Raw genomic sequence first — 72,089 nt, 5'->3', positions numbered from 1 at the left:
GAGTGAGTGTATGAACCTAACTGTCACAGCTCATCCCCTAGCCACACTGTGTTCCCAGGCCATGGTTGTATATCTGAAATGAAATATTGTCAGATATTTCACACAGTAAGGTCTTAAACTACCTGATAAGTTATTAAGGAAACCTCATAAACTTCTTACATGAAAGATATATTGAGCAGTCCATCTTTCATATAGAGTATTTGGGATTGAAATATCAGTGTGCATCCTGATCTCTGATCTCTGGACAGGCAATTAATTATGTTATACAGATAATATTTTTCTGATATGTCCCACAGCGCAAGCTTTTTTTTTTCTTTTTCTGATCAAGGATGTATTATTGAATGACAATATTTGAATGGCATATAAAATTATACAAATCTTTATAAAATCATAGCCTAGAAAAGGCAGCTCTTTCTTCAATGCCAATTTCATAATGAGACAAGAACTGATTTAATCTTGAAAGTTTTAATCAAATCTGTGGGATGTCCTTAACCAGCCTTCCTTACTTGTCAAATTATAGTCCTTCTTTACTATTCTTGGAGAGCAAGATACTTGATTCCTGTGGTTCTTAATTGTCTCTTTCCAAACTTCAAAGGGAAATTAAGGACTTTTCATATCACTTGAGAAATAAAAAATGTAGGCTAGATTAACTAATAAATATTAATGCCATTAGAAAAAACAAACAGCAACAGGAGTAAAACATTCATTTAGACTGTACATCACTTTTAGTATGTGTGCTTGAATATATTGCAAAAAACCATATCACCAATGAAATGTATTAAATTATCTTCATATGAAAATTATAGGCATTTTTCCAAATGCTCTAACATGATTTTGTGAGGACTTGTCTTCCCTAACTAAAGTATTAGCTATTATATTAGCATTATTTATTTATTTATTTATTTAAGATTTTATTTAATTATTCATGAGAGACAGGTAGATGGAGAAGCAGGCTCCATGCAGGAGCCCAACATGGGACTTGATCCTGGGACCCGAGGATCACAACCTGAGCTAAAGGCAGTGCTAAACTGCTGAGCCACCCAGGCTGCCCTATATTAGCATAATTTATGTAAGTTTACATTCTAAATGTGTGCTACTCTGAATATTATAAATTCCAGTATTCTCTATGGTCAATGAGAAATATTAATAAAAATAACATAAGAGAGTGTGATTAATATATAATTAGCTTTTGGCAGTTTTGTCTAGTTTACTTTCAATATCATATATACTAAAATCACTTTTGCTCATTAAGTCAAGACAAATACTATATGGTTTGGCCAAGCTAGAAATATTTTATTTTGTGCACCTGTAGTGTTTTTGTTCATATATAAATCCATTCATTCATACAAACAACATTTACTTTATAGGCAAGGAACAAGATAGATACCATTCCTTATATTCTGAAGCTTATATCTGAGTGAAAATGAGAAACAATAAATAAATAAACAAGATGCATTATGACAGATCATGAGAGATTCTTTGAAAAGAAATAGAAAAGGTTAATGGATGGAAAAATTCAAAAGTGCAAAAGATATCTCTTAGAAGGTAAACATGAAAAGTATCTCTGTTAGGTTAATATCAGAGCAGAAAATTTTAAAAGAAAGTAAGTGGATTGGGCAGCCCGTGTGGCTCAGCGGTTTAATGCCACCTTCAGCCCAAGGTGTGATCCTGGAGACCCGGGATCGAGTCCTATGTCGGGCTCCCTGCATGGAGCCTACTTCTCCTTCTGCCTGTGTCTCTGCCTCTCCCTCTCTGTGTGTCTCTCATGAATAAATAAATAAATAATTTTTTTAAAAGTAAGTGGATCACAAACCTCCATGGAAAGGAAGTGTTAAGGGCAGCTGCTACAAGGTAGAAAAACACTTGGGATGCTCAAAAAAAAGAGCAAGCAAACCGGTATGGTTGGAACGTGAATGAAAGGGGAAAAAGGAAATTAAATATGGGAATAATAAAGGGCCAGATTTTCTAGGACACTATAAGCCACGTTAAGGAATTTGGATGATATTCTGAAAGAGAGCCAATAGAAGTTTGTCAGCAAAAGAATGACATTATCTGACACATATTGTAAGGCATATTTGCTGCTGAAGGTGGAGGTGGAGGTCAAAAGAGGAATCAGAAAGAAGAGTTCATCTAAATGTGGCATAAACTAAATCTAAATTTCAATAATAAACTGTTGTCCCAAACATTACGTCCTAGGGTATGTCTGCATAGTTTCAGGCCTGACATATAAACACATACTTTTGGAGTAATGACAATGGGGTTTTCATGGAATAGATAATTTCCAAGGCTCTCTCTCAGTCCACATCCCAAGTTTTAGTAAATTTTCCTCGGGGTGGGGGGGAATAAAGCTCTATCTGAGCAGAAACATAAATATTTCTTGTACAGTCTCACTATATATTGATTCATTATGTATATTCTCATAAATCTACAAAAAAATCACTTCTGTATTCTCAGTAATACTTAATTCTTATGGTAAAAAATGCGTCCTGTAAATTATTAGCTCTGATGAAACTTGTAATTTTTTTCTTTTTAAAAAATGTGTATCTTCTAAATTTTCATTAGTGATAACATATCGTTAATTTTTAAGTTATACACACACACACATATATATATATAAATATAAACTTTATTATATAAACTTTTTTATATAAACTTTAAGTTATATATATATTTTCTGGGATTTGCATATTTTTTGTCCAGTCTTTTTTTCTGGAACCTAAGAAAATATAGTTGCAAACTTAATGGCTAAACTATAGTTTATGAAATTTCTATGGATTTCAATAATTCACACATTTTCTATATACAAATAATGGAACTTTTATTATTTTTTTTAGTGGCTACTGATGATGTTATACATAGTTTAATATTTTTATACATATCTTTCCATTCCAAATATGATGAAATTGGGTGGTAAGTCACCCTTTATCCAGGTTCAAGGTAGCAGAACAACTACTCACCAACCACATCAAGATTCTCCACTATTAAAAATTAACATTGTATGTTATAGTCCAAATAGTTTTCAGGAGACTAGGAAAGGGAAAAAACTTTAATTCAAAAACCTCCTATTGCCTCTATACTAAAATGAATACTCACTTTGGGGACTTTTTAAGAATTAATTTATATTTATCTCTTTTCATATTCCCTCTTGTAGTTTATTTCCACATAAGGATATATTTCTACATAAAGAAGTATTTCCAAATAAGATATTCAAAGTTTACATATGTATATTTTTGCCAAAAATATTGTAGATTTTAAGAATTAGAGTTTATCAATATTAGTTTGAAAACATCCTTTTAAAGTATCATTTGATCTAGTCATGTACCAAGTAGTGGATGACAATATTTATAGCCTAAGTAATTATTCATTGTATGTGGCCCATTCTAGGGGTAATGGGGCACAGTTATTGTCTATGGCTTTAGTGTACAAAACTCCCTATATAACTTCACACTTCATTGAAAATACTATGTGAAAGGTAAATCCAGTTCCTTTTCTGCAAAAACAATCTGTCAGTTGCCTATGCTTGGAAGCAGCTTTCATGATTGCTCTCTATGACTTTTACAAAATTAATAATGCTTTGTTTAGTTTTCACTGTAAATTGTGGGACTTTATCCAGACTATTTACGTAGATGACTCTAGGTACAATCCCAAGGCTCGACATAAACCCTAAAATGAGCAAAGAGACAGCTCTAAATTTAAGTAGAGATTATTATGTATGCTTGACCATCATTCTTCTAGATTAATAGCAAAGCAATTTTAATTTCTTATTCCTTGACCCTTACTAATATGCTTTCAAAATCACTTAGAAAACCCTCTTTAGTAAGGAACTTGGGAAGCTATACTGTAGCTGTCAGATGACCAATTGAATGGAAAATTGAAATAGATGGGGAAAAGTGTTTCCACTGAATGATTTTGCACCAGAGTGTGGTAATCACCTTGGTAATGTTTGGCTAATGCCCTTCTTTTCTCCATTACCTTCCATCAACTTCCATCATGCTTCACTTCCTTTCCAGGACTCAGGGTGGCTCTCACTCCTCCCTATACCAATTTCATTTGGTACCAGTCCATTTCACACCATTCCAACAACTTTGTTCTCATCAGTTTATGCTCACTATCTTTTCGAATATCTTACATTATAAGTGAGCTATACCACTATTTCATTTCCTTGCTCATGTATTTAAAGTAGCCTCAAAATTCATGAACAAGGAATGAGTACATAAAAAAAGATCTTAAAATGAAGAGAAAAACTATAAATACCTATTAAAATAACAGATGAAATCAAAAGAAAAAATTTGGCCAATCCTATTTAAACTTAACACTTCAAAGTAAAATTATATTAGAGAGTAGGTGGCAGCCTATTAATCATTTAGATCTGTGTTCAGACTACTTAATTTATCCTCTATAGTCCACAGGAGATCTGATAGGGTATTCCATTCCTTAGCCCAAATCCTGCAATAGAAAAAAATTGTCCCCTAAAAGAGGTTGGAAGAGTGTGTTACATTTATGATACCAACAAACAAGTTTTATTCACTATACTGATTCCATTGACCAAGTATTTAATGAATACCTAAATGTCAGAGAAATATGAAAATGACTTGAGAATACAAAAATGAACAAAGCATAATTATCATTTCTTTATTTTTTTAAAAGATTGTATTTATTTACTTGAGAGAGAGATAGTGAGCTCATGGGCAGAGGGAGAGGCAGAGACAAGCAGAGTCTCCACTGAGTAGGAAGCCCAATGCAATGCATGGGGCTCAAAATGGGGGGCTTGGTGCAGGGCTGGATCCCAGGACCCTGAGATCATTAAAATAAGTCAGATGCCTGACTGAGCCACCCAGGCACCCCAATTATCATCCCTTTAAGTCTTAAAGTCTAGGGTAAGATTAAAATTATATTAGAATATGATAGATTTGCATTTGCTTGTATTATCTGATTGTTCAATCTAATAATTTCACATTTCCTCAACTGGATTGTAAACTTCAAGAGTAATAATTTAAATTATGTGTATGTTACTAGTACAATTATGTGTATGTTACTAGTACAATGATATGCTTCCCCCTCTTCCAACTGCCAGGATAATATAGTAAGGGGAGAGAAGTCCACAGGAAACTTTACCGGAAAAAAATAGTGCCAAATAAAATGGTAGGGGTAGTAGTATGATTTTCTAAAAAATCCAGAATTAAGGTATTTGCCAAATTTATCTGGTCTAGACTTTTCTTCATTTGGCAATAATTTCCCTGTACCCTCACAATTAAAGTCTCTATGTTCAAGAAAATAATCCATATCTCATTATCAGGAAATTGGAGCTGTTTTCAGAGTATCTAAAAGACAAAAAAAAATCTTTTCTTTTATATATTATCTAGTGATTTTTGTATCCTTCTATATTCTTTGTATTTTTTTAATCTATAGAACCAATTGATTAGCAATGTAAAATTTTCCATATACATATGGGTGTTTTGGCATATTGAATCCAAGTATATTTCAAAAAGACAATGGTGCCCTCTTTAATATCATATATATATATAACATCTTATATGTGTTATTAGAAGAAATTAAGAAGTACATGAGTTATATACAGGTAATCGATGATACCTACAAATATATATCCCAATTTCAAAGAAAAATGCAACACTCTCTAAACAAAATGAAGTGAAATATCAATGGGAAGTGCATAACCTATTGGAAAAGCCCTTCCCAATAACAGGAAGACAGAAATATCAAGGAAAACACAGAGGAAATAGTAATGCAAGAGAAGCCAGAATGGCAGATCTGAGATTAAGTACTTAATCACAATTTTCTTTCAGTACTTTACATTTTAAGCTTCTTGTGCTGTATTAACTGCCACCAACTCAATATAACCCTACCCTTTTATGGTCTCATTAAACTACAGAAGAGAGTGAGAAACTAAATGTCCTAGAATCTCCTTTCCAGTATGGACCTGGATTTGTTTTCCTCTGGTCTGATTCCAGAGATTTGGAAGATATTAAAAGAAAGAGGGTCCAAAAGAAAAAAAAAAAGAAAGAAAGAAAGAAAGAAAGAAAGAAAGAAAGAAAAAGAAAAAGAAAAAAAAAAAAGAAAGAGGGTCCAAATATTATCCAATGGCAGTAGTAAGCTTACTTTGGTTAGAGATAGGATTCAAAAGAGCTTGTTGGTGAGGATTTGAGAACCACCTACACCTTGAGAGTTGCCACGAACTTGCTTAGAGAGTCGTTAGACCTGAAGTGGCTTTTCACAGGATCTGGTGGAACACTAATTTTTTCACCATAAGCTGACTGATGGAGGCCGATTGCTTCCTTTGTCCTACCAAGGATGGTGAGAGCACCAACTTCTTTACTTGAAAATATTTAATACCTATAATATATTGAGTGGCCTCTGGTTTCCCGAAGAAAACACAAAAGAACTGTGACAAACTAGGCTTCATCCATGTAATGATCCATTATTGGGTTATTACTGAGGGACAAAAGATGAAGTTTGGGGCAAGACACAAAAAGGCATGGATGGATCTTAAATGTATATTTCCAAGTGAAAGAAGTAAAGCCCAAAATGCCCATAACTAGAATATGACATTCTGGAAAATGTCAAACTATATAGATGATGAAACAATCAGTGGTTAATAAGGGCTTGGAATTAGGTGCAGTTCAGGGAATATTTTTAACACAGTGATACTACTCTCTATGATACTGTAATACTGGTTATATAACCATATACATTTGTCTTTCCCATAGACCTTTACAACATAAAGAGAGAACCTTAATGTATGCAAATTTTAAAAAAATCATTTCAAAGGTTGGAGGATTCCAGGATAGAATGAAGAATGTGACAAACCAACCCCACCTATATTATAAATGTATGAAATAACTTCGCTGTAGTGTTTAGGGGACATTTGTGGTGCTCTAGGCATTTAGAAGTAATTAGAATCAGAAAGGCTAAAGGCAAAAAAAAAAAAAAAAAGCTACCACCAACAAAAACTACACACAATTGCTGTAGTTATAATTGTTTCCTGTGCTATATGGGGTTAGCAAATTCTGATACTGCTTATATATATATATATATATAAGAACTGAACACTTAAGTAAATGGGTGGTAGATGGTGGAAGTAAGGTGCATTATAGAGTGGCAATAGTCTGATGAGCAAGGTGGGGGAAGCTAGAATAATCCATGCAATAATGGATTAGAGTTGGAGTCATCAGTATTATGTTTAGCCTAATATAGATACAAATGGTTACATATAGAAATATTTACAGATACTTATATATACCCTGGTTAGCAAACACACAAATTTCCTTTCTGTGTCAGCTGAAAGGGCATAGAAACAGAGAACCTCAGTGACAACAAGAGCACCCACCACACTGATCTAGTTTCTAATTCTATTCTCAAATAGAAGGAACAGGCTTCTTGGAGAAATGGTCAATTCTACGTGTGGAGTAGGATATTTAGAAGATAAGCCTGGAGTATCTTACCATGCCAAAATGTAAGAAAAAGCCAGAACACAAATATGAATTTGACAAATATATAATCCAATAAAGGACTATTATATCTATGAATATAGAGAAGGAAGAGTTCTGAAAAACAAAGACATGAAATGAATGTTGACAAATGTTCTAAAACTTGTAAGCAGCTCCATTTTGAATGAAAATAACATGATATTTATAATTCTTTGTTAAGTCAATTTTATATATTTGTTTCCATTTTACTACATTTTTGAAAAGTCTGTGATTTCTGAAATAACACTTGAACAAGACTTCCTGTCCTATAATTATTCCTATTGTAATGGGCCCTCAATATTAAGATAGTCAAGTTTACTCCTTTCATACTCAGTTAGTTTAAGACTATAAAAAAAAATTTAAACTGAACAACAAATTGATGTGCTTTCTATAAGACAATACATTTCACAATTCCTCAAAGAAATCATTGATCCATTATTGGTAAAGTGGAGAGAAAAAATAATAACCCTCAAATTCTGGAACCAAAGAGCTAATATGGATTTATGTGGAACAAAAAACAGATTTCCTTCAGGTTAGATGTAATCACTCTATGAAGAAAAAAAATGTATAAAAAGGATATTCATAAAATCTCCTCCACTCCTCCCCGCCATGATACTGTTTGAAATGTTTAATGCTTTGATATGCTGCTTTAAAGTTTTAATAAAACATTTTCCAAAAGTTTTTCTAATTTTATATTTTATAAGATAAACTTCTACTTAATAAGTGATTTCCTAAAGTTGGCCATTACTGAACATTTAAGTACTTGCTACATTTAAGTGAAATAGCCCTACAATACTGAGAGTCCAAGGTGCCATTTTGGCAAATGGTGAAAAAAAACTAGGGAACAGTTGTCAAACAGTGAAAATCAAATTCTTATTGGAAAAATTACATCTCTTTGGGATGGTTAAAAGAAATCATTCCCTTGATCCTTTTGACCATCCCAAAGGGAAGTATTTAATTGTCAATTCCAAAGAAATATGATGCTAATCATTATGAGACAAATACTTCTGCATACACTAATTATGTGACCTTAAACAATTTATTAAAATATTATCAATCTGCCCTCTTGTTATTGCTCTTGGACAATGGATTGGAATGTAGAAGGGTGGCAACTGAAATGATTTATGAAATTCTTAGTGTCATCATTTATCTTATGCTGCTCACTGGAGTCATGTAATAATCAATGTGAAATCTCAAATCCAGCTGCAGGGGATGAATTTTGATACACATTTTAATATAAAAATACTAAAGTGATCATGTATTACATATATATTTGAAGAGAGAAGGAAGGAAACTCTTTAAGTTTAAAAATTTTGTAATAACTTTGACTATCTCAAATGAAGGCCATAGCAATACTATACCATAAAATACAATAATACAAATTATTACTTTAAACGTTGTTTTAAAATCTTTTTAATTGTGTAAATTATTTACTGGTAAAAATTATGAAGTTTAACAATGCCAGGTGTTAGAGATACTATAGATAAAATGATCTCATATATTACCTGGGTGCATGTGTAAATTAAAATATCCTCTTTAAGAAACAATTTGGCATTATCTTATAAAGCTAAACATTTAAATAGCCTATAAACCAGCAATTCAATTTTTAAGAATATAACAAGAGAAATTCTTGCACATTTACAAATGAGATAAGCACAATACTATTCATAACAGCACTAATCCAAATAGTTTACAAAGGGAAAGAGAGTATTCTAAAATATAACTGGTAAGATTTCACAACATTTTGAACTAAAAAGCAAATATCAGAAGATTACATAAAATATATCTTTTTAATAGAGATAAAGAAACTAAGCAGTATCATATTTAAGCAAACATGTATATGTGGTAAAACTATTTTTAAAGCAATATGAAAAGTCCACCATTTAAAGTCCCTATTAGTGTTATCTGGGTGGCTCAGGTGGTTAGGGATCTGCTTTTGGCTTAGGTCATGATCCTGTGATACTGGGATCCAGCCCTGAGTTGGGCTTCCTGCTTAGCAGAGAGTCTGCATCACCCTCTCCTTCTGACCCTCCTCTCTGCTTGTGTTCTCGCTCTCTCTCAAATGAATAAATAAGAATCTTTAAAAAATAAAAATGTTCCCTACTAAATGTCCAGGATATAAGGAAGAGAAAGAAGTAGAGGACAGTATAGCAAAGGAACAGTAGATAAACATAAGGAATTGTTAACATTTTAGTTCCCAGACGTGCTTCCTAAACATCCTAAACAATAAACAAGTAAACACATAAAAAATGGGTCATCCACTGTATGATTCCGACTTTGATATTTTGAAAAAGGCAAAACTCTGGACATAATAAAAAGAACAGTGATTGCCAATGGAGAGGAGGAGAGAGAAAGAAAACACACAGGCAAAAGCACAGAGATTTTTTGAGGCAGTGAAACTATTCTCTATGATGCTATAATGGTGGATACATGAGCATTATACATTTGTCCAGATCTATAGAATGCTCCACAGGTAAAAACAAAACAAACAAACAAAAAACCCCCCAAAAAACAAAACAAAACAAAAAAACCCTTACTTTATATTTATATAAAGATAACAAATTTTCTCAAGATTATTAATGTTGATGGTCAACTCTATTGTCCTACAACCTGAACCAAACTATATGAAACTTGATGTATGACTAAAGTGACATTACAAAGGAGTACAAAATGAATTCCTGTCTCATACCATGTACATAGATCAAATCCACTTGATTTAATAATCTGAATTTGAAAAGCCAAACTTTAAAATTTTTGGAAGTACAGACAAGAGAAGAAATCTTTAAAAAGATACAATCAGGACAAATCTACAAAGAAAAATGTAAATAAATTTAACTGCATTATAATAAAAACCTTAATGCATAATTAAACATCAAAATAGAAATTGAATATGTAGCAAAGATATTTATGATGAATACAGAACATTAGTCTCCAAAATATATAGACTAATGATTAAGATCAATAAAAGGCAAATGACCCAAAAGAAAAAAGAGCAAAGCATAAATTCATAAAGTTCATTATTTTTTAAAGTCATAAATATAATAAAGAAATGAAAATCTAACCATAGTTAGATATTATTTTACAACTAGCAAATTGACCAATTTTCATGTTAAAAGCTAACAATTCCTGCTGCTGCCAAGAATGTTGGGTAATTCAAAAGGTTTTCCACAGATCTAGAGAGTATACTAGTCTGAATAGCAATTTGGCATGAGCCAGCAAATTTTAACAATGTGCATAAAGAAATGCTTGGAAGATAACAATGTGGTTTCTTTTGCAGAATAGAGAGCAAAAAGGCAAACATAACCACATGTAGATATATATGCATATCCGTGGACAATATAAAAAATGAGACTAACTAAAAATGTATCCCTATAAACTCCAAAATACAATGGGTGGAGAAAAATCAGCTATATCTTCAAGGCAAACATTACATCAGTAGAAGGTAGAGAAGTGTGTCTCCCAGAGCTGAGAACAGAACACTAATATTGTCAAAGGTATTCACTAAAGAGTACAGAAAGCTAATTACTGGGGAATTGTAGCTGCAGATGAAGTTGGAAGAGTTTTGTGCATCTACATTTTAAGTAATTAAACAGGTTCTTTTTTTTTTAATAAATTAATTTTTATTGGTGTTCAATTTACCAACATACAGAAAAACACTCAGTGCTCATCCCGTCAAGTGTCCCCCTCAGTGCCCGTCACCCATTCCCCCCCACCCCCCGCCCTCCTCCCCTTCCACCACCCCTAGTTCGAATTAAACAGGTTCTGAAGCAAGATCTGAAAGGGTCTGTATTAGTTATCTACTGCTTCATAACAAATGACCATGACCTTAGTGGCTTAAAATAACACACATTTGTTATCTCACAGTTTCTGCGTTCAGAGTCTGGGAGCATGATCTTACATAGGTCCTCCACTTAATGGTCTCAGAAGACTGCTATCAAAATGTTGATCTATCTGCATTCCCATCTGAAGCCTCCACTGGGGAAGAAACACTTCCTATTTAAGTTGTTGGCAAAATCAATTTCCTTGCCTTTTTAAAACTGAGTAGCCCGGTTTCTTGTTGGCTGCCTCTGCAGGATACTCTAACTTTCTCGCAAGATGGACCTCTTAGGAATGATCTCTTCCCTCAAAGCCAGGTAAAGAAGAAAATCTCTAAAGCAAGTCTGCTAGTAAAATGTGGTTCTAAATAATGTAACGTAATCACAGGAATGGCATATCATCCTTTTTTTTTTTTTTTTGTTATAGTCTCATGGTTAAAAAAAAAGTCACACACATACACACACACACACACACACACACACACAAAAGTCACAGTCCCTGCCCACACACACAGAGAAAGGATTACACAAAGATATGAATATGATGACACAGGGATTATGGCAGGCCACATGCCCCTTCTGTCCATGTCAAGGCAAAAGAACAACAGCCACTAAAGCCCTCTTCCAGACCAAAGCCCCATATTGGAAAAAAATGAGAGATATGGATTTCAATACTGAGATAAATAAAAATGCAAGAAGAAAAAAAATTGCTAGGGGCAGAGAAAGGGAAAGATCAGGAGATCCCAGAGAATATAAAGTCAGACCTTTTTAATTATTATGAGGCAGAAAAGCAGTTTTGTAGCCATTTCTCTCACCTAACATTCAGACAAATTATATTCATATAAAAATTAGCAAGAAAAGTATCACAGTCAAATTTCACTCCAAATTCTTATGAAACAAAAGACCAAAGAACCTAATAATATCCATAGTGGAATTTTTTTTAACTATTGAAAAATATACCGATAAAACAGATGAAAGTATAAACTAATATTTCAAAAATACTTAAAAGTAATTAGAACATGATAAGATATATGAAAAGACCCCACTGCAGTATTTAATTAGATAAACTAATAAATGCTATGATAAAAATCAAGAAAGAAGATACAGAATCCTATAAATAGATATATTTTAGAGTGGAGACAAAACTACTAAGAAGGTTGGTACACATAAGAGTTGCCTTAAAAAGCAAATTGTGAAGAAAACACATTTTTTTAAAAAAAATGAATAGAATTGAAGAGATTCAAGACTTTGAGAAAGAAATTATTACAGAAAAGGTATATATTTCACAATGCAAAGGGAAAAATCCAAAAGAAATACATCATAATCCTTAGTATATATACCTAGTAACATAACTTCAAACTACATAAAGCAACAATTAACAAAACTAAAGAAAAAAGAAATATAAAAATCCACAATTAGATTGGGAGACTTAAATGTATTAAAATTATTCAGAGTATGATTTATGCCAAAATTGAATTAAACTAAAATACAATAACAAGATACCTAGAGAATCCCCATTTAATTTAAAAGTAAACTGAGAAAAAATAAAAAAATAAAAAAATAAAAGTAAACTGAGGGCTTCAAGATGTATGTATCACAGAACTAAAACTGAAAATCAGAAAATTTTAGGTGAATTTTAAGTGAAAGAAAATAAAAATACAGTGTATTAGAACTTGTGAGAGGCAGCAAGAGATAGACTTACAAAGACATTTAGAGCCTAGTTATATATATTAGAAAATGAGGAAGGAAAATAAATGATTTAAAGCTTACATTTCATAATATAAATTTAAACTTAATAAATAGATGTGAAATTAATAATATAAGAGTAAAATTAAAGAGGAAAGAAATTTTTAATTGAGAAAATCAAATACCCCTAGGAAAATTTAGAAAAACAGAATAAGAAAATATACAACCTGTCAATAGCCGCAATGTAAAGGAAATCCCAGTACAAATTTTACACTGGGAAATAGAGGAAATATTTCCTTTTCTTTAAGATTTACTTATGCATTTTAGAGAGAGGGAGAACATGAGCTGGGGGGAGGGACAGAGGGAGAGAATCTAAGGCAGACTCCCTTCTGAGCATGAAGCCCAACGAAGGGCTCAATCTCAAGACCTTGAGATCCTGACCTGAACCTAAACCAAGAGTTAGAAGCTTAACCAACTGAGACACCCAGGCGCCCCTTTCCTTTTTGATGAAGAAAGTATAACCTTGATTACCACACCAGCAAAGGCTCTTCTAAGAACATAAAATTAGAGAACAATAATCCCTGTGAATCTAAAAGTAAAAATTCTTAAGAATATATAAATAAGTTAAATCCAGCAATATATAAAAAGATAATATATCATATTACACAAATCTAAAAATGGTTAGTGTTCATAATATATATTATATATATAAAATGCATATATAAAAGAATCTTCTATAAACAAACAAATAAATGGAAAACTCAGGAGAATATATGAAGAAAAACAACAAAAGTATATTTCACAAAGGGGATATCTGATAGGTCAACAAACATACAACACACCAGTATACACCCACCACAATGGTTAAAATGAAAAAAAAAAAAAAAAAAAGATACCTAGTGTTGGGGAGAATGAAGAGCAATTGAAACTGTAGTATATTAGGAATGTAATATTGGCAATACCACTTGGAGAATTCTCTGTGTGGACTAAAGCTAAATATAAATATACCCTATGACCCAGTAATTCTATTTCTTACCGTATATGTCAGAGAATTTTCAAAATAACACTATTTATAGTTGATGCCAAATGCAAACGACTTAAATAGTAGATGTCTATCCAACTATAAAATGTCTACATTATATAAAATACGTTCTCACACCAAAATAGCATAAAACAGGAAAGAACAATCTGCAATAGGAACATAAGTACATGGCTGAGTCTCACAAACATAATATCAAATGCAGGAAGACAGAAAGGAATTATGCTATATTATCCATTTATATGTCAAATAGTCCCGAGTGTTATAAATCAGGGCAAACCTCTCTTTGAGGGGTTTGTGCCTGGAAAGGAAACATGAGAGGAATTTCTGTATTCTTGTGTTTCCTGATCTAGAAATGAAACACAATGTTTATGAATTTTCAGTGAGTTGTACACCTATACTAACTTCTCTGTTCTCTGTTACACATCAATGAACAGCTGGAGAAATGGCCTATGTCTTCAGAGTGGATTCGGCCTGTTGATCATCTGGCCTATGCCAACAAATAGAAGGAAAATCCAAGTCAAAGTAGTTTTAAAAATACCTGCTGATTTCAGAATTTTCTCAGTAAACTGAGTTCACATTATAGCTTACCCCAATTCTGATTGCATATCCTCTAAGTCTCCAGTATAGATCTCATTTTTTATTATTAAACTGAAAAATAACTTTTGTGATTACATAAGAAACTATATATAAATTCCTTAAACCAGTGCCTAGAACACATGAAATATAGATTCTGCCCCTTAGAATTTATTTTCTTTCCAACTTAAAGAGGTTTGCAGTCATTTGTATAGCCTGTAAATACATGATACATAGACAGTTTTAACATACACACAATTAATTAAACATCTTTGGAAACCATCACAAAGCTTTGATGTTAGCTCCCTGGATGTTCCCCAAATACTCCAGCTTGTTCAAATCATTCTGCCCTTTAAAATTTAATGAGAATTGGCTTGAATATCATCTTATATATAGCCAGGATTTCTGAATTCTTACTTCTACTGAGTTCCCCATGGCCACTCTGTTCATATTTTAATTTTCCTGTATATTTTAACATACTAGATATTTCTGTACTCTTTGTTCCTAACATACTGCTGATTCAGTTATGAAAACTCCATTATACTTAGGTATGAGCAATTCAAAATGAAGAGTTTATAAGATTATGTAATGCAATTCTGTGGTTTAAATAGAGTTTTAAAGGATAGCAAGGGTCTAATTTGATTTGGGAAAGACAGAACCCTGACAAGTAGCCATATCAACTTCCTATGAAATGACCAGGAATATTGATTCATTTAAAGAAAAAGTCCCTCATAGGAACAACAAAATGAAGGAAGGCATAGAACTGCATGAGTCTTACTTGAGGTTTAAGCAAGACATGAAGAATGGAGACAGCTAAAGACGGACCTTGCAGGTACTGAAATGCCCTGAAGAATATCAGCAGAAAAACTGTGGCCTCAGAAAAATTGTAGAGAGAAATTGTCTTTAGGGCCCCAAGCTTCTCCACATCTGGACTATTTCTCCTGGTGGCACATTTTTCTCTGAGTGATCTCTGTCTCTTGACGATATCCATATTCTCATGCTCTTAGCAATGCCGTCCACACGGTAAGATTTTACCTCACATTTAGATAAATATTTGGAGGACTAATCTCTTCCCAGAGTGTTTGCATTTTGCAATGTATCAGTTCTTTAATTAACAGGGTAATATTATGAAGGTGAAAATATTTACTTCGGGTAGTAATAGAAGAAATCTTCAGCACACTAACAAGTATATAGTATAATCAAAACCTACCCTGAATCCAAGGATTAGGATGGCCTTCAATAAAGTTGATATCGAATTTATGTATCAGAAATTAGTTACAAAACTTTAATAAAGAAAACAAAGCAGTATTTGTCATGGGTTATACTGTGATCCTCCCACTCTCTCACCAAATTCCTATTACTATGTTCGTAGGCTACCACCAGTACTTCCGATTGTGACCTTATTTGGAAATAGTGTTGTTTCAGTTGTAATTCATTATGTTAAAATGAGGCCATTAGGATGGGACCTGATCCCATATGACTGGTATCCTTCTAAAAAGGAGAATTTTGGACACATAGATGTTACATACAAAAGGGAAAACTATGTAAAGCTTGAAATTATGTTGGTATAAGCCAAGAAATGATCAGAAGCTAGAAGAAAGACCTGGAACAGATTCTTCTGTAGTACCTTCAGAGGGAGTGTGATCCTGCTGACACCTTGATCTTGGATTTCAAGACCCTAGAACTGTGAGACAATTCATTTCTGTTGTTCAATCAACTCAGTTTTTAGTACTTCATTATAGGCCTAGTAAACTAATTCAGTATTCTATTTTCAAGTCAACTTGTACATAAATTTTCATGTTCAAAGGGTAGAGGATTGAGGTGGGAGTGTAAAGGGTTGAAAGGATGTGCTTATATAAGACTGTTAGTCCACTCTACATAGAACAGGACTTTTCAAAGTGGATTCTCTAGGAAAATACCTCATGGTGATAATATGTTTTGATGTAGGAGATATGCATCAAGAGCAAGAGTGAAGAAAAGTCAGGAGCTAATATCTCTCTTATGCAAACAAATAGTGAATAAAAATAATTAGATAAGAAAGGATTGCATATCATCTAGTAGACTGAGAAAGGCCATCACATCAAAAGAATTCTAACTTCTATAGCAGATGAAAAATTTTCATTTTGGAGAAATATAGATAGAGACGATAGACATAGATAGGCCTAGAGCTAACAAAAATTCATCAGATTAGATAGTTCTTTATTATTATGAGGGAGTGAATGGAAATATATTAAATAACTAGTGATAATAGTGGTGGTAACTTTTTGTCATGGAAAGAATCAGTATGTATGGGTACATATCAATTTTAATGCAATGGGAGTGGCATAAGAAGTATGGCATAAGAAGTAGTAGATTTTACCTTCATATTAATATTTTCAAATTTAATCTTTATGTTTTATAATTTGATTAAATGCCATGCAATTATTAAATAGTGTGACATGAGATGCCTGGGTGGCTCAGTAGTTGAGCATCTGCCTTTGGCTCAAGGTGTGATCCCCAAGTTCCGGGATGGAGTCCCACATCGGGCTTCCTACATGGAGTCTGCTTCTCCCTCTGCCTATGTCTCTGCCTCTCTCTCTCTGTGTCTTTCATGAATAAATAAATAAAATCTTTTTATAAATAAATAAATACATAAATAAATAAATAAACAGTGTGACATGACTGTAGAAATGGAAAGAAGCCAGAAACACACTATAGATACTTTTGAAGAATTTTACTGGGGGAGATGTTTATAAGGGACAAAGAAAAAAGAAAGTCTGGAAAGAAAATAAAAGTTCAAGGGAAAATTAAGAGATTGTAATCTCAATTTTTTAAAAAAAGCTTCTAAATTGAGTGGTGCTACGTGAATCTGTCATTTAAATACTCAAAGTTGTATAGGTCCATATACAACTGAGTGATCGCCTACTGTAATGCTGACTATAGATCACAGAGGAGCAACCATGAACACCAAAGAATAATAGCAAGGGAACACAAGGTTGCTCATATATTCAGTCTACATAAGATGGATCTGACATCCATAAGATCAAGAATTTTTTTTATTGTCCCCACACCCTCATACCTAAAAGACTTTCTTTGTGCTGATGTGCAAATAAATGGAACTTCACTAGCTTCATATTCTATGTTCAGTAAATATTATTTTTCATACAAAAATACATAAGAAATATATAATTTGTACATGTAGGTAAGTGTTTAAGAACTGTTCACCTGCATTCTACTTAGCTTCAGCAATACCTGGGAATGGGAAGAAATGGTATTTAAAATGTTAAAGTGACAAGATGCTCTGAAAATATATATGTTGGACAATTGAATCAAAATTTGTGATTGTCATACATTTCCTAAATAAAAAAAAAATTTATAAAACAATTTCTATAATCTATAACTCTGGATGCTATCTATGCCTATTGAAATTTAATGTCCTCAAATCCTGAATAACCATAGTTAATTATGTTCTTTTACTAATGGTATACACACTCCTGGGTTTAAGAGGTAGTGTGTTGGGAGCTGAAAAGTTACCAAATTATCATCAGGCTGCCGAGCCCTCTGCTCAGGTCATGATCTCTGGCTTCTTGAATAGAGCCTGCATTGGGTTCCCCACTAAGCGGGGAGCCTGTTTATCCCTCTGCCTCTACCCTTCCACCCAGTGCTCCTTCTCTCTCATGCTGTCTCTCAAATAAATAATAAATCAATCACTCAATCAATATCAATCTTTAAAAAACCCACAAAAACTAGCCACTTCTTCATTTCACCTTTTCTATTCCAATCTGTTAAAATGTTAATGTGATGATTGAGATTAACACACCAATTGCTATGAGACAACAACAACAAAAAGATCAAAGACACTAAAACTTCATAACTTGTTGGTATACAGTATAATATGGATAAAATCACTTCAGAAAACTCTGCAAACATTGTGGTACAGAGCCCATTTGTACCCTACTCTGTCTTATGAAAGGCAAGCACCAAGTCTACTTGTTGAACTCAGTGGTTCTATCATCCCAGGGACTCTTTCTCATAGAAAGTCGCATATCAGTTTGTACCCTAAGTCACATAATAATATCACTTATAAATTGGTTAAAAGTGAATATAAAATAAAGTAATATTTAATAGGGGGAAAAGGAGGCTAATTATACAGTAGAAACCAAATACCACATGACATATTAAGCTGGTCTCTATTGTTTGAGTTAAAATATCACTATTTTTATTCTCCTCTTTTTATTAGTGAGGAGTTTGGTTAAAAATAAAATAAATAAATATAAATATATATGTATTGTGAATCTGTTTCCTGAGATGATATGAAACCTCCAATGTGCTGAACCTAAGAACTCATAATAATAATGTGATAATAAAAATCTTAAAAATGTTGATGTCCTAGATACCAGAACTGGTCTATAAATCCATATATAGATGTCTCAATCAGTGTCACTGGAATTAGAAGTTGTTAGACAATATCTCTCTTTTCCTCTTAGTTATTAGATGGAAGTATGCCCAGACTTCCTAGTTTGTGCCAAATAATCATAGAAAATAGTTTATAGATATATGACCATTTTAGTGTGTAAATTCTGTAGTAATTCAGCTACTTCTAGATATATATCATGTCTCTCATTTATGTTGAGAAGTAGAAGATTGCACTAAGTATATTTTATTAATGATTCATTTAGCATTGATTTGTCACCTAAGAAATTCACATTAATAGAAGAAAAACTGTATCAAATGTAAAATTTACAACTACTTTGGGACTAAAACTGAGGTTGGTTTATCTCTTTGTTTACTTACTATCATCATATCTGGAAATACACCAAAACATAATTTGCTTTTTCTGCACAGAAAGAGTAAATAAAGATGAATGCATTGCCCATTTCAAATGCTATGATCCCCACTCCCAATTTGTGCATTTATTCTAAGCTGAAATTGTATGGATGCCTTTGCATGGATGGCATTATTTCAAATTATATCCTTATATAATGTTTCTTCCTCTGCAGTCCCCACATTCAAATACATTTGTGGAATTCAGCCATGCATATAAACAATAATTTTGCAAATCCCTGATTCCAAAAAAAAAAAAAAAAGAGAGAGAAAGAAAAGAAAGAAAAAAAAGGCTCTTTTCTGGCTATTCCACAGCACAATGTCTAATTAAAGTGTTATAATTATCTAATTAAATGAAAACCAAAGCAGAGAAGAAAACAATTGTCCACTGACACAAGAAAGAAACACAAAAGCAACACAAGCAAGTGAAAGAGAGTGTCTGTGGAACACCTGTACACATTTATCTTTTTTTAAGAGTATAATTGTAAAGTACAGAGAATTTGAATTTTGAAATAGTTGTTCATTCCATTCTTCTTTAAATACTTTTATCTTTTGGCCACATGGACAGCAAAGTCTCCCAATTTTTCCTCTATGTCATTGCTGTTCCTTCTCCACTCCATCCCGGTCTCCTCTCCCAACTTCTAAATTTTGGGGTATCTCAAAACACATTTCTCATATCTCCATTCTTTTCTTTCTTTACTTTCTCCCTGAGCTATTTCTGGCTTGAAATGTCATCCATTGGTGTCTTTGAAATAAACATTTCTACCAATGACCTCTCCCTTAAATGATAGAATCTACATTCAACTACCTGGTTGGTGTGGGGGATACTTGGTTGCCTAATAAATAGCTCAGGTTTAATATAATCCAAGTGAAATGAGTAGTTTCTATCCCTTTCTTTAAGCTTTCCTGCCCTGTTTTTCCTGGATCAGTAAATGTCATTCCCATTAACTCATCTGCTGAAGCCTAAAACTTAAGCCATTGGTTTCTCCATTCATTCCTTCATTACAACATTCAGTCAGCAAGATCTATGGGTGCTACCTTAAAAAGACTTATTAAATATGATTAATCACTACCTCTCCTGCACAAGTCACCTTACGCCAATAATTTCCTCATCATTTTCTCTGATTCTAATAAGTCTAAAAGGCAACCAATGTGATATTTTGTAAATGAAACTATACCTATCACTCCACTGCTTAAAGGTTTGTCTTCATCTCATAATAAAATCCAGATATTTATCTGTGAGTTAAAATCCAAATGGATTATAGGGCCTTACACGATCAGTTTGTTATTAGGAAGAAACCTAATTCTGTTAACTTTCCAACTGCTCTCCCACTTACTATGTTCAAAAAATCTTACATTTTTCTCTACGCCTCTAAAATATCAAATTCCTTTCTGCATCATTTCTTAGTACTTCGTGTCCCTGCTCCCAAAATACTCTTTCTCCAAGATCTTTGCATGGTAATTACCTGACTCCAGAAAATATCTCTCTTTAAATTTCATTACCTCAGAGCCTGGCCATTTAATAAGACTCTCAAACCACCAAGGATACATGCTTGCTTTCACACCCAACTTTGATTTTCCTCAATATCTATCAATAATATATAGAGATATACAGATATATAATACTTTGTTAGAATATTTGCTGTCTCCTTTCCACTAACATTTTAGTTACAAAAAGACAGAAACATTTGTTCATCACTCTATCCCCAAAGCCTAGAACAGACAAATACTGGCCATCTAATAAATCCTACAAAAATAAATATAGTTGTTCTCTTTTTTAAGGATTATTTTTTAAAACTCGGAGTACATGAAATGAGATATGTCACAAACATTGGATCACAACATAATTTCACAATGGATCTATTTTTTATTGTATTTTTCTTGTTTCTAGTAATGTAATAGGGACACAAACACATTGGCTGTCAAAATAAAATCCCGAATCTAGACAATACAGTCCTCCTCATTTAACCACCTGTTGTCCTTCTCCTGAAGTAACCATTATTTTGAATATCTTCTGGATGAGGGTTTAATTTTCTTAAGTGTATAATGTTAGACTTCTAGTCAGTGAAATTTTATGACTGGAGCAGAGTTTTCAGTACCCCCTCCCAAACTCATCTTAAAAACTGACAGAATATAGCTAGCTACAGGAAAACTTCAGTTAACGTCTTTAACAAAAGCAGGTGGCAAGTTATCCTGTAAGTGTTAGAAAAAAGTGCTTGGGGAGCAAAAAAAATTAGGTTCTATACTAAATTAATAGCTGTGCCGAGGTAGTAGAGGGAAAATAAAGAAAAGTTCTGATGATCCTAAAAGCCCAGGGTGAGAAAAAAATCAACCACAAATACTCACACTAAGAAAATCCCCAGCGAGTTGAGCAAAGTTTAATAGTGAAAGGGAGAAAGAAATGAAAAGAAAGAAGGGAGGAAGAAAGGAAGGGAGAAAGGGAATGAGGGAGGAATATAGGAAGGAAGGAAGGAAGGAAGGAAGGAAGGAAGGAAGGAAGGAAGGAAGGAAGGAAGGAAGGAGGGAGGGATGGAGGAAGGAAAAAAGGGGACTACTAATGGGTCATGGGGCAGAGATGCTTTTAAAAAAATAAATAAATAAACTGTGATATATAATCAAATCAAATAGGGCAGATACAATGGAGGCAAAGATTCAGTTATTTGGTGGTAGAGGATTCCAGAGAAGGCAGATCAGAGAACTGTGGAGATGGCTATTCCTCTAGCCATATGTTAAAATTTTTGAGATTATAATGTAAGAGAACTTTCTACTAATGTACCCACAACCCCCACATAGAAACCTCTTCCTAAAGTATAGGAACATCCATCTCAGTTCTTTCTGTACTTCTCTAGCACTATCTCTGTCACCTATCATTTCTCTATCATATATGTTAAATACTTTGAGTTCGTGCTGACATCAGTATAATAGCTCAGGGTATGTTCTAACCCTACCCCTTTCCATATTTGCAACACGCTGCTCAAAAAGTGATAAACCTAGCTCCTTTTATCAAACTTACAATACTGAGAAGGTAGTTTCAGAATTTTTAAAATGTATTACTACAAAAAACATTCATTCATAACTAAAGTTCAATATTTGTTTATCCTTTTCTTTTGCTTAGGTAAAGTTTGCATAAAGAAAATGGATATACCTTAAATGAACAATGTGCTGGGACGCCTGGTGGCTCAGCGGTTGAGTGTCTGCCTTTGGCCCAGGGTGTGATCCTGGAGATCCGGGATCGAGTCCCACATCGGGCTCCCCAGAGAGAACCTGTTTCTCCCTCGGCCTGTGTCTCTGCCTCTGTGTGTGTGTGTGTGTGTGTCTCATGAATAAATAAATAAAATATTTTTTTAAAAATGTACAATGTGCTGACATTTGAAAAATCCATACATGCATGAAGCCCTGTCTAGATAAAGAATATTGAATCACCCCAGAAAGTTCCTGTCTGGTTCCACTCAGTCAAGCTTCCAGCAGATAGCCACTTTTATGACTTTTTTCACTACAGATGACTTCTCTCTGTTCTAGAATTTCACATATATGGAATAACTTTTTTTAAAAAATAAAGCAATACTCTTTTGTGTCTGCCTTCTCCCACTTAGCATAGTGTCTGTGAGGTAAAACTATGAGGTAGGTGTCTCAGTAGTTAGTTTCTCTGTATTGCTGAGTAGTAATCCACTGAATGAATATAACAACGCATTGTTTACCTGCTATTCCATTAATGGCCATTAAGATTGTTTTCAGCTTTTGAGTATTAAAAGTAAAGTGGTCGCAGTTGTTTTTGTAAAAGCTTTCTGTGGTATATGTTTTCATTACAGTTGTGAAAAATAAAAGTAGGTATCATATGTCAAATTTTATAAGGAATTGACAACCTTTTCTCAAAGTGATTATATCATTTGAGGTGGTCACTCCAGGATTAACCATTCAAATGGGTGTCTAGTTGGATCTTATTATGCGTGTCTTATTTGGCTTTGTTCTTAACACTAATAACGTTGATCATCTTTACAAGTGTTCGTTAGTGATTTGTCTCCCTTTTGAAGAATGATTTCAAGGCTTTTGACCATTCTACAAGGGGTTTACTGCATTCATTCATTTATTGTTGAACTTAAATTCAACAAGTTCTTTATGTTTCTGAATATATACATGTATATTCAGTGCCACCAGTTTTCTTTTAATATGGTTTTAACTGTATCCTACAAATTTGTACATACATTTTCATTTTCATTTAATTCAAATTATGTTTAATTTCCCTGCATACTTTCTTTGTTCCATGTGTTGCTTAATTTCCAAATGTTTGAGCGTTTATCATACATCTTTCTGTTACTGATTTCTAATTTACTTCCATTATGTTGTATAAACATACTTGGTATTTCTCTTCTTTTAAATTTTATGAGGTTTGTTTTATGGCCCAGAATATATCTTAGCAAATGTCCCATCTGTACTTGAGAGTTATATTAGTTATAAATTGCCGCATAACAAATTATCGGGAAACTAAACACATATATTTTGTCATAGTTTTTATGGGTCCTGACCCATATCCAGGTGAAACTTTGTAGCATCTTCTGTTTCAGGCTATCTCACAGGTTACAATCAAGATGTTATTAGGCTATAGTCATCTAAAGTCTCAACTGGGGAAGAATTCACATCCAAGCTCAGGTGGTTGTTGGGAGTAGAACTCTGAGGGCCAGAGTTCTGTGCTGTTTTTTTGCCAGAGGTTGCCATCAGTTTCTTGCCTCATGGGTGTTTCCAACATGGCAATTTGTTTCATCAAACTGTACGAGTCAACAAGGCTATAGAGAAATTGGCTAGGAAGGTAGAAGTCATTTTTAACCTAATCACATCATGTGACATCACCACATTTGCTGTTTTCTGTCCAATAAAAGCAATTCTATTAAGACGAGGGGATTGCACTATGGTGTGTATATCAGAAAGTGCAATCTCTCTCTTCCTACCCTCTATTCTATTGCATGAAAGGTGTCTTAAGGAAGAGACAAAGTGATCAAAAGGCTACCTTGGGCTTACCTTGTGGGTTTCCCTTCTTTCAATGGTAAAAGTCCTCTGATACTTTGAGTGTAATGCCTGGAAACTGTCATCTCGTATCTTGTCCATGCTACAGTTGAGTTCAGTAGTGGATAGTGCCAGTTACATGGTCATGACCGGAAGTAGATCATTTGCTGGTATTTTAATTGAAATTGCACTGAATCTGTAGTTTATTATGGGGATAACAGATATACATACCTAAGCTCATGAGATTTTAATAATATTGAGTTATCCAACACAAAAGCATGGTACTTGCGTCCATTTCTTTAGGCATATTTTTGCTTTTTTCAGCAGTTTTACTGTGCTTCAGGTAGTTGCTTTTTGTCTGTTTTAGTTATTATTTCCAATTACTTATTCCTAACACACACAGAGACAATATGTTTGTATTGATCTTCCATTCTACAACTTGCTAATCTTACTATATATGAATAAGGTTTTTCTAGACTTATTTGGATTTTCAAAATATGCATTATGCCCAATATACTATGCATGAATATAGTATGTTTTACCTTTTTTTTTTTCCAGTTTTTTTAGTTTCTTTATCTTGTCTATTGTATTGGCTAGGATTCCAAAAATATATAAAACAGAAGTAGTGACAGTGGATTTTTTTCTTTTTCATAATTTTATGACCCTATATTATTTCTGATGTTAGTAGTAGGATTTTCATAGCTACCTTATTACTTTGGGGACTTTTCCTTCTCTTACTGGTTTGCTGACAGTTTTTATTATGAAGTTTGGTTGAACTATATTAAATAAGTTGTTTTCCTCTATTGAAATGATCTTAAGTTTTATTTTTTCTTCCATTCTGTCATATCTAAGCCAAGCATAAGAAAAAGAAGGACTCTTAAGTGACATTAAAGCCAAATGTAATGTGTAAAATTAATTTGGGTCCTGATTTGGAAAAAAAAAAGTTTAACATTAAATTTTGAGAAAAGTGGGAAAATTTGAAAGTAGACTAGGTATTGATTTATACCAAAAATTACTAATTTTATATATTATTATAATGTGCTATTTACATAAGAAGCTGTTTATGGTTTCTAAATATATGTATATGAATTACAGAGAGGTGAAATGATATGATAACTGGAATATGTTTCAAGCTGCTTCTGTAGAAAAATCCTAAGACACTAAAAAGAAAAAAAAGGAAAAAGAACTGGGAAAAAATGCCTGAGAGTTATTTTTAGGTAATAGGTGTATGTGGATTGTTTGATTTTATTTGGAATATGTGGAATGTCTTTGGAATGTATTTAAAATGATTAGAATGGCTAGCAAGAGTATCAGTTCCTTGTAACTATATTTTCAAGGTTTTGACATATATGCAAGCACATAAATACAATCTCCATTTCCTCTAATTATATCTTGAATCTATTTTAGGATTTAGTCAAGAGACATTATGTTTCCATAATAACTAATTAATAATGAAAAACACAGTATGACAATGCCACAAAAAGTATAATTTTCTATGTATCTGTTGGAGAATTATTCATTTTATTAGCTACGAATCATCTATATTTTTGTTCATTTTGAATGATATGTAATATTTGTATGAATGCACACCTATTTTTTATTGTTTTCAGTCATTTTCTTGTTTATGAATGCTTGATTCTTTTTCTGGGAGTTTGCTTTTGATAGGTCTGAGCTATAATCATCCTTGCATATATATCAGGGAGCACAAGAGAAATTATTTTTCTTGAGCAGATACCTTTCAGTTTAATTGCTAGAGAGAAGTACATGTATAAATTTATAATTATGGGATGATGCTAAACCATAGCACCAAGTTTTTTCTAAATTTCATAGCACCATTCCCACTATGAATGGATCCCAGTGATCTATAACCTTCTCAACATTTATTGCCAAGTATATTTTTCAATATGATATTTTATTTTTTGCCAATAGAATGGATACACAATATTATCCCAGTGTGGTTCTGATTTTTATTTCCTTGAACACTAATGAAGTTGAACATCTCTTCATATATTCTTGTCCATATATATATCTTTATGATTTCTTAAGATACATATTTATACCATTTTTCCCCCTGGACTGTTTATACTTTTCTTAGCAATTTGTATAATTTCCTGATATATTTTTGACACTAATCTATGTTGATTATGTGTCTTGAATATATATTCTCCAGGATCACAATAAGTATTTATTGAATAAATGAATGAATAAATATTGAATTAAAACACCTGTTCAAATACTGGTTTTGCATTCAGCAGCTATGTGAATTTGGCAAAGTTATTTAATTCCTCTGAATTTTAATATTCTGTGTTAAATACTTACAATACCACTGTATCAGTTTTGATTTCACTAACTTAATGATAAAATGAGATTGTGAAGAAATTGAAAATCATTATATACCAGCGAATTATTTCTCTTATGAAAGTTATTTCTCTTCTGATAATAACAGATAAGTAACAGATAATAACAGATAAATACATGCATCATACATATATATATGCATAGCTAAATGAAATGATAGATAGATCGATATACAGATAGGCATTTTAAAAATAAAAGAAGTTCCACACTCTAATATTCCTATCATTCTACCACTCAGCCATATAGAAAATGATTTTTTTTCTGACACTGAAACCAAATAATATTTTTTAGGAAAGTATGTTTTAAATTTTTTTACATATCTACATAGTTACAAATTTACACATATTTTATATCTTTCTTGAAGTAAAATTTTAAGAATCCAACACAATACTCAGATGTATCAAAGGTTCAAAAAGGATAAGAATTAATTTTCTCTTCTATTCGCAGTATGACCTCATCCAATTTCTGCTGCCTTTTCCTCCAAAGAAACATAACTACATCCAGATATAAAGGTGCCTACATCCTCAGTCCCTTTGCTGAGTCACAACCAATAACACATGATTGACCAAAGGAAAGTTCATCCTGGACCAAATCATACATAATTTTATTTCCACAAATGATCTTGGTCCCCTCTATCTCTTTATTTGATTTGGCCAATTTATCAAAGCATAAACAACCTCATATTTCATTATTTGAGAGGCTAGTAATATAATATTTTATCTAATAAAATATATAAATCTGTCTTAGAGATTTATGTAAATGATGTTTTAATATCACCATGAAAATATGTGGGAAATAAAAGGTAATTTTAGCATATGATTTTGAGTTTATTTTTAACAGCTTATTCTTTAATAAAAGTGGCATACTGCTAACTGAATTATGTTATATTAATTTCACGTCTTGCTTTTGGAATGTTGTCAAAGTTGTTCACTTGCACTATACAAAGCAAGCCAGAAGGCAACTGATAAACTGAAAACTGGACCTAATCCAGTTAAAAAAAAAATGCAAGTCATCCTAAATACATCATTTCCTTAGATGCATGCTATTATTTTAGCTACATTAATGTTTTCTTTAACAGTAGGACAAACTGTCCTTATGTTCAGGTTAAAATGATTTGAACAAAAAAAAGTATTTCATGAATCAGTGTTGTTCCTCACAACATTCAATAGGTTCAATCTAGAAAATTTCTACTAGATTTGTGAGAAACACATGAAAAATTTAAGCATGAATTTCTGATACATCTCAATGCAATGGTTGTAGAATGGAGAGAACAACATTTATTTGTTTATTAAATATTTTATTTATTTATTGATGAGAGACACAGAGAGAGAGGCAGAGACATAGACAATGGAAGAAGCAGGCTGATATGGAACCTGCAGGGAGCCTGATATAGAACCCGATCCCAGGACCCTGGGATCACAACTCAAGCCAAAGGCAGACACTCAACCACTGAGCCACCCAGGTGCCTGAGAACACTGTCTAGATGTAAGATGAGAATAGTAACATCCAAACATGACTTTAAGCTAAAGAAACATTAATAGTAAGGTCTTCAATGACCTATAGGAGAGAGCCAAACTGGAATGGAGAATATAGTATTATGTTGTCATATATATATAGACTTTCTCTTATTAGACTAACTTACCAATTTCTGAAGAGCCCTGTCTCTGTTATTAGGGCTGTATAAGAAATTACTCAATAACTTAGTAGCTTAAAACAAAAACATTTCTTTTGCTTATGATAGCTTATCTCTGCTGTACTGAGCATCACCTAAGGTGGCTTGGAGAATGGGACTAGAATCATTTGAAGGCATGCTGAGAACATGTGAGAACACCTGGGGGGTGGAACACCTGGATTTCCTCAGGCAGCTCTCTCTATCTCTGTGTGGTTTCATCATGTGATCTCTCCAGTATAATGATTTCAGTGTATCCAGATGTCTTATATGCCAACTCAGGCTCCTTAAAAACTTGCTTAAAAAAGAGGCATACAGGGGTCTCAGAAGTCACAAAGCATCATTTCCATCATAATATATTGGTGAAGGCAGTTATAAAATCTAGCCATTTCTAGGATAGAAAATACAGGACTCTATTTCTCAAAAGAAGAGTGTTAACATAAAATTATAAGAACAAGTAGAATATGTATTGGTGTACACACATGTAGAAAATACTATTTGCCTTAAGCCCTAAAGTGGAAAAGACAGATGCTGAAAGAAATAATAATAATAATAATGTGAATACGTAGCCTAAAGGAGAAATTAGAGGATTGGGAACAATAACAGGTCAGTGAAGAAAGTCACTATGAAAGTATGATGGATCTAGGAAGATTTTACTAGTTGCACTATGCTGAGAAATTACCCAGAATCAGCTGAGAAATAATACCAAATGCTACTTCTACTTTTGCTTCTTTTGCAACCTAAGTGCCTTGAAGAAGAATCAGCATCAAATAACAAGGCATTTACAGGGGATCCCTGGGTGGCGCAACGGTTTGGCGCCTGCCTTTGGCCCAGGGCGCGATCCTGGAGACCCGGGATCGAATCCCACATCAGGCTCCCGGTGCATGGAGCCTGCTTCTTCCTCAGCCTGTGTCTCTGCCTCTCTCTCTCTCTCTCTGTGACTATCATAAATAAATTAAAAAAAAAAAAAAAAAACAAGGCATTTACAACATAAAGGTCAATATCTTAAAAATATTGAATCTTTCATAAGAGTAAATTAACGGGGGACCACAGTGGTTGCTTTAATTAAAACTCCGTAAAGAGAATAATAATGTCTACTTGGGACAGCCCTGGGTGGAGGATGCTGTTAAATATTTAAGACTTATATACTTAGATGGTACTTTCCAGAGGGCTGGCTAATCTAGCTTAGTACACTAAAGAATTTTCTTTCCATTCATGGGCCTTAAAAAGGCTTTATTTCTCAGTCTCTCCAGACTATTTATAGAACCTGTACCTTTCACCTTGCCTGCCCTTTGCAGAGCCCTCTATTCTGATTGTGTTCTTTCTCTGCGCTTGCCTGTCCTGCATTTGTGGCTTGAGAACTGACCTTGACATCCTGCATGAGAGTTTTGTCCTAAGAGCATGGGCCAGGCCAATTCATTATCAATATCCAGCCCTAATTCTTAGAATCCCATTACAGAAACTGATCTCTGGACTCCCACTATGAAGGTGGATGACAAGAAGTTCATAAAACACAACATTGAAGTAATTTCATTAAATTATCTCAATCCTATGATTTAGACTCAATATTATCGCTTTTGCTTTAAAGAACAGCTTTTTATTCCTTGAAACCACAAAGCATGTAAGAATTGGGTCATGACAATTCGGATATTCTAACACAAATCTAGACCTTTCTATACACCACAGGAATCATCTGTGTATTTTGATGCCAGTCAAGCATTCCTTCATGTTAATGTAAACTTTAATACTTGAATGTTTCAAGCATATCTGAATTCCACACATCATTCAAGATTAAGATTAAGATTTAGCTAGCACATATGCACTCCTGAATATGTACAGTCTGTCTCCAGGTTTAATATTCTTACCACAATGTGATATTATTTCTACCCAACCAAAGGTCTCCCTGCAACATTGACAAAGTTGAAACTATTCACTGATTTAAGATTAAAACACATATGACAACATATAAACACACACAATGATGTTTTTTAGGCTGATACCAGAAAAAAAAAAAAGGTACTTTTTCTAGTAGTTCTTAAAGTAAAATGCCTAAAGCAGCAATTCATAAATCTCAGTCAGAGCCAGAAAAATACATCTACAAAATTATTTCTCTATATTAAATGGGAATTTATTAATTGAAGAAGATTAAAATGTGATTGCTTTATGGATTTAAATAATTAAAAACAATTAAATCAATGTAATAATATGAATCATTCAATATTCACACCAACATTTAGAATTTTTAAAATTATCTATGTAGTTTAAGGCAAATTAGTGCCATCCATTACTAATTAAATTTGTTCTCATTAGAGTAATTATTTCAATTTACTAAAACCCTAGTAGACAAATGGACAAAAACCTTAATATAAATAACAGTTTAGTTTTTTGAAAATCCTTTTTATTGCTCTTGAAGCTTATAATGATTGTAAACTATTGCTTGTACACTCTTCCTTGAAAACTCAGATCAATTTATTTCTACTGTTCCAGCTTTCCTCAATTTAAGAAATTCTGGAAATGTGAAATACCTAATCATATCAGTTGCTTCTTGTGTGCTTTGTTGTATATTTGGTGTATCACTTTATTTCAAGGAGCTCTGAGTTTTTGGCGAACCCAGGACAGGAAAGTAGATTCCTTGCCTCTCTATAAAAGGGCTAAGATTAGGTGTACTGTTTTTTTTTTTTTTTTTAATAGACAATATTAAGATACTAATGAAATGCTCATCTGTGTACCATTGGGTAAATTTTGGGTAAGTTACTTGTCATGGTAACATGACACCCTGGCACCCTTGGCACCAAAGTTAAATCACCATTTGCCTTTTGTCACCTTGAGATGATGCTACTATTGAAATCAGGTAACACATTTCACCTTTGTGTCCTTTATTCCTAAAGGTAATACATGCTATATTTTATATATTAAAGATATGGGTATGGGTATGGATGTAGTGAATGCTAGTGATCACCTCCCTAGCGTATTTTTTTTTAAATTTTTTTTATTTATTTATGATAGTCACAGAGAGAGAGAGAGGCAGAGACATAGGCAGAGGGAGAAGCAGGCTCCATGCACCGGGAGCCTGATGTGGGATTCGATCCCGGGTCTCCAGGATCGCGCCCTGGGCCAAAGACAAGCGCCAAACCGCTGCGCCACCTAGGGATCCCCCTCCCTAGCGTATTTTTAAAGAAAGTATTATCTTCTGTGTCCTCTTAGGAGACATATTTAGAAGTAGGTTAACAGATTACACATGATCAATTTATTTGAATAGTCTTATTTACTTAAAAATACTTATAACATGTTAACTCCTTTCAACCTATAAGTTTAATGATTCAAATTATTTGCTCTTCTAGAAAACACTAGAGTAAGTAGAAAATATATATACATATATTGGTAGTTTTCATTCAAATTAGCATTACATACTTTTTTCATTGGCATCAGCTCTAGAATCTATTACCAAAATCTATTCCTCATACTTTTTGCCAATGCTACTGCAGTAGCAAAAAAAATCCTCCGAGTTTCAATGCCTTACAACAAAAACATTTACTTCATTCTTCATAATCAAAAACATTATTCATATTCTTCATGGACTTTGGGTCACCTGTGTCTCTATATATATAGTCTCATTCCAGGGCCAAAGATGAAGGAGGAGTTATTATCTGTGACTATCTGTTCTGTTCTTATGGCAAGGGACAGAGTGCAAATGCAAAGTTCAAAAGAGAATCACATAAAAATTAAAAAAAAAAAAAAAAAAAAAAGGGGATCCCTGGGTGGCGCAGCGGTTTGGCGCCTGCCTTTGGCCCAGGGCGCGATCCTGGAGACCCGGGATCGAATCCCACGTCAGGCTCCCGGTGCATAAAGCCTGCTTCTCCCTCTGCCTGTGTCTCTGCCTCTCTCTATCTCTCTGTGACTATCATAAATAAATAAAAATTAAAAAAAAAAAACAAAAGAGAATCACATTAAATGCTTCTATTGATATATAGCACAATTTAGGTTTTCCCATTTTCCATTGACCAAACAAAGTATCCCTGCCTAATAATAAGTTGAAGAGACATGGCTAGGATGTTAATGTGTAATCTCCTCAATAAGGAATAAATAATTTTTAAAAACAATACAATATTCAAACATTAAACAAATAAAATAATATTCAAAAGTAAAATATTAAATATTATGAATGTTTTAGATTACAGAATACAATATTCAAACATTAAACAAATAATATAATATTCAAAAGTAAAATATTAAATATTGCAAATGTTTTGGATTACAGATTTGACATTATAATTGACTAGCCCCACTTATTGGGAACTGATTCTGTTCAGAGGTTGGGCCCAAATAATGTGTGTTGAGGTAGATGCATTAGGCACATTGGCTTCCTCATGTAAAACAAATTCCTTAGAGAAGGACATTCAGCATTTTAAGGAGGGACTGCCACTATAGACAAAAATGTGACAGCTTATTCAGTTGACAACGAAAGCTCATTGGGTTTAGGAATTCAGATAAACCTGAGTCCTCTGATCTTTCCATACAGTCACATTCCTATTCCTTGGGTCTTACTGTTTCTCCCTCAATGCCCTAAATGTCTAATATTGCAACTAGGAAGCCTACAGAATCAAACTTAGGTATTTTTTTTGCGGGGGGGGGGGAGGTTATTATGGAGGTTATTCAACTTTATTTACAAGAGATTACTTAGTATCATAAAAGAAAGTCTGTGCCAGGGAATATAAAATTGAAATTAGAAGCTCAAAGTTTTCATTCTCTTTTTCAGATTGTGCAGTTGGGTTAGTGATAGCTACCCCACACACAGATGCTGAGTTATTTTTAAGTTTGTTTTATTCTAGAGCAGCAGCTACAATTCTTAATAAGTTTGTCTTTGATGATCACTTCATTTTAGATCACAATTGGTAATAATTTAACCAATTATAATTTTGAAAGCTCTGGCATTCCAGACACCATTTCTCAGTTTATTAGCATGATTTTTACTACCCTTGGTTCTAACTTATCAGTCGAACATTCCCTCAATTAAGCACAATTTTTCCTAGTACAGATTTTTATATCAGAGATGTTAGTTTCAAACAATAAGACTTCTCACTAATACTTAACTCAAAAAGTAATTCATTGAGGGGGCCGGGATCGTGCAGTCGGTGAAGCTTAGGACCCCTGGTTTTGACTCTGGTCATCATCTCAGGGTCTTGAGATCAAGTGCTCAGTGTAGTCTGCCTCAGACTCTCTCTCCTTTTCCCTCTGCCTCTCCCCCCTGCACAGAAACACACACACACACACACACACACACACACACACACTCTCTCTCTCTCTCTCTCTCTCTCTCTCTCTCCTCTCTCTCTCTCTCCCTCCTCTCTCTCTCAAATAAATAATTTTTTAAAAAAAGTAATTCATTAAAACAGTATTTGGTAAGAAAGCACTCTTGCAAGAAAATCTACAGCCTAAGATTTGGAAAACAGGCAGAAATAAGCAAGTCTTTAGCATAACAGTAGTCTTATGAATACATTAAGATTTCTATTGCTTAACAACGCACAGTGCACAGCCCAGATACCACTGCCCTCTAGGACAATCCTGATCTCTGCAATCAACTCTTGTATCGCAGTAATTTCTCTACCCAGAAGCTTAGTGTCCTACCTGCAGTTTCTGCTATCACCCTCAGTGAGAATGAAGTCTTCTTGAAACTTAATTCTTTACATAATTAAGCATTCAATTATATTGACATTATATGTTGCTAATTTAAATTTAAATCGCTAGTGTCTTTACTCCAAAAAAAAGTCTCAGAAAATGAGGAACTCACTTTCCTAGAGTGGAATGCAAATCCCACCAATATTCGTATAGTGGAGGAATACGAACAGAAAGAAGGTTTAGATACACCACACACACACACACACACACACACACACACACACACACATCCATTATCTATATCTAGTTAACTCCTATTCATTAAAAACTGATTTGAAGAAAATATTCAAAATATTAATGAGGCAAATTCTGATCTGTGGGGTAAGTACTTTATTACACAGGTCAGACAAAATTATGGCCTGTTTTTATAAATAAATGTTCATTGTAACAGAGCCACACCTATTATGTATATACTGTCTATGACTCCTTTTGCACTACTGCAGCAGAGTCAAACAATTGTGACAGACCACATGGTGCACAGAGTCTAGAATACTTCTATTTGACATTTAACCAAGTTAGCCAACCACTGTTCTAGATCACTGATATTTTCTGAAATGTTGGAAGTAACACAGTATATACTATGGTCGTCTTGCGGACCACTTTAACTTTTAAATTTTTGTGTTTTTTTAAATTTTTTATGCAATGAAAAATGAAATACATTTCTCTTGGAAAAACTTCCATATTAATGTTGAGTAAGATAAAAATGAAACAGATTATTGAAGAAAAGTACATCTAACATTGCTAATGAAATTTTTTTTTTTGCTAATGAAATCTCTATACAAATGTGAGAGAATGAAAATATAAATTACACAGATTAAAAAGAACACTAAAATGAGTGCTCTGAAATGAGATCTTCAGGAGACTGAATTTGTTTTTTAAAGGCATGTTTTAAAGTCTTGGCTTTCAAAAACAAGGTGACAGACGCCCAGGTGAAGAAGTGCTGTAGGCAGTTTATTCAAGTAAGGCACTTCACAGACTTACAAAAATACAATGTCTTGAAATAGACATCCTGAGTTTGTAAAGGTTTACTTATTTACAAACCTGTTATTTTTTCCACATTATCTTTCCTTCATACCTTAATTCTGTATGTTTTTTCTGTGTTTTAGAAGCAACCGGGCTGAGCAGACGCAATTTTGCATTTCCTAGAATGCTAATTCTGCTCCACAAAGAGAATTGTAACCCAAACATAACTCTCTGTCATTAAGCAATGGCATTTTCTCTTGAGCTGTGAACTGCAAAGTGATATAGAAAACAGCAGAAGCTATAAATTTAGGGCATCTGCAATTTTTCAGCAGTTTCCATAATAAGTAGCCAGAATGTTTCCTTTGTTTCCTGGCTAACCACCAACCTTTGCATAAAGACTACATCTCTTTATTGATCCACTTGCTGGAATGAATCATAGAAGTCTCTCCCCACCTCAAGAGTTTCTCAGGAGTTAGTTAGCAAATGATGTATTAATCCAAAATTTGTTTTTTGGGGGAATCTGCCTCACAGAAGCTTGTGAACATCTTGATAATGCCTCAGTGGACTCAGAGTCCTAAAAATCCAACCTCTACAGTGTCATTTTTAAAAGTTTCTGCTAAAATTGACCCATATTCAAAATGCCCTGATGGCTCATCTTAGGGAAGAAATAAAAAGGCATAAGTAACATAACCAACCTATCGTTCTACCTGAAATAAAATCCCACATGTGTTTGACAAGTGTTAGTCAATGGCATTTTCTATTAATATTAAAAGAAAATATTTCTGTTGTCAACCTTCTTGTGTTTAGTGTATCAATTTAAGCCCATTAATGCTACCATAAATATTCACTTAAGTGTATTATCTTAAAGAAAAAAAACAAACAAAACAAAACGTATTATTTGGAGATGGAAGCAAATTATAGTTAAATTGTTTATAAAGCCAGTATAGATCTCAATGTATCTGAAACTAAGAGATCTGGACTAAAATGTTCTTATACATATTAAATCTGATTATAGAACTAAATTATCAGGAATTGAACAATTTATTATGTGACTTAATAATAATACATAACAGTTAATGATTTTCTTCTCTTTTCTAGGTTCCAGACACTATGCTAAACACTTTATAAGAATTTATATAATCTTTTTAAGAGCACTATGTAGTATGTCCCTGTTTTATAGATTAATAATCTCATTTTTGGAAAGTCTGAAAAAAATTTGCCCAGGGCTACATATCAGAACAAATATATGAACATAAAAACATTTCTAGAACTTAAAAGCATAACAGAGTCAACTCAACCTTCTTTTGACTATGCTTTTAACAGTACAAGGAATAAGATAAACTAATGGAATATTAGAAAAGGATAACCTCAAATCCACCCTCTATTCATTACCCAGAACCCTAACCCTGGACATACATTTACAGGTCCCATATTGCTAGTAGACAGGATTCCAGGAATAGGCAAACTACAAAGTATAGTCCACTTGTGTTAATGGATGGAAAGTGGAATAAAAGGTAAAGGTGTCTTGGAAGCTGAAGAAAAAACCCAATGATCCAATCCACATGGACCATTTTTAGAGGCTAAAGAAATCAGAGCAAATAAATGTATGTCCAGGTGCTAGCACCTAAAACAAAAGTCTTCCATATTTTAAAATTTTTAAGATGGCAAAAATGGAAAATAAACATAATTTGAAGAAAAATGAAAGAAAATGCTGAATGAAATGTTTATGATGCAACTATAAGAAATTAATATTGTTCATAAGCTTCTCTCATCTTTTACTAATACTACTGAAAATCACACTCATATAATCATATGAAAGGTTTTCCATTGACAGAGGATCTAGTTTCTGACCCACTTAATCTGTGATATTCAAGCTCGAAATTTGTCTGAGTGTGCCTTTTATTTCTTTATTTAGTTCTCCCAATTTCCTTCCCCAGGTAATGCCACTCCCCCCCGGACTCCTGTCTAAAGAAAAGAGATCTGATAATCTAAAAAAAAGAGATCTGATAATTATTTAGATATGTTATCACTACAAATACACTTTACATTTTTAAACATAGGACCATGGTAATAACCCCAAGGAAGTTGTATCCAGAACACCATCCAGAAAATAGTAAGTTCTCAATGAATATTAATTTTCCTCTTAGGTTCTAAAAACTAAGAAAAATAGTGCATTTGTGGATTGAACTGTATGTCACACCGACAATCCAGTCTTCAGCATATTCTCACCTTATCACAAATGTTCCCACCTATTCCATATTGATATGTGAGAAACGTTTTGTTAAGATAATTTCCCCTTCGTGGTGAAGTTCTTTTTGCAGTATATTTATTTAAATTTTATAAGAATATACTTTACTGCAATGACTCTGCTGTTCGTTTTACTCATGCTTTACCTTTTCTAACAATAAATATTTCTTCCTGATATGAGTTTTCTAAATGTATTTAGGCTTCAATCATAATTCTTTTTTTTTTTTTAATTTTTATTTATTTATGATAGTCACAGAGAGAGAGAGAGGCAGAGACACAGGCAGAGGGAGAAACAGGCTCCATGCACCGGGAACCCGACGTGGGATTCGATCCCTGGTCTCCAGGATCGCGCCCTGAGCCAAAGGCAGGCGCTAAACCGCTGCGCCACCCAGGGATCCCCATCATAATTCTTAAATTAAGTATATATCATGTTGGGATCCCTGGGTGGCGCAGCGGTTTGGCGCCTGCCTTTGGCCCAGGGCGCGATCCTGGAGACCAGGAATCGATTCCCACGTCGGGCTCCCGGTGCATGGAGCCTGCTTCTCCCTCTGCCTGTGTCTCTGCCTCTCTCTCTCTCTCTGTGACTATCATTAAAAAAAAAAAAAAAAAAAAAGTTTTTTTTTTTTCTTTTAAAGTATATATCATGTTATTAGCACTTAAACCTAAAACAGTTTGATTGTTTGTATTGCAGATACTTGTTCGGGTTTGTCAAAAATGAGCTTAGCAAAAATAAATATGAATTCTCTTTAAGAATCTTTGAGTGAGTTTTGATTTAGTAGAAGAACTAAATAAAGTCTAATAATAGTAGAAAATCAGTATTATCACTGAAGTGTCCAAAGCATGCTTTCATTTAATTGACTTTAAATTATTACTATTATTTTACTTCTATTGGGATTTATGTTCCTATTTCCAAATTAAAAAGTAATTAAAACTGTTATCTAGCATCAGCACATCATTTTCTGTGTTAAAGAATGCAAAATGTACTAAGTAAAATTTCAAGCTAGAACAACATAGGCAAGAAGTTTGATATCTCTTTAAGATGGATTAGCTGTACAAAGGAGATATGAGGTGCTAATTCCAAGAGACTTAACTATTCATGATGTGCATGTTCTAATATCATATTCAACTCAGTTATCACCTGCAATAGCTTCTCCATTGGCCATTCAGCCTCCTATAGACATAATGATAGAGGTGTGATTAACTGAAGCTCATCCAGGAAATAAAATAGATAAATATAGATAGACATATATGTATAAATCTCTTTCCAGAAAAAAATATGATTTACATATACTATGATAATATATAGAATAAAATTATGTATGTATAATTTTATGTATATTTATGTATGTTATGTATAATGTGTAAAATAAAATATGTATATATACATCTACATGTATACAATGAAATTATATATATTTTATGTACATATATACACATATACATAGTCTGGTCTTAATGGATAAAGAAAAAATCATTATTAAAATCCTCAGTAAAGGAGCAGCCCCGGTGGCTCAGCAGTTTCGCACTGTCTTTAGCTTAGGGCGCGATCCTGGAGACCCGGGATCAAGTCCCATGTCAGGCTCCCTGCATGGAGCTGCTTCTCCCTCTGCCTATGTCTCTGCCTCTTTCTCTCTCTCTCTCTCTCTCTGTCTCTCTCTCTGTCTCTCATGAATAAATAAATAAAATGTTTTAAAAAATCCTCAATGAAATAATATTTTCTTTCATAAATTTTTATCTTCAATGTAGATAGGAACATGATATTAACTACACAGATATATAGTTTTTTCAAAAATTATTTACATCTATTTGCATTATTTTCTTCCCAATGTCCAAATAGTTACTCTTCCTATTGGCAAAAAAACAAAAACAAAAACAAAACAAAACAAAACAAAAACCTTTTCACCACTGACCATTCCTTTGTCAACCCTATCTTCTATACATTTGACTATACTAGAAGAATGGGATAAGATGGTCCACAGTCATAAACTGATATATGTTAGTTATTTCCCAGTTTATTAAGACACAGGGAGATATATCTACTGAAAATGCCCAAGGAACAGCTTGAACTTTTTAGGGAAGCTAACCAATGAAGAAACTTATAGTATGTAATTAAAAGAGAATCAACTTTTATCCAGGGAATGCAGTAATTTAGTCTTAATGACATTTGACAGGGGAGACTAAGGTCGTCCTAAGAAGTCTGATTCTGAAGCCCTCTGGACTCTTTAAAACCTTTCCACAAGACATATTTCTCATAGGAAACCTAATTTGATATGCCTTAAGGTTACCAAAGATGTGGCGAATAAATTGTTTTAGTGTCTAGACATTTTTCCTTTAACAAGAGTTGTTAATATCCTGGTCAGAAACCATGCCTAATTATGTGTTCTCTACTGCACTTAGACCTCAATCCCTGTTAGTTGACAAGAGCAACAGGAGGCGTGCGTGGGTCCCAGGCTCACTGCTAGGCTGCAGCAGCGCTCCTCTGCCACATGTGGTGCATTAGCTAAGGCTGTTGCACCCAGTCCAAAGGGATATTAGTCCAAAAACAATTCAGTTTTCTTTGATTGAGGCTTCCACATGCTGCGAGTATAGTAGATAATTCACGAATGCTCATTTTCCTTGAAAAATCAGGATGAGCTTCGTGCACTTTTGTCTATGTTCTTATTATTTGATCTCTCAAGAACAGTTCATTGTAGCTCTAACCAGAAACCATTAAAATTAAAGTTATCTAATTATCTTTGAACTTGTCTTTATTGCAGTGGCCAAAATTATTCTAAGCATTGCAATTTTTGTATTACATATTCTAGTGATGTTAAAGATGGAATTTATTTCTTTTTTAAGATTTTATTTGAAAGAGCATGAAAAACAGAGTACACATGAGCAGGGTGGAGGGGCAGAGAGAGAGGAAGTAAGCTCCCCACTGAGCAGGTAGCCTGATGTAGGACTGGATCCAGGACCCTGGGATCATGACCTGATCAGAAGGTAGATGCTTAACCAACTGAGCCACTCAGGCACCCAATGTAATTTATTTTCATTTTTCTTTTTTTTTTTTTCTGGAATTCATTTTCTAATGTGATCTTTGGCACATAACATAACCCCCAAAAGTCTGCAACCATATTTTCTAATATGTACCAAAGATTCAAAGCTAGTTATTAAATCTGGAATTATGTAAAAAAATATCATGCTTTCTTTTAACAGCCAATAATCAATGAGATGTCACTAAACACATATACATAAATATATATGTATATGTGAATAAGAATGGTTAAAACTGAGGGTTTTTTTTTATTTTTTTTACATTTTTTTAAATTTATGATAGTCACAGAGAGAGAGAGAGAGAGAGGCAGAGACACAGGCAGAGGGATAAGCAGGCTCCATGCACTGGGAGCCCGATGTGGGATTCGATCCCGGGTCTCCAGGATCGCGCCCTGGGCCAAAGGCAGGCGCCAAACCGCTGCGCCACCCAGGGATCCCACAACTGAGGGTTGTTTTTTTTTTTTTGCATGCATGTACATTCATCATGAATCTCAGAAATGCTTTTTAAATCTCCCTAAGTCTAATAAATATGTCAGCATTCTTACTAGTTTGTAGTAAAATATAATCAAGCTGTAAGACCAATAACATAGAATATAGAACAAGTAATTTTCAGCAAAATAGGTATGCTAAAAGGCTGAAAAATTATGTCACCAAATACAGTCTTTTGGACACTGAGAGAGTATGTCAGCACAATTATGCCTCTGTAGAATATCACACCCTTAATAATTAGAGTAATTGGAAATTTGCAAACTATAATAATTGGTCTGTATTCTACCGAGGCAGATAAATTAATGGGTTAAATAAAAACCCTTGTAAAAAAACCAATTAACAATCAAATCAGTCTAAAATTTAGTTTTCTGAAAATATGATCTTATCTGAATGCTATTGTGTAGAACTTCATTTGTGTCTGAATATCTGGGTCAGTGTCATTTATATAATTTGCCTATCACTCTTGGCAAAAGGCAGAGATAATTCCTAGTGGAAATTAAATTATGCATTAGTATATGCATTATCACATCCATTTACTCATTTATGAATAGATATGTATCAAATGCAACTATTTGCAAAAATATCTGTCAAAGAACTGAGGGTTTAGCAGTAAACAAAATGGATAATAATCTCTACCTTCATGGAGCATATAATATATATATTTTCTTCTCTGAAGGTAAATGTTCAAATATTTATTTTAAATATATTCAAAATAATCCACATAAATACATGGTGAAGAGATCCAATTAAAAATGCAAATATTGAGATGAAGAGATTTGACAAACAGCTGACTCCTGACATTGACTTATAGGTCAATGCTCTCTTTGCTAACCATATAGGATTTCTTCATAAGTGTCCAATTATTCTAAAAATTATTTTATGTACATACCTATTTGATTTTGTAGTTTAAATGATATAGTATCAAAGTGTAATTAGGGAAAGATCTGATGAACACTTGCTAACTGAGCTTGTATTATCTTCTACATTTCACAGTGGATGAGATACTAGATAAAAGTTACAAAAATGAGAACATGAACACTGACATTTCCCCTTTTGATATGTATTGTCAGATTTGTACCTATATGTAAGGAACCACTTTAAAATATAGAACCCAAAAGAATAAGATTTTAATATAGAAAATGTGAAAGCTAAAAGCTTTCCACCAGTTCCATATATTCATGATACCTCAGGGGCTATTTGGGGCATTTGTAAAAAGGAAAGGCATGCATCCTAACCCAACGTGGTGATATCGACTAAACTGATGTATAGTACATTTTCTCAGCCTTCCTCTGAGAAAGCTTTAAACTTTCTCCATGTCCCCTGTCTATATATTTTTTCTTTTTTTGGTCATGCTGTATTTTCATACTACTGAAAAACACAAAGCTGAAAAGAGGGTGATGCATCTTATAAAAGAAATATAGAAAAAGTACAGTGTGGTCCCCCCGAATAAGAAAAGAAAATGTACAGTGTGAAGTCCTCTCCTGTACTCCATTTCCAGTTTCATTCTGCTCTCTTTCCCAAAACAGAAAGCACTGTTTGTGTTGTGCACATATCCTTTTCAACCCTGCCTGTCCCTGGGCTCATGTAAACATAATATTTTGTCTCACAGGGCTGCCATAACAAATTACCACAAACTGCATGGCTTAAAACAACAGAAATTGACTTTCTCACAGTTCTGGAGGCTAGAAACCCAAAATCAAGACATTAGCAGAGTGATGCTTCCTCTGAAGGCTTTAGGAAAGAATCTTTCCTTGCCTTTCTTCTAGCTTCTTTGAAAGTTCTTGGCTTGTACATCAGTCTCCCCAATCTGTGCCTCCATAATTATAAGCTTCCCCAGTGTGGCTATGTCTCTGTTGTCTTCTTTTAAGGGTTCCAGTCATACTAAATGTAAGGCCTAATCCAGTATGACCTCTTCTTAATTAATTACATCTGATGGCAAAAACGCTCTCCACCAAATTTTCATCAGGTTCCTCTGAGATCTCTTCCAGACTAGGCTTCAACCTTGGCTCAAATCTTTCTTCAGCCTGCCCAGCCCAAGCTTAGCAAAGAATCCTGCTAGGTCATCTCTTCCACCCCTGGTATAGGATCTCCCTCGATAAATCATCTTGTCCTCATCCTCATCCTTGATATCAGATCACCTTGCCTTGCCTTCAACAAGAATACTGTTAAGTAGGTTTAGCAAGAACCCTTCACCTTTGATGTCTGCTCTTATTCCTTCACCCTGCTCCTTGGCTATATATCCTTACTCATCCTTGCAATATTTGAAATTGAGCTCTCTTCTGTACTAAAGTCTCTTTCCCCATATTGCAATAGTTACTGAATAAAATCTGTCTTTATTAATTTAACTTGTGTACACTTCTGGTCCTCGTTGACACTGTAAAGCCCCTATTTTCCAAATAGTCACATTCTGGGGTTCTGAGTGGACATGGGTTAAGGAGAATGCTATTTAACACAGTACACACTAAAACCATTCACTCCTTCACACACATGAACACGTGTTTGTCGTTGTTGCATAAATCAGTTTGTCTCTATATCTTTCCAAAGAAATTGGTCCAATACCATTTAAGACTTTTGTGGGACTCCTAGATAAACTTAACAGCTAAACAATATTAAAAACAAACAAAACTAAGCCTGAATATAATTATGGGATAGTTAATCATCAGCTTTTAAGTACCCCCAAAGAAAGAGTGTTTCTGTTATAGACTTTCACACTGTATTGAAGTTATTTACATGACTATATCCCCAGAAGGATTTTGAGCTACTCTAGAATAGGAGCTATGCATCATATCTCTGAACTCTTAGGGTCAAATACAGTGTCTAAGACATAGTAGGCATTTAGTGAGAGTCTCAGGTTGAGCTCAAACTGGACTTCCAACATGTTTAGATGTGTCTAGTGAGTTGAGGAGTGATATCACTAGAAGCATACTTGCTTGCAATACCAAAGTCTCTTTAAAGGACTCTTCTTAAGGATAGCAGGAATCAATGAATCAAGCTAGACCCAGGAAAAGAATGTTCCAGAGACAGTGATTTTGATTAGTAGACTGGGTCTTTACCTCAGATGTGTCTTATGTACCAGCCTATATTTGACAAATAATCCTTATAGAGTGGAGGGAGACTATGAATTAGATTTGAAAGATCTGTTTCATTCAAAATCCTATAAGTTATGTGAAAACAAGCAGTACAGTTTGTAAATCTCTACAACACAGCACGAAGAAGGGATGGGTCTTTTCACTTATCTCGTCCTTGGCCTCGGAAGTCTGTCACTTTGGTAAATATCGATACCCAACAGTAAGAAACTTATCCATGACCATAAGTGAGATGCCCTCAGCTGAGCACCAGACATTCTCAAAAAGGCTGTTTATATGGTAGACACAAAATGGCAGTCAAATCAGTCTCCCCATAATGTTGACAGGCCAGTGAGGAGTTAGGGAAACATGGGTTACATAGATAATGGGTTACACCTTAAATAGAAACAAACAGAGGACCACACTGTAAATTTTAGATGGGGCTCCAGAGTTTTAAAATGAGGCAGATAATCTTATGAGATCTTTTTAAAATTATGCTTGTATTTGAAAAGACTTAAACACAAATTCATAAAGAGCTAAAAATAGTGTTATAATTTCAAACCTGCTAATGCAAAACAATCATCTGGTAACGGAGATGCATAGGAATATGCAGTATATTTTTTTAATGGAAATATATTATAAGCACAAATTATTCCTAATGTTCTCCCAAATGGCAATTCCAAATTCATGAAGGTTATAAAGAAAATGGTGAACGTTCTTAGATGTTATTGGGTCTAATTATAAATCTGCGTGATCTTTAGACTATATGAATCTAACATTTAAGGGAAATATAAGTAGCTAAAGAAACTCATAAAATTCATTTAAATTATCTTCTGAAACGTCTAGATTCACAAATTTAATGCAAAAGCCAGTTGAGAAAGTTGTAAGGGAAGTTTTCTTTTCCCTTGAAGTTTTCTATTAATTATAATCTACTGTCAGAGAAAACTGCTTTATTCTTTATTAAGATTGATCCTTGGGCAGCCTGGGTGGCTCAGCGGTTTAGCGCCACCTTCAGCCCAGGGCGTGATCCTGGAGACCCGGAATCGAGTCCCACGTGGGGCTCCCCACATGGAGCCTGCTTCTCCCTGTGCCTGTGTCTCTGCCTCTCTCTCTGTGTCTTTCATGAATAAATAAGTAAAATCTTTTTAAAAAATGATCCTTTCTCTGTGTTGTTCTATATTTCTACCTGGCCAGTTCAGAGGCACAAAGTGAAGCTAAAGCTTCTGAGGAAAGCATATCAAAGTTTAATATTCTTACCTGTGGATTTAAATTACAGTAGTTTCCTGAGAGTTTTACCAGTTTATTTCCATATTTTAAGCAAATCATGTATCTAAATATTTGAATGAGAGAAGATACAAAAAGACAAGGAGGGTCAAATTTAAAGAAGACTTTCCCTATATAAAAGAATAATGCCCTTTTATCAGGGGCAGGCATCTCCAAAATGGTGATTTTTTTTCCCAGGAAGTCATAAAATAGTCACCAAAATGTAAACACCTGTGTCTTGCTAGTTGTTTCTCTATTTTTCTTTAGCCCAAATGTTCCTTTTTAGGCTATCCTCTTCTATGCTCTGTGACTCTTTTAGACTCTTCAATATGACTCTTCTATGGTGCCAGAAGTGTGGGATCCTTTCATGGTGTTCATCTCCTTCATCAACTTCAGCTTCAGAAAAATAGGCCTCTATATACAAATGCTCACATTGTATCTGTATCTTTTAGCATAAGACCAGGGCTTTTGGGGTTGAATAAATGAAAGAACAAATGATTCAGTGCGTCTCAAATTCTCCATCCAGTACACGTATTCATAAAGCTACTCAGATTACTCACTTGATACAGACACAATTGATATCAGGCAATGTATAATTACTGGATGAAAACAGCTGATACACACACACACACACACACACACACACATTTAAACTCCCTGCATTTATCAATTTACCTGCAGAGACTCCCTGACCATGCTTACATTTATTCTATGTCAGTGCTAAGCCAAAAAAAAAAAAAAAAAAAAGTGGCTTGGCACATAGTTTCTGTGTAATCAAAGGGAAATATAATGAGGGTTTATGCTTATGGAAGATATTCTTCACTTAGCACTTAATCTTAGGCCTGATCAATGCCTTTGCTTTTACAGAGGAAAGAAAAAAAACAGTGCATTTTGCTTTTAACACCATGCATTTGGCACACAGTTCATTGAAACCCCATTAATGTGATGTGTCTTTAGAATAAATTAGAGAATGGCTCAAATTCTAGGCTTGATATAATTAAACCACAAGCTTCATGATCCCATATTCTTGTGGACATGCCAGCTGCATTTGCACTCATGCTGTTTGCACAGAATACCCATGTGAGCACTCACTAAAGTGAACTATCCAACCTAAAAACACTGTAAATTGGTCTGTGACTTCATTGCTACATTACAGAACCAAAGGGAAACTTGTCTGATGTGGAGGACAAAATGCAAAGCAGAAAAATGGGATTTTCAAAGTTTTTTGAATTGCTCAAATATAATTAAATACAGTTGTTTACTTCAGCCTCGGAACAAAGATAGTATAGCTTCATGGATATGTAAATTTTTAAAGTATTTTGAAGTATAGATTGGTAAGAATCATTTGTGAACACATTTTAAAACTCTTACAAACTTTATGAGGTGAATAGAAAGTTTTAAAAATTATTTTCTGTCACAGTTTCACATTTATTCCATTGTCATCAGAGTGTGAAGAATTTAATGTCAGTGAACAATTATGATAGGATTCATTTACTGGATGTTTACTGTATACCAGGACATTTTGTATAATAGCCATATTTCTTAATACATTCATTCTAATTTTGAAAAGATTGAAATTTAGGGACATTAATTTATGTCTACAATGTAAAGTAGCTGATTTTGATCCAAACACAGCCTTGGTTATTGAAAGCCTCTGCTCTTTTCTTTCTACACTGTAAAGAAATAATCGTGTATTTCTCCTCTACTACCCACAAAACAGGTTTGTGGCCAGGTCAGTGTGAGGAGTTTCCCCCATACAGACCGGTTCTCTGACATCAGCTAGGTACCCTACAATTCAATTCTGACACTAACCAGAGTTAGTGTAGACCTCTACAGGTTAAGATCTCAGTCCCACAAGATTGGCCTCTACTTCAGATGCCAATCACAAGTAGTGGGTATTCCCAGGTTACCCACAACTTCTGTTCAAGTTGGCTACAAATTGAAGTTCCCAAGACTCCTTCTTTAGGTTTGATCATTTCCTAGAATGCCTCTTGGGACTCAAGACAACAGTTTACTTAATAATGCCAATTTGTTACAAGAGATATTTTAAAGGATACAAATGAATAGCCTGATGGAGAGATTGTTAGGGCAATGTCTGGAAGAGTCTTCTGCACAGGAGCTTCTGCCCTCCTGGAGTTGGAGTGTGGCCCCTCCTGGCATATGCATGTGTGCAACCACCCGGGAGATCCCTAAACCCTGTAGCTTAGGGATTTTTATGGAGGTTTTGTCAGATAGGCATGATAAATCATTACCTCAATTTCCAATATCTCTCCCCTCTCCAGAGAACTGAACATGGAACTCAAAGTTCCAAGCTTTTAATCATGTGTTGGTTTTTCTGGAGGCCAGCTTCTATCAAGGAGCAGGTACACAAAGCGTTACCTCATCATAACAAAAGACACTCTTATCATACATGGAAACCCAAGGGATTTAGAGGCTCAGACTCCTGTCTCAGGAAGTTACAAGGGTACTTTTGCAGAACATTCTGTCAGGAACTGGGGTGAAAGAGCAAATATTAGCAGGAACCAGAGGTAGAAACCAATATATATCTATTTCTTATTATTTCACATTATGACTATCATTCAGATAATTAATATTATCTTCTAAGTGTCAAAAACATTGCAAAAACTGGATTTTTAAATATGGAACTCTAAGATATATGATTACTTTCATTCACTTTTTAAAATCCTTTCATTCGTTAATGGTGGCTTTCAAACCAATGCTACCTTTACTTACAGTTTATTGGTCCTAATTAGGAAAGGAAAATAAATTGTGTTGCATACTGGAATATAAGGATGCACTGATTGGCTTCAGGACTGTAGAGATATTTACTTTTAAGTTAAAGAATCCCTGACTCTCTGGTTTTGAGTTCTGATTTGCAAGTTTTGTTCTTCTTCCTTGATGTCAGGGTCTTACTTCTTAAATTTGGCTGTTTTCTGTCCACTGTGCGGGAATCCTTTGAACTCAATAATCTCAGAACTCTTCTAATACATGAGTTATCGACCTGAGTGGGTTTCTGCTGAGCTCTACCCTCTTAAAAAAAAAAAAGAAAGAAAAGAGAAAAAAACAGGTGTCCTAATGGATTATATGGTATATTGTGTGTGTGTGTGTGTGTGTGTGTTTTGTGGGGGTTGCATCTTTGAGAAGGCTCAATTTGTAAGCTATTATCTAAATCATTAAATTTTTCAGACCAGTGATCCACATATAAGACAGGTATCACTAATTGAATGAAAGAATTGATCAGAAAGAAATGTGAATTTCCAACACCAGGATATTGTTTAAATAAATAGTAAAGCACCTATATGCTGGAATATTATGCAGCAATTAAAATATTTTACCAGAATATTACTTATTGATATGAGAAAAATTTCAAAACTAAAAATATATATTAAAAATATATACTAAAAATCCAGTTATACCACTTATGAAGCCTATCCATCCATCTATAAATGTAACATATATATATAAATGTAATATATATAATATATATAATACAAGCTTAGGAAAAGGTAGAATCATGTATCATGTAAACAATATAGTCTATTATTGATTAGTAGAATTAAGAATAAGAAATCAGGGACACCTGGGTGGCTCAGTGGTTGGGCATCTGCCTTCAGCCCAGGGCATGATCCTGGAGTCCCAGGATCGAGTCCCACGTCAGGCTCCCTGCATGAAGCCTGCTGCTCCCTCTGCCTGTGTCTCTGTCTCTTTCTCTGTGTGTCTCTCATGAATAAAATCTTTAAAAAAATTTTTAAAGAAAATCATAAATCAATAGTTATCTAAAATGAATAAACTAATATATACATGTGAAACTACCAGAAAATGATTGTCCCTAGAAGTGAAAGGGCAAGTTTCCTGGGTTTTTTTTATTGGCATATCTTAAAGTACTCTTTGACTTTAAAACAATGTAAATATATAGACATATTCTTAAGACTCCTCAGGAGGAAAGAGAATAATTCCTATACATAAAACTATAGCATCAAAATGAAAATACATCTTCACAAAGTTGTAAGATTAAAAGCATATCTGGGGGATCCCTGGGTGGCGCAGCGGTTTGGCGCCTGCCTTTGGCCCAGGGCGCGATCCTGGAGACCCGGGATCGAATCCCACGTCGGGCTCCCGGTGCATGGAGCCTGCTTCTCCCTCCGCCTGTGTCTCTGCCTCTCTCTCTCTCTCTCTATGACTATCATAAATAAATAAAAATTAAAAAAAAAAAATAAAAGCATATCTGGGCTTTGTTAGAAAATCTCACACAGATTATACATTTAACTAAATGGCCTACTTTTTCATTCTAGTATCAGTGGATCAATAATTTTTAATAATATTAAATGATGTATGGAAATGGAACTTTTTTCTTCAAAGAAATGTGAAACTATACTGATATTTGTGAAATATTTCTTCTGTGAACATTTTTCAAAGGTCTTCATTAAGGTGAACTTTCTATTTCAATGGATTATCAACATTTTTCAAAGAGGTTTCCATTAAGGTAGATATTGTACTTCAGAAACTTTCCAACTTCATTTTATTATTGAGTTGCTGTTCTAAGGTTTTGAGAGACCACACAAATGAAAATCCACGTGCCTTTAGTTCAATGATATACATCGCTTAGGATGAGGAGAGAAATGAATTGTGTCCTAAATTGCTGCACTTAATGGATTATGCCCAAGAAATTCATCTGCATCTCATTTAGAAGATAAAATTTTGAACCTTGAGGTTTTCAGTTAATGAGATTTAGATTTGGAATGTGAGCTGAAGTCGTAAGGGGATGAGACTCTTGGGAATCTTGAGAGAGGGTGAATGTAGTTTGCATTCACAAAGAATGCAAATCATTGAGGGCCTAGAGTGCACTGTGCTAGGCAAAATTCTAAGATGATTCTTAGGATTCCTCCCCTCTGTGTATACGCCGTATCATACCCCTCCTTAAGTATGAACAAGACTGGTGAAGACAATGGTATATTAATCCTCTGATTAGGCTATGTGATTAAGTGAAGAAATTTTGCAGATGTAATTGAGGTTCCTGATCACTTGATTTTATGTTATTTATAACGTACATTATCATTATGGGCCTGACCTAACCAGGTGAATTTTTAAAAGAGACAAGAAAATAACAGATTTTTTTTCTGCTCACCTTGAAGTTGCACTTAATTAAAACTTTCTGTTCTGTGAAAGATATAGTTAAAAGAATGAATGACATGCCAGAGATTAAGAGAAAATATTTGTTTTTATCTTAAATATATGAAGAACTCTTAAAAGTCAACAAAATGAAAGCAAGTAAATATTTAAGAAATGGGCAAAAGTTCTGAACAAACACCACATATAAGAAAGTATGGGCACATAAGCATATTATTAGAGCTCAGCACCATTTGTCTTTGTGTAAATGTAAATTAAAACAAAAAGGCAACTATACATCTATTAGAATGGCCAAATCCCATCCCCCTAGGCCCCCCAAACAGTGACAATACCAGTTTTGAAGAATGTAGAACAATAGTGACTCATTCATTCTTGGTGAGAATGCAAAATATTGTAGCTTTGGAAGATGGTTTAGCAGTTTCCTACAAATGTGTAGGAGTGCTGACAACACTGACTTCATTTTTGGCTCTCCATCCCTATTCATGCCCATGCAATGACTTCCCTCAGGGCTACAGGCCTCTTGGAGGTTAATATATGCCCTGATTGGAATGTGGGGAAGGTTGTGCCACTTTAGATACCTATGCTTTGACTTCACCACAAGGCCCCTAACTCTGTAAAACTGTGGATTAAGGTCCAGGCTTGACAGAGAATAGCTGTGTAATGCCTAGATCATCCATCTGCCTCATCCCCTCAGTAAATGATCCTGAATAAAAATCTGTAAACAGTATCAAGTGGCCTATTTCAATTTTCAGTCTCAAACTGCCTTTTCACAGCATAATGAATACAATCAAGGATATTGTAATACCAATGTAATGGGATAGATAGTAGCTTATGGTGAACATAGCATAATGCATAAACTTAAATCACTAAGTTGTACACCTGAAACTAATGTAATGTTGTGTGTTAATTATACTCAACAAAAGCACGAGGTGGGGGGGTGCTTCTCTGTCTGGAGGATACTTCACCATCCTTCCTCTACCTTCTAACAAAACCTAAGCATTTTCTTTGAGTACAGTTGATGTACAATGTTGCATGAGTTGTGCATATATAACATAGTGATTCAACTTCTCTATCCTTTATGCTACACTACCATCTGTCACACTACCACCTGTCACCATACAACACTGTTATAATATCATTGACTGTATTTCCTATGCTTTGCCTTTTAATCCTGTGACTCATTCATTTCATAATAGGAAACCTATGTCTCCTACTTCCTTTCACCTATCTTATCCATTCCTCATCCTCTTTTCTTACTATACAATTCAGCATTCATGATTTCAGGTACTACTCAACTTGTTTGAAAATTTATCTCCACATTAAAAAAGAAAAAAAAAACTGCAAACAAATATTTAAGGCAGTGTTATTCATAACCAATACAAACTATAAGCAAACAGGTGAATTCTATAGATGAATAGATGAATAAACTGTGGTACATTCGTATAATAGGATACTAATAAATGATACAAATGAATGAGATACATAGCTATACAAACATATGGGTGAACTTTAAATGTATATTGCTAAATAAAAGGAGTCAATCTAAAAAGCCTACTTACTGGATGATTTCAACTACATAACATTCTGGAAAAAGCAAAAATGTGGAGATAGTAAAACGACCAGGGGTCACTAGGAGCTTGGAGGAAGGGGAACAGAATAAATGGGTGGAGCACTATAGGTTTATGATATTTCTATTAGATTACTCTAGCTGCTATAACAAATTAGCATAGACTAGATAGCTTAAACAATAGACATTTTTTAAAAGATTTTATTTATTTATCCATGAGATACACAGAGAGAGGGAGAGAAAAGCAGAAACACAGGCAGAAAGAGAAGCAGGCTCCCTGCAGGGATCCCGAGGTGGGACTCCATCCTGGGTCTCCAGGATCAAGCCCTGGGCCGAAGGCAGGTCTTAAACCACTGAGCAAGCCAGGGATCCCTTAAACAATAGACAATTACTTCTCACAGTTCTGGAGGCTGGAAGCCAGACCTGATGCCAGCATAGTCGGTTTCTTGGTGAGTGCCCTCGTAGTGGTTATTTTCTCAAATGGCCTTCTTTAGTGCATGTTAGCAGAGAAATCTGAGTGCTCCCCCTCCTTTTATAAGGGCATTAATTCCAACAAAAACAAAACTAAAGAACTTCTGTATAATGAAGGAAACTGTCAACAAGACAAAAAGGCCACCCTACTGAATGGGAGAAGATATTTGTAAATCATATATTTGATAAGCGGTTAGTATCCAAAATATATGAATAACTCATACAATTTGATAGCAGAAAACAAACAATCCAAACTGAAAATGGGGAGATCTGGGGTGCCTGGATAGCTCAGTCAGTTAAGCATCTAACTCTTGATTTCAGCTCAGGTCATGATCTCAGGGACATGAGATCGAGGCCTTTTTTGGGCTCCACACTGGGTATTGAGTCTGCTTAAGATTCTCTCTCTTTCTCCCCCTCTGCCTCTGCTCCTCCTCCACCTCAAAGATAAGGTGGGGCAGATCTGAATAGACTTTTTCAAAAAAGACATGCAGATGACTAACAGGTACATGAAAAAATACTTGACATCACTAATCATCAGGAAGATGCAAATCAGAACCTCAATCAGCTATCACCTCACAACTGTTAGAGTGGGCTATTATCAAAAAGACAAGAAATAACAAATATTGGTGAAGATGTGGAAAACATTAATCCTCGTGTACTGTTAGTGGGAATGTAAATTTGTGTAGTCACTATGGAAAACAGTATGGTAGCTCCTCAAAAGTTAAAGGTAGGACCACCACATGACCCAGCAATTCTACAACTGGTTATTTGCCTAAGAAAATGAAAATGCTAAAAAAAAAAAAAAAAAGAAAAAAAAAAAAAAAAGAAAATGAAAATGCTACTTCAAAAAAAATATTCACCCCTATGTTTATTACAGAATTATTTACAATAGCCAAAATATGCAAACAATCTAAGTGTCTGTATGGGTAACTGGATAAAGAAAGTGTAAAATATAATATATATATATATATATATATATTATGGACTATTATTCAGCCATAAAAAGAGGGAAATTTTACCATTTGTAACAAAATAGGTGGATCTTGAGGGCCTTGTGCTAAGTGAAATAAGTCAAAAAGAAAAAGACAAATGCTGTATGATGTCACTTATATGTGGAGTCTAAAACAAACAAACAACATAGATTATAGATTTAGAGATCAGATTGATGGTTGCCAGACATTGCACGGTGGACAAAATGGGTGAAGTGGGTCAAAGGCACAAGTTTCCACTAATGTATATTCATCAGTTGTAAAATACATGTGGTAATGATAACTAGTGCCTGAAAATTGTATGTAATTTGAAGGCTATCCTTAAATCATCCTCTTCTCTACAATGAAAATTTGCATCTGTGCGAAGGAACATGCTCCTGAGGTAGGGGGATGGTGTATTGGAAAACATTTTTGGGCCACAGTGAAAAATGGCAGATGGTTATTTCAATGATAATTTTATGAAGTATAACAGCTTTTTATTGTAAAAGTTTACTTCTAAGGGGGACGGAAGCTTTAGAAACTGACACCTCAAATCCTCTAGTAACTATAAAATGCAGCTACAGAGTCAGTCTAGATGACTTAGCTGAAGAAACATCTCTCTTCAGTTGGCTTTGAGAAAACTCTGTTCTTGGTTTCTTTGTTCCCTCATGCTCTTTGGAATTGGCAAACATTCCCAGCTTTCTGTTTTATAAGTATATAACAGTAGAAGTATGAAATCTCTAAGTATATAGATTTCTCTTATCTATGTCTCCTAAAATTGGCAATGGCAGTATTTCTTGCTTTGGACAAAAAAACCCAACTGTTATTGGAAATGATATATGGTACTTCCCAGAAAAGACTGTTTATTCATCCTTTGCCGCCTGCCTTAGCAACCATGGAAGCAGTGAGACAGCCTCCCTCAGCCTGTGTTCCTGAGTCAGAATGAGGTAGAGAAGAATCCATGGCTCACCACTGATGGACATAGAGCATGAATCAGAAATAAATCTGTATTATTACTATTATTACTGTTGTTATAAACTATAAGATCTGCAGAATTTTTCACTTAGCATGAACTGCCTATTGTGATACACACTATTAATTATAGGACTATAGCAGTCATTTGGACTCTTTTAACCCCATTTCTGTATTAATCAACTGAAAGAAAAACACAATTTCTTTTTTTATTGTTTTATCTGGTATAAATTTAGAGAGCTTCACTATAAAATTCTAAAGAAAACTTTCTATTATATTCCCCAAAAATACTTTGGTTAATTTGACCTTTAGTAAAGGCTCATTTCCTTACTTAACTTTAACCCAGTAATGCTTTATTAAATCCTTCTTCTCCAATATTGAAAAATTTTACCTCCAATTATTCATAATTACAGTTTTCTTTCTAAAGGGTCAAGTTTGAAGAGATTGTCTAACAGAAGAGCTCTGGTCTATTAACCATCCAGGTTGAAGTATATTCTATTAATTGCCTAACAATTTTTTAGTAGTTGGAGAGAGTGACTGTGATACTTACACACACACACACACACACACACACACACTCACACACGAATAATAACAAAATTTCTGGAAATACGAGTATTAGTAGTCTCCCAACAGTGATTATTAAGATCTTAGAACCTATATTTAGACTGCTTACCATCTTCACACCATCATATTCTATATAAATTTAATTTGTTACTTCTCCCTTTTTAGTTTCATTATCTGTAACTATCTCATAAAGACATCTAGTGCAAAAATATTATCAACACATTTATTCAGCATAGAGTTTTGCATATAATAAATGATCAACATATACACTATTATTATTTTTCTATTATTATTTTCATTATCTTTTTGGAAAGCATGAAGTCTTTTCTTCTGAGATATATGTCAATAGTGTTCAATATTAGCAGAAAAATCAAATTACTAATTTGCCTTTGAAGACACAGGGAAAAAACAGCCCTCAGAATTAACAGAATAGAAGATTCTGGTACTGGTGGGCTGATGTTTTCCACTGACAAGTGACAAGTGTCTTTCAAATGAATGAATGAGTGATAAATTAATTACTTAATTCAGTAAACCTGTACTGAGTAACCACTGTATGTTTACGCCAGAGACAGAAGCGGAAATCCTGAACTGGAATAGAACAAGCAAAGCCAGCTAGAGCCCCACCTAAAGAGGCGTGGCTTGCGGTTGCTGGCAAGCATGTAGAGCTGACTTAAGTAATATTAGTGGGGCTATTCTTCCCCTTGCATATAAGTGACCTAAGAAGGTTTTACTCTGTAGAAACTTTTAATTTGTGAATGTTATAGACATTTTTATACTATACTACTCAACCAACACAGAATAAATCCAGATATAGAGAAGTTATGTGACTGACCTGGGGCTGTATGAAGACTCAGCAACTGAGAGAAATATAAAACCTTAGGAGTTCTAAATCCAAGTGGCTTTTCAAGGATATTCTTAACTAAATACAGCTCTATCCAGATAAAATGAAGCCCTCAGGGAAGGAATATTCTGGGGCCATATGTCATGGATAAAGAAGGTAGAGTGTCAGCATACAGCAAATTCATTGAGAGGAGCATTAAACCAGAGGGGTTATAATATTAATTTAGTAAGTGCTCTTCTAGAGACCAACAGGAGTTTGAACACCTCAGAGAAAGTCACTCAGAAAGTAACTTATGCATTTGACAGCCTCCTCTGATAAGTTTATTCCAATGGGTCTCACAAAGATGGTTATGTGTTGTATAACTTACAGTTTTAGTCTGAGTTTTAAATCAATGAACTTAGAACCATAAAATACATGATCTCGTACACTGTGTTATCTTCATTAACTTGGAGAGAGTGTCAGGCCTGATATTTCAGAATGCTCGTTAGGCAGCACAGAAGTGTGATTTATGGAAGAAAGCTGGAGCAAGGAGCCTTAACTCTGTATGCAGGCCAGGCCAGTCAGGTCACATAAACAACATCCACAAACAGCCAGAGAAGAACCACCATCCAGCAAAACAATCCTATGTGGCTTGTCACTGCCTCTTTTAACAACCTTTTGGGGTCAAGGCGTGATCATCCATTCTGGCCTCAAACCTGGGATTGGTTGATTCTCTTGGCTGATTGTGTATTCACTCATTCAGCAAATACGTATTAGGTAATCAAGATGTATCAGGTTGTGTGTTTGGAGCTGGGGATGCAAAATCTGTCAGAATTAGACCTTCTCTTCAGGAAATACGAACTCTGATGGAGAGGCAAATACCCAAGGAAATAATTATAATACCATGTAGAATGTGTAGTAATAGAGGTTAAGCACAAGGTTTTATAGAAGCAGAGAAACAGAAGCAATTCATTCCAGGGAAGAAAATCACAGAAAGACTAATATAAATATTGGTAATCACGTCACCCTTGAAGGATAAGCTTACCTGGGAGAGAACAATGGAAAACAAAAATAATGAACAGGTACCAAGGCTGGAAAGTGAGGAGCATATCTGAAGACCCGAGTAGTCTGACATTTAAATATATCTGATATTTAAGTATCATTTGGTACTAGATATCATTTAGTCATTTGTGAATACATATTAATGCTGATATTTGTCATAATGAATTTGGGAATGCCTTTGAGATTTAAAAGGGTACAATCTGAATCTAAAGTCGTCTTTTATTATTCATTGCTATAATCAGAATATTCCAGAGATTCGAGCAATATGGTTTTCATTTTATGTTCCGGTCTTCAAGTAGCACATTTTTTTTTTTTTTAATTTATGATAGTCACAGAGAGAGAGAGAGAGAGGCAGAGACACAGGCAGAGGGAGAAGCAGGCTCCATGCACCGGGAGCCCGACGTGGGATTCGATCCCCGGTCTCCAGGATCGCGCCCTGGGCCAACGGCAGGCGCCAAACCGCTGCGCCACCCAGGGATCCCATGGCCAAGTAGCACATTTAAATTTGGAAAGTGAATTAGAAAGATGTCGTCACAACAAAATAAAGACATTCTTAACATCATTTAAAATTTATCACATTAATATAGTGATATTATCAGTCAGATATTTTATTCGCTAAGAAATAACTGCTTCATGGAATGGTGTGATTTTGAACTTTATCTACCAGAATATAATCTTAACTCTGAGGCATTGTATAGTTTTAATTAAATGTTTATCTAGCCACTCTATAAATTTGACTTCAAAAATTCACACAAATCTTTTTCCCTGGCTATTAGTGTTAAAGCTAATTAGAAAAAGATAAATAACACCAATTTACTCAATAATAAATGATAAAGATTGGTCAATAGAAACCACATTAAAGTTTTAGATATGAAGCAACTAAAGACAGCTCTTGGTTTCCTTATTAAAGAAAAATCAACAAGATGCTAGCTTATGAAAGAGAATTAAATTGGGTATCTTTTATTTGGAAGAAGAAAGAGTTGAGAATTCTTAAGTATGCATAATAAAATAATGATTAGTAATATTTCCTTGTCCTTTATTAACATATTAAACTAAGCAGTGGTATGAATTTTGAAAGTGTCTGATCTATTATCTCACTAGTGAAATTTAGGGCAGTCTGGGTGGCTCAGCAGTTTAGCGCAGCCTTCGGCCCAGGGCGTGATCCTGGACACTTGGGATGGAGTCCCACGTTGGGCTCCCTGCATGGAGCCTCCTTCTCCCTCTGCCTGTGTCTCTGCCTCTCTCTCTGTGTCTCTCATGAATAAATAAAATATTTTTTTTAAAAATAGTGAAATTTATATTATTATCATATTGTTGAAAAAGAAACACAGACCCACCCTCTCATTTTTGTAATACAACTTTACCAAATTAATGAGAAAAAAAAATCTCTGACTAAAGATGTATGTGAAATCAAAACAACAACAACAACAAAAAACGCATGGCTATATGTGCATATACATAAATTTTAAAAGTGAACTATAGCACTTAGAAACTGAAACAACCACAAAATGTAGGTCAGGACCATGTGAAATTCTCAAATCTCTTGATATTACTCCATTTTACAAGTTATGTCATTATTTAGATATCTAGATTAAATCTTCTACCTGACAGGATCCCTTCATCAGTTACAGAGTTCTCATCACCATTAAGAGCAATTATTTTGAACATTAATCATCATCATCTTCATAATTATTGTTACTGGCCAACAGTGCTTACTATGCAGTGCCTACTATGTGCTAAGTATGTTTCTATAACTACTTATCAGCCCTACTCATTGACTGATGAACTTAATTTTACATTGAATCATGTCCCTATTTTTTTATTATCATTTTCATTGTGTTTATTGTACTTTAAGCCTTATTTTATAAATTATTCAAGGAATAAATAAATAAAATAGGAACTTGCTGAAAAATGTTATGTTGCATACGATATCCAAAAAAAACATGAAGAGTAAAATGCAACATTAAATTAAATTAACATTATTTTTATATAATGTCAGTCAACACAGTGACTAGCAGGGTAAAAAAAAATTATATAAATGCTATATTTTCTTCATCAAACATTTATTTAAAATTTCCTGTGTTGTTATTACTGTGAAAATTAACAGCTTAGGAGAAAAATATTAAATAGCAGAGACAATTTATCTGGCATTACTCTACTTACAAATAACGTGTTATACCTACACACAGAAATAAAATTCAATATGTAAGAAACATGTCTTTTTTGAGCATTCCTTACTGACTTCAAGTTTCACATAGTGTAGGTTGCACCTGTAATATTCATCATAATATGAAATTATGAACTTGAATTATGAATTCTTCTAAATTATATTATTTTCATGCACTTGGGAAAGACTCTTTTGCAAAACAACAAGTTTTGTTATTTTGTATTGCATTTTGAAAGAAAAATGAATAAAGGACAGATAACATTTAAATTAGATAGGGAAGGAAAATAGGTAAATTCTATATAAAAACAGGGGAAAGAAAACAACAGGAACTGATGGATGTGAATGGAAGAAAGGCCCACAACAGATGATTTAAAAAGAACAGAAAACCTTAAGAAGAAATTATCAAATTGAGTAGGAAAACAACAGCTATAGAAATGTCTCAGTCCTTTGTGATAGGAAAAGGCAGACTTTCCTGATGCTCTTGGGTTCAGCTCTTCTGTCTTATTTGTTTATCAATGTCTTGATTAACTTGTCTGTGTTTTCTGTAGATAAAACAGTGTTACAAAAGCAGTTGTTTGGCTCACTTCATTTAGGATAGTTAATCACAAAGTCCCTTTGCACTCTTCATTTCTTCTATCCTACTGCCCTCCTATCATTCTATGTTTTTTGAGGCTCTATTTTGTCAGGTTAATTTGATTTCACCTTACTGGGAAGAATAATGCTTATATTTTACAGTGTCACAACACTAAAATGCTGTAGCCTATCTATTTTAAGTGGAATATTCTAATCCTGAATATCCTTTATAACTCATTATAAACTAACATAATGGTATGTAAATAACAAAATAACAGTATGCAATATATCTGTATCACACAAATGTATTATAATGTACATATATATAAAATAATGTATGCATGTAAAGTAATCCCTGTATTTAGAATAATAACAGCATCTATCAATCATATGTAGCAACATTCACTAGTATTCATATCATCTCTCATTTTTTTCCCCATATCATGTACTCTTTTGTTTTCCTCTCCTAGTAAGAGGATACAGCTGCTTCAGGGAACAGCAGTCTTCCAACACTCACTGAACACACACCAAGCATCATGGTTTCCTGCTGAGCAAGTTATAAATGGTAAAAGGATGGCTGTTTGCTATTTCAAGCTATCCCAGGAATGCAGTAACTAAAGTCAAGATTTCTGCTATGATCTTTGTTTGTAACTCTTTCTCCTGCTCACCTTGGTGATATCCTGGTCTCTTGAGTGACTACTTTTGCCTAACTAGTGTAAAGATATGTATTTTCCTGTATCTTGACTTAAATGTTTGCAATTTAAATGACTATGTAATCATGTACAACCATTTGCTTTCATGTTTCATGCACATTAAAAGATATGCAAACTGATAGAAATCATGGAGAGACAGGACAAGAATAATGAGATTTTAAAATGTTTACTTTCTGAAGGTTCAAACTATATGTAAAAGATTGCTTTTATTATTACCTATAGATCATGCATAAATATTTCCATAACCTATAAAGGCTGATTAAATGTGGAATGATTATTTAATTTTAGCATCCCATTTTTTGTTTCATTTTTTGCAATATAAAAATTATGTTCTAAAACATAAATTGTATTCTACTGAAAGAATTTTGAATACTTTCAATGAATTAATTGCAGAGGTCCTAATTCAGAAATTCCTGAAAACCTAATTTTTATAGTTTAGTCAGTAACATTTAACAGTGAAATAGAAATACCTAACAAATATCAAAAGTTTCCTTCATTGTGATGTAAACTGTGGGACTTCCTGTGGAAAAGACTATATTGGGATTCTAATAATTGGTAAGAAGAAATAATAAGTAATCATAATCTTCTCATCTGATTTACTGCTACCAAACGCAACGGGGGCAAAAAATGAGATCTTAGAAGGAAAGTTTCTCTCTCTTTCTTTCTTTCTTTCTTTCTTTCTTTCTTTCTTTCTTTCTTTCTTTATCTGAGGTTTTAAAATTTGTTTTGCTTTGCTTTTGTTAAGTCAGGGAGTAGCTAGCTATCCCAAGCAAAAGAAGATTAAAAAAAAAAAAAAAAAGTGTGCCGAGGGAGGCCTGGGTGGCCTCAGTGGTTGAGCATCTGTCTTAGGCTCAGGGCCTAAGTCTGGGGATTTAGTCCTGCATCAGCCTTCCTGTGGGGAGCCTGCTTCTCTCTCTGCCTATGTCTCTGCCTCTCTTTCTGTGTCTCTCACGAATAAATAAATAATTTTTTTAAAGGGTGTTGAGTGGAGCTCATGGATCCAAAGCCAAGAGGGATTTTAACATCAAAATAATAACTGGATAAGAGAAATTTTGTTCTATAAATTTATGAAAGAATAAGAAAAAATGCAAACTTGAGAGTAAATATAATTATGGAAGAATAAATATTTTATGATTAAATTCCTTTTCATTTTACCTTAATATTATGCATCAATTTTAAATATACCAATTAACCCTTTCAATAAAGACATTTTCATTTTGCATAGTGTGAGAAAATAGAAATACTAGAATTAAAATTGCAGCCTCAGGAATACTATTCTTTCAAATTCAAAACTATGAAATTAAGTTATGACAAATTAATGCAATATATGCCAGGTTTTATTGTCTTTGTATATGAGTATAGTGTGTGTGTGTGTGTGTGTGTGTGTATGCATGCACGTCTATATATGTGTAAACTTAGGAATGCTTGAGGCTTTTAGAAGCTAAAGCTACTGTTTCTGAGAAAGAATAACTAGGGGATTTATGTTTTCAAGAGTTTTAAAACACTTATTCCTAGAGAAAATTTCCTAATACAAACTTTCACCTTTTTTACTAATGATGTATTTCATGTAGAGAAACTTTAAAGGATACTCTAAGCTGTATATACTTCAATAATAAAATTCACAAACTTTTAAAATGTACAACACTTATGTAATGTAAGCATTTTCATGGTACATTCAGTTCTAATCAATATCTCTCCTTACAATAGCTTACTTTAGCCAGAAATGTTTGCAGAGTAAATTAATTTCATGTTTCCATAAATAGCTATAACATTCACCATTAATCATTCAAATTGAAGATACTCAGACAATAAACCAAAGTATATCTCAATATTCATATCAATTCATCAAGTGTCAAGAAACATCAATTTAACTCAAAATCACAAAGATAAAGATGACAGTTTTCAAGATAAGTTACTGAAAAGATTTTGATAATTGAGAAAAAATTGCCCTGATAAATTGAAATTATTTGTATAATTTATAATTCCATCTCTTCTCATATAGATGTGGCTTTAGTTGATATTAGATACCTTTCTATTATTTAATATATTTCATTTAAAAATATTTAGCAATTTTCCCTATGATTAAAATGTAAATTTATTAGAACATATCCTACATTTTATTAGTTTTATACATATTTCTGAAAACTAAATTGCTCTGAAAATAATTTTAGGGAATAATTTCCTCCCTGTGTGGATAAGACAGAATATTTAAAAAAAAAATCAATTGCTACTATCAAATTTTTTTTAAGAATAAAAAAAGTTCCTTTCTGCACTGCCTGCTTAGATCTATTGCACACTTTAATGAGTAAAGTAACTGTCTTTATGAACTGTATTTCTGACCAGCTCCATCTTCTTTCATATTCTAAACAACTTGATGAAGCAAACAGAGATAAGCAGGCAATAAAATATTTGACTGAATTACTACCTCTAGGGTACTACCAAAATAAAGAGGTTTCATGGTGATATTTAACACTAGAGATTAAAATCTAGAATTTTTTGTTTTCAGGAGATGAAGTTTCAGTATTGTCTAGGAAATTAAGATAATTAACATAATTTGACTAAAGATGTGTTTCAGACATCATAATATAAATAAAACAGAAATCCTAGGAATCATTAGCTGAAACTACAAATTAAAGTCATAGTACATATCCAGATGGTTCTGATAAGTTAGGTAATAGTCAAAATAAGACACATATGATTAAAGCAGTACATGGGGGATGTCTGGGTGGCTCAGTGGTTAAGCATCTGCCTTCAGCTCAGGGAGTGATCCTGGAGTCCCAGGATCAAGTCCCACATTGGGCTCCCTGCATGGAACCTGCCTCTCCCTCTGTCTCTCTCATGAATAAATAAATAAAATCTTAAAAAAAAATAAAGCATTACACGGATACAGATATTGGCAAAGATTAATCAAATCCAAACAGTCCTCTAAGCTAGGATGATGATAACTCCTTTAAGTAGGATATGATCTTGGCCTTGTACTTATTTACTTAACACTGAGACAGAGTATTTCTAATAATGGACTATTTCATAGAAATATGGTAGATAGCTTGCAGAAATGAATGCCATTTTTTACTTCTCTATATACAAACTTCTTTGCCTTTTGAGTCTGCAGCATCTCTAATCAATCTGATAGGCTATCACTAAATCTGGGAGGCCTTGTGGTTTCTTTTGGCCAATAGAATGTGTTCTCAGGAAGCCTTACTTGCTTCAGTTTTCCTCCCTGGAACATCACCAAGCCTCCACATGAACATTTCCAGCCTAGCCTGTTGGAAGATGGAAGACATTTGGCCCCGTTATTCACATTGTCTCAGTGAACAGCCAGTTAGACACCAGGCGTAAGAATGAAGCCAGATTAGATAGTCAGCCCAGGCAACCTGCCATCTGATCTCAGACACATCAGACTACCTGAGTGAGATCAGCCAACCCTGGCCTGCATTGGCAGAGCCACCCACCTGACCCACAGACTCATAAGTGATATTAATGATTATTGTTTTAAGGCTTGGAAAACTAGGGCCCATATATTGGCCCACTGTTCAGTAAATGAAGTTTTATTAGAACGCATATGCACCTACTTCTTTCTGTTTTATCTACAGCTGTTTTTATGCACAACAGTAGAGTCACCTAGTTGCAGTAGAGAATTTATGGGCTACAAAACCTAAGATAATTACATAACCATTTACATAAAAGGCTTGCTGATCCCTATTTTAAGCCACTACATTTTGAGGTGGATTTTTTTCACAAGAATAGGTAAATATATATATTTAGCAAAAATATTTCCAAAAGTGCTTGCTTTCCTTAAATACAGTTTCATGCCATATTATTCTAATTTACAATAAGTTCTAGACCTTCTCCATTTTCCAACTATTTGGTAACCAAATATTTAATTACTGAATATCCAATATAAGCCATCTCTGCACTAGGTGCTGGCAACAGTGCAACGCATTCAGATAAAAATATTTACCTTCATGCAACTTATATTCTATAGCATAAGTACAAACTGAACACACAAACATATATTATACACACATACATATATATGTCAAAAAATGTCTAAAAATTTCACATGGTGAAAAGTAGTATTATCATTATAGGGAAATTGAAATGGCATAAAGGGAACTAGAAAAGTAGCATAATTGCTGTTATTTGAGCAAACACTCAGAGATAATATAGTGAGTTCTGTAGCTATCAAGAAGACGACATTCCTAGAGAGAAGGAATGGCAACACAGTGGTCTTGAAGTAGTTTGAGGCTGATCTGTTCGAACCACAGGAAAAAGACAAAGAACACCAAAGTGAGTTAAGGAGAAGCATATGAATATGCATATGAATATGATGCTGAAAGCAAAGAGATAATGGGTTGGTATGAGGGCTGCTGTGGCAGACTCCACAAAGCTGTGCTGATCCATAGCTTTTATACTATTGAGTTCTTAGAATACATATGGTTCAATGTGAGATGTTAGGTTAAAATACACACTAGGTTTTGAAGACTTAGAATGAAAAAAAAAGTGTCAGTATCATTATAACTTTTATACAATTGCATGTTGTAGTCATATTAAAGTGTAAAAAAAAGTCTTAAAATTAACTTCACTTTTAAATTTTTTTTAATTGCAGTTACTGGAACATGTAAAATTATATACATGGCTCACATAATATTTCCATCAGACTGCTTTCGTATACAGATTCATAGGCAATTTCGGCTTTTACTCTGAGTGACATAGGTCATCATTAAGAACAGCCTATAATGAGACAGTTGCAGAAGCAGGCAAACCAATTTCAGGAATGCTTCATTAATCTGGTCAGGAAAAGATGATGGGGACTAGGACAATAATGATAATAACAAAGAGAAATGGTGAGGTGTATTCGAATTTTGTATAATTCTGAAAGTGGAGCCAATGTTATTTGTTGATACATTGAAAGCGGATAATGAGAAAAAAAGATGGATTATGGATCTATGATTTGGGCACTGAAACAATATGAATCAATTCTGAGAGGAAAAGGACATAATGAGGAGCAGTCTTGGTGTAAGAAAGATTTGGTTTGAGATATGGTAAGTCTAAAAATATTGCCTAAAACTTTGGATAAATAATCTGTATTTCCAAAGTAAGATCCAGGCTGGGCATTATATTTTGTGACTCATCAGCTTATAAGTGGAATTTTAAGCTCGTAGAATGAATGGATGAATGGATGAATGAATGAATGAGGAAAGAGAAGAAATGCAATCCAAAGGCAGAGGTCCAGGGCACTCTTAACCTTGAGAGGTCAAAGAAATGAGGAAACACCAGCAAACAGATCTGAGAATATTACCCTGGAAGGATGAAAACAGAATTGTGTGGAGGCAAGTAAGGAATCGGGAGTGATATTCTATGTCAAATATTTCATAAGAGGTCTGAAAATTATCAATGGGTTTTGATATAGGTCATCAAAGATTTTGGTAAAGACAGCCTTGATTGACAGTTAAAAATGGAATGACTTAAAAGGAGAACAGAAGAATGGAGATAGGGAGTATTGATAACTATAGCCAGTTTTGCTATTAAGAAAAACGGGGGTGTTCAGTGGTAGTTCAAACATGATGTGGGGAATTAAGATACTTTGTAAGAATGTGTATATCACTGAATTTATGACCAAACTCCAAACTAAATTTTTAGGTGTTTCCTAATTTTTCTTATTATAGACTTCATTTTTTACAGCAGTTTTAGGTTTACAAAGAAATTAATTGAAAGCACAAAGAATTTTCGTATATCCTCCCACCAACAACCTCTTCAATACAGTTTCCATATTACTAATATCTTGCATTAAAAATTTATTATAATTGATGAGTCAATATTTTACCTTACTATTATTTTTTTTAATTTTTTTTAAATTTTTATTTATTTATGATAGTCACAGAGAGAGAGAGAGAGAGAGAGGCAGAGACATAGGCAGAGGGAGAAGCAGGCTCCATGCACTGGGAGCCTGATGTGGGATTCGATCCCGGGTCTCCAGGATCGCGCCCTGGGCCAAAGGCAAGCGCCAAACCACTGCGCCACCCAGGGATCCCTTACCTTACTATTATTAACTAAATTCCACAGTTGACATTAGGGTTCACTCTTGGTGTACATTCTATGAGTTTTGAGAAATGTGTAATGATATATATGTACGATTATATATACATATCATATACAAATATATATACTGAATAGTTTCATTGCCTTAAAAATCCTGTATTCAACCTATTTATTTCTCCATTCGTTTTCTGAGCCCCTGCCAACCACTGATCTTTAAGCAATCTCCACAGTTTTGCTTTTCCTAGGATATCATATAGTTGGAATCAAACTGTGTACAGCCTTTTCAAATTGGCTTCTTTCACTTGGCATTTAAAGTTCTTCCATGTATTTTTGTGGCTTTGTAACTTATTTATTTTACTCACTGAATAATATTCCACTGTTTGGATGTACCTTGGTTTATTTATCTATTCACTTATTGAAGGGCATCTCAGTTGATCCCAAGTTTTGGCAATTATGAATAAATATAAACACATGTGCTCAGATTTTTGTGTGGACATTAGTGGTCAAGTCCTTTTGCTAAATACTAAGCAGAAAAATTGCTGGATCTTATGGTAAGAGCATACGTAGTTTTAAACAGAGGTATCAGGTGTTATAAAGTTCTCATACAATTTTCTACATCCAACAACATTTAAAGTCAGCATTTAAGCAGACTAATTTTTCTGTGGCAAACAGGTCATCTAAGTTTTCATCATTTCCAGTTTGAAAAAGGTTCATTAAAGCAACTTACACTGATAGTTCATTGGCTAAGACAGAAAAATATTACCAACTGCTATAATAATATAGCTGCAGAAAAATCAGTAGAATCACTTTTGTGGAATAGAAAGTAATGAAATCTGGGCTGTGGCCACAAAAATGAAGGAAGCTTATTACTTTCAGTAATTCCAACCATTGGAATGATTCATTTTTTTTTCCTTTAATATACTCCCTAAAACATTTAACCCATGAGCTCAGTTTGCTGATATATTCTTCAGAATACACATGGTTTTACTAATATTCTTCTCGGACAAAAGCATAAAGAAACAATACATGATTTGGATTTGAAAAAAACCAGCATCGTGTTCTAATTCATTATTCACAGGTTACATCAACTTGGATAAATTCTCCATCTTCACAGAAAAATGAGAATGAATGAAAAATGAGAAATAAGATGCCTATCTCAGAGGGCTGCTGTTATAATCAAATTAGATGGACATGAAAAAATGCTCAGCAATGATAAATGCAAGTGTTGACTTTTTACTCTTTTATTGCCAGATCTTCATAACTTTGGTTGCAACCACCACTATACCACTATAGTATAGTATACCACTATACTACGTATGAATTGCTATATTTTCACAACCAATTTCTCCCATCCTCCAACTTATCTTACAAATAAAAATAGAGATAATATTCCTAAACAAACAGCATATATGATTTGTCATAAATATTGAGAAATAGGCAGAGAAAGGAGACAAAAAAACTGCATCAGTAAGTTCAATCATTCTGTGATTGAAATATATTTGATTTGCATTTTCTTTTTTTGTACTTTGATTTAAAAAAAGAAAAAAAAAAAACCTCCTAAATTGCATATACACTCATCTTAGAAAAGAAATACACTACTGATAATTTACTTGAAAGGAATACTTAGCCTTTTGAAATGCCTATAATTTTCTCAAAATGATACCCATGGTGAATTAAAATGCTTAACTATTAAAAATCAGTAGTCAACTTCTGAATTAATATTATATGCACATTCTTAGCCTGCTTGAGGTTACAATGAAATATAATAGTTTTGCCTTCAAAAATGTAAAATAAATGTATATTACATATCTAAATGAGTTAGTAAAAGTTAATATAGTACTACTACGTAGAGTTAACCTCTATGACATATAGCCTGATACTCAATATAGATATTCTTTAAAAAATCATTCTGCTTAATGAGACATTTAAAGAGTAAAAAGTACCCTCTGTTTCAGGTGTTACGTTCCTTGTAAAAAAAAAAAAAAAAAAAGAGGACACGTTTGTTTAATAATATGGACTTAGAAACATGGAGATATAAAACAGATTGTTGAACACTCTAATGGTGCCAGTCTATCTTGGCTATGAATGTCCTAATAGTGTCATCTGTCAGCAGCTCTCCCCTTCTCCTCTACCACTGAGTAAGCAGCTTAGGAGTCAAGCCAAAGACTGAGATGCAATATTAGATACCATCTGTGTCGCTCGTGTGATTTCAATCCAAATTGTTCTCAAGCCAATCATGGAACCAAGTGAAGAATTTGATTGTGATTAGTATGAGGAATGAAAAAGATGCGAAGCTAGAAGATCAGCATCAAGCTTCCAGGCACAAAGACGTGGTTTGTCCGTTTTGCAAATTGCATTGTGGAAATAAGATTTTAGGCCCAGAAAATTATAACATGCACAAAGATGGACAAAAATACAAATAAATGCACACGTGTATATGTGTATATACACTGTAGAAGTTATTTTATTTTTAAAATTGTCTATTTATTTTGGGTACCTGGGTGGCTCAGCTGGTTAAGTATCTACCTTTAGCTCAGGTCATGATCCCTGGGTCCTGGGATGGAGTCTTGCATGGGGCCCCCTGCTCATGATGTCTCTCTCACTTTCTCAAATATATAAAAAATATCTTCAAAAAAATTGCCTATTTATTTCAAAGAAATGTTCTTTATAATTGTTTTAGCAAAATATCTGGCAATTTATTTTATTTTGTATATTTGTTTAATATATTTATATTTATTTTAGGTAAAATATGGGATAATAAAAATTGAGTGTATGTCTGTTTGCATGTAAAAATTTAATTCTAAGATGCTTATTTCCCAAATACTTGAAAACTGCAGGCAAACAAGAATCAATGTATAAAACTGTGTCCTAGTAATAGATAATCTGTTCTGTAAGTGAGCCACTATCGATCCATCTGCAAGGCACATAAACTTAGCTAGTTGTTTGATTAAGAGTAGTTGTAAAGAAGATAAGTCTCATCATCCTTATTTATTTTACTCATTGATTTTTTTTGAGGGAGAGTTATCAGCTATTTTTATTTTATTTCTTTTTTAAAATTTTTTATCCCAACATATTTTGAGCAGAGTTTTTAATTAACATTGGGTGACTGGGGGCAATAACATGGCACAAAACAAGATAAATGTTTATAAACTGAAAATATTATTACATTCAAATCTCAATTATTTGTATGTTAAGCATGGTTTATATATATGAACATGGGAGTAGAAGACAAAGAAACATTTACTTTTGAAAACCAATGAACCATATCATTTTAGCCTTCAGAAAATTATTTCCATAGCCATATAGTAACCAATTAAGTATATTGAACACATTATATTGTTACCGACTATTGGAATCATTTATGTAAGCACCGTAACATATTTTAACGTTAAGGCATAAAGAAGGCAAATACAGAAATATTTCAGTGAATTTCCTTCCCCCATGATTCAAAACTTTCATGGATATAGATATACCAACAAAATGCATATGATTTGAGTAAGATATCTAATTTTCAGTTCGATACTAAAATGAAAAATCACTTTATTTAAAAATTACCATCACTGCATATAATATTTATGAAGGTTGTTAAACAGCATTTAACAAAACTGATCAAGAGCAAGTATTTTGGGGATTTGTTTTGTCGTTCGTTTGCTATTGTATTTTTTCCATAGTGATATTTTCCAGTTACATAGTATGTTATGGAGAAGTGTATTATGTTTGAGGGCAAAGATTGATTCTGATATTTATCATCTAAGTGGTATGTTTGTTTTGCTAGGAAAATATTTTTAAAAGAACGTAGTAGTATGATAAATGCTTTGCCATGAGCTAATATCAAGGTTTTCCGTTGAACAATCTACTTTAAATGAAGTGATTTGGAACAAGCCTGACACATTAGAAAAACAATGTACAATTCTCTCTTACAAGATGGTTACTCCTTTATTAGTGAAGCTAAAATTATGATTTTATTATTTTTATTGCAATGCTGCAAAAATGCATTAAGTTTGTGCCCTTTGGCCTCAAATGTGAACTCCCAGAGTTCATATATTAATATTTCTATTAATAGGAAACTGCATAAAAGTGTCTAGCATACCCCCTGGCAGCTTAAAATAGTGTTAACTAAACAGTGGCTGCTATCATGATGACTTTTCAAGTGACATGCATTGTATCCATATTCCCTTTTCCCAAATTATATATACTATCATCTTAGGAAGGAATTAAATTCGCATCTTAGGTTCCCACTTAAGAAGCTTGAAAGTTGCCACTTCTTCCTCACAACAAGCAAAGAGCTGAACAGACTGAAAAAACAACTCATCTTGGATGCCTAAGGGAGGGGAGGACACAGAGCAACAGCTGTCCCTACTGAAAAGACGGGCAAAGGCAGGGGAGGGGGTCAGTGCCTACCTGAGCAGAGACCTCTGCAGTAACTGGTTCCAGTACAGGGGCAGAAAAGCCTGAATTTTATTTGATGAATTGCTGGAGGCTCACTGCTGACAAGTATGAGTCAAAAATTCCAGGGGGAACCAATCATCAGAATGGCCCCCATATTATTGTGAGATTGACCCCGGGAACTCTGGCAGATTCCCACAGTAAGTATCAGAGAAAAATACCCTTGGGCTTCCAGCAGTGGAAGAGGAAGAGAACCATTTTGAATTATACCAGAGCACTCCATGCTTAACAAGATCTGCCCTCAGGAGAAACTAATTAACCAGAGCATAACCTACCAGCTAAGGTGTTATCAGAGCCTAACTGACCTGGGGAAAGGAAATACCTGCCTCCAGCCTATTCTAGCCATCCTGTTCTACATAATGCAGTAGGGGGAGGGGATGAGGAGAAAAAAACAAACAAACAAACCTGAAAACAGGTAGGAGATTCAAAGTCCAGAGAGGCATAGGCTCACTTAAGACTGAGATCTGATAACAAGACTATTCAGAGCCTCCCTTCTCCCAAAACCTCACCATCATGTTAGTTACTAAAGACCTATTTGTAGCAGTTTCCTTTACCCAGTACATCACCCCAACCAATTAAGAAAACATTACAAAGCATATCAAAACGCAAAAACACAATTTGAAGTGGTGTGGCAAACACTGGAACCAGACATGGTTGGGATGCTGCAATTATGAGACCAAGATTTTAAAACAATTATGATTAATATAACACAGCTTCTAATGGATAAGATAGGCAAGAAGAGATGACCAATGTAAACAACGAGAAATCCTAAGAAAAAACAGAAAGAAATGCTAGAGATCAAAGACACTATAACAGAAATGAAGGATATATGTTTTCAATTTCTTTGGGTAAATAAAAGGGAACATGATTGCTTGATTTTACTAGGAGTATGTTTTATTTTGAGCATCAATTTTAGTGTATTAACAGACCACCAAACTGTCTTCCATAGTGGCTATACCATTTTGTATCCCACTAGCAATGAGTAAGTTTCTGTTGCTCTATATCCTCCCAAAATTTCATGTTGTCAGTGTTCTACATTTTGGTCATCCCATAGTTGTGTAATGGTATCTTGTTGTTTTAATTTCATTTCCCTGATGACATATGATTTGGATCATCCTTTCATGTGCTAAATTTCCATCTGTATTTCTTTGGTGAGGGGTCTACCAAGGCCCACATTTTATTTATTTATTTATTTATTTATTTATTTATTTACTTATTTTTGAGGCCCACATTTTAATTGCATTGTTCTCTTACTGTTTAGTTTTAAGAGTTCTTTGCATATTTTTGATAACAAATGTGTCTTTGTAAATATTTTGTTCTAGTCTGTGGCTTGTCTTGTCATTTCCTGACATTATCCTTTGCAGAGCAGAAGTTTTTAATTTAATTTAACTTTATTTTATTAATTTTAAGATTTTATTTATTTATTTGTG

Source organism: Vulpes lagopus, chromosome 23, assembly GCF_018345385.1.
Source record: "Vulpes lagopus strain Blue_001 chromosome 23, ASM1834538v1, whole genome shotgun sequence".
In the NCBI taxonomy this organism is placed as follows: Eukaryota; Metazoa; Chordata; class Mammalia; order Carnivora; family Canidae; genus Vulpes; species Vulpes lagopus.
Note: the sequence above shows the minus strand (reverse complement) of the source record.